Source organism: Orbicella franksi, chromosome 12, assembly GCF_964199315.1.
Source record: "Orbicella franksi chromosome 12, jaOrbFran1.1, whole genome shotgun sequence".
Taxonomy (NCBI): Eukaryota; Metazoa; Cnidaria; class Anthozoa; order Scleractinia; family Merulinidae; genus Orbicella; species Orbicella franksi.
In genome coordinates this window covers 13,945,876-14,017,964 of record NC_138156.1, presented here as the reverse complement: position 1 = coordinate 14,017,964, position 72,089 = coordinate 13,945,876, and the positions used below count along the sequence as shown (strand labels likewise).

The 72,089-nt window shown below is 39.9% G+C and overlaps 1 protein-coding gene across 9 annotated transcripts; it reads right to left on the bottom strand.

The window, feature by feature from the left end:
• Positions 1-20,817: 20,817 nt before the first annotated feature.
• Positions 20,818-49,521, bottom strand: LOC145464430 (uncharacterized). 9 transcript variants are annotated; one of them, XM_081448319.1, is made up of 6 exons: positions 49,398-49,521; positions 48,551-48,646; positions 35,094-35,260; positions 24,546-30,101; positions 23,280-24,137; positions 20,818-22,206 (listed from the first exon to the last, which is right to left on the bottom strand). In XM_081448319.1, the coding sequence occupies exons 3-6, from the start codon at positions 35,193-35,195 to the stop codon at positions 22,153-22,155; spliced, it is 6,570 nt and encodes a 2,189-aa protein (XP_081304445.1). In that variant the 5' UTR covers positions 35,196-35,260; positions 48,551-48,646; positions 49,398-49,521; the 3' UTR covers positions 20,818-22,152. The 9 variants fall into 9 exon arrangements, with proteins under 9 accessions (XP_081304445.1, XP_081304444.1, XP_081304446.1 ...); XM_081448318.1 differs by lacking the exon at positions 49,398-49,521 and adding an exon at positions 48,912-49,331; XM_081448320.1 differs by lacking the exon at positions 49,398-49,521 and adding an exon at positions 48,733-48,901.
• Positions 49,522-72,089: the final 22,568 nt, after the last annotated feature.

Here is a 72,089-nt window from a genome sequence, read left to right as displayed (position 1 = left end):
GGAAAGGCCTAGTCCCCTGTGCTTTAGGCTGAGCGCAAATCGAATGGGAGCTTTTAAGCTACCTACAGGTGAAAATTTAAGTTTGTTCTGTTTATTTATTTTTTTTTAAGCGGTGATACGGTGAATAAAATTCCAACTTGCGGTGTTGCGGTGATCTCAAACCCTTCGGAGTGCAATTTTTATGTTTTTCACGCTACGATGTTCGGTGAAGTTATTTGCAGTGCTGTGATTTCTTGTTTGACCTTTCTTAGACGTAAATTTAGCATCCAAGTCTCGTTAATCCGTGCAAATCTATGACAAGCAATTACCATTGTTTTTAACAAAATACAGACTAACTCTGTCTAGTTAAACTTCAATATGCTTCAGCTGCCAATCCGAAGCTGTTTTCGGAGGTAGAAGCTAACTCATACCCCCACCATGGTACAAGGGGGAAGAGGGTGGCTGCAACCCCAACTCTTGGTTTCGCCTGTTACGGCAGAGCGAAATAAATTTACGTTGATTAGATGGCATGTACTAAAACCCGAAACAAAACGACCGAAACGAAACGAGCGAAATGAAATCACCGAAACGAGCGAAACGAAACCACCGAAATGAAACCACCGAAACAACTGAAACGAGTAAAATAGTAAGTAGATAAATAAAAAAGTTAAAAAAAGCCTTGATCTCTGGCACGTTACTATGGCGGCCGGATACTGCTCTTAAGCCACATGTGTGACATCGTGACGTCACAAACCTGAAAGGTGGATGAGCGCAAGCGTGTCGAGCAGGAAGACATCGAGAAAAAGGTGGGTATTTTCACATTCTGAATGGTATTCTAGCTAAAACAAGAAATCTAATTTCAAAGAAAGGTTTTCTGGTCGTATCGTGGATTCTTAGAAGGTGACGAATCGAATGGTCTTTTCGAGAATGACTTTGCAGCATTCTTCGTGCGAACCAGGACTTTCTTTAATATACATCTCTAAAGAAAAACGAGGGCGACTTGACAGATTTTAACCATATTAACGTCAGGCCTTCGTGACTCCTGCAGTTCTCAAAGTAATTTCTTATTAGGCGCTCAACTCTTCACGGACATTCTTGAGATTGTGTTTCCGTATATCATGGGCTCGGCGTTGTCGATTCGCCACCGCCTAAGAATCCACGATACGACCAGAAAACCTTTCTTTGAAATTACATTTCTTGTTTTAGCTAGAATGCCATTCAAAATGTGAAAAATACTCACCTTTTTTTCGATCTCTTCGTGGTCGTCGTCGACACCCTTGCGCTCATCCATCTTTCATTTTTGAGATGTAACGATGTCACACATGTGGATCTGGGTGCGAGATCCGGCTGCCATAGTAACGTGCCAGAGATCAAGGTGTTTTTTTAACTTCTTTATTTATTTACTTATTATTTTATTCGTTTCGGTGGTTTCGTTTCAGTGGTTTCGTTTCGCTCGTTTCGCTCGTTTCGGTGGTTTCGTTTCGTTGTTTCGGGTTTTAGTACATGCCTGATTAGATAGCCCTGAGCTTGCTCTACAAGATGATACCATTTTTGTTGGTAATGACGTCATATAACGTCAAATGACCTCATTGGACCCGCCATCTTGGATCCGCCATTTTGGGTTTCACTATTTCTTTAAAAAGTCGACAAATTAAGGAAATTAACACAAAATCAAGCTGGAATACTTATGAAATGTACAAATTCATGAATTTCTGTTATTTGATGAAGAATTAAAACTGGAAAAAACTACAGAATTATCTCAAAAAAGATGATTTTTGGTCAGACCTACATGGAATTTGATGGTTGCCACGACAGACAATTGACATATTAAAATTTTGCGGAGAATAAAGGAATAGCAACTGAAAGTTTCAGGCCCTTAGGGTAAATCGTCTTCTCAAAATTTTGAAAAAACCTTATGGGAGGGGTGGGACTCCCCCCCCCCCCCCAATTGTACGTCCGAGTGTTAATACATAACTTGACACGTAACTTTACCTTTGCCACGAATGCACCCGGAGCTGGACCGAATTTATTATTGACTGCGTAGCTTTTTTAGCTGATTTACAGGCAATGAAAAACGTGATGTGTTCATTTCGTGATGTGTTCATTTCGTGGAAAATTGTTAACACCACCCGGCCCGAGACAGTTGACCCATGACAGGAACCATAATCGGGGACGGAGACCGTGAGCGCGCGCTATTTCTAGTTTTGGGCTGTCTCCATGATATGGGAAAATTTTTCTTTTTTTAGAACAAATTGCGCCATCATGTGCGGTACACGCGCGTACACACTGCGAGGATTTTTGCGGATGTAGCACGGGGAAATGGCGTCCAAAATTCCCGAAATGTTTCGATACTTTTGGCCCACAACTCAATACGTTCGTGTCTGTTGGAATTTTCACTTCAGTATTTTCGTCGTAAGCTGCTGTACGGGTCCGTAAATAATCCCAGGACCGCAAATGATCCCCAAATTGAACCGCAAATGATCCCGGACCGGAAATGATCCCCATATTGGACCGAAAATGATCCCGATCAACAAATAAGGACTGGAATGGATTTACATCAGAGGAAGAACATGTACAAAAATAATGAACTAAAAAACATATTTTATCATTTTGCAAAAAAAATATTCCACAGTTGCTGTTTTGTTCTTCGAAGGGTACAGATCGTTTTCACTGTCACGCGATAAAAAAACATAGGCACGCAAGACGTGCAAGAGTTATTTTTTTTGTGAAGTGCCGGAGATAGGAGCATTCATGGAGCTGTTTACAGTAATGATTTGGTAAATCTGACAAGCTTTTTTGGTTGCGATGTACAGTAAGAATGAAACTGGGAATTTATGATGTACATACGATGTTACAGCTAAATAGTAAGCCATAAAATGTTAGAACAAACTACAGTAATCTGACACGTCTCCAGATTAATGTAGATACCATCTTTTTCTCTTCTTTGATTCGTTCTTTGATAAAACCCACACTGTGATTGGTGTGACACGTGCACATGCATAACTCCCTCACTCACCCATCACATAGCCCTTCCAACCCCCAAGAGGAATTTTTGCTCAAAAATACTCAAGTTAAGAGACCTTTTCGCATTTTATACGAGTCGTAAGTTTACCCTTTTTACACAACACAACACAACACTTCTTCACCGAAAATAGAAAGAAAGAGAAAAAAAACCTCTCTGACACATTGAAAGTCTGATTTAATTAAATTGCACTTTAACTTGGTGCAACGCAGTCTTCAAAGAACATTTGAGAGTTTTGATACTTTTTACCTTTAAAAATATCGGACTGAAAAGAATGTCATAAAATGCCCATCAAACAAAAATAAACTGCTACTGCAGAGACGTACAAACCGTCCAGAAATGAAAGCTTTTTTTTGTTTAATATCGTGGGAACAATAGCCGATAAGTTGTCAACTCTAACTGAATTTACTCCCATATAAAAAACAAAAAGTGTTAAGTTACCATTTGTTACTAAAGATAGCAAACATCTCGTGGGAAAGAGCGGTGACGATTCGTCAGCTCTAATTGAATTTACCCTCTTGTGAAAAACAAGAGTGTCAAATTACACTTTGTAACTAAAAAATAAAAATATCTCGTTATATTTGCATGCAACAAGAACAAAACAATCGTCACCTGCACTTACTATTGTAAACGTTAGAACTGTTTCAAATCTAAATAGTCTCGTCTCCTCTAAAATATGTGCTAAGAACTAAAAGCGACGATTCGTGACCTCTAATTGAATTTACTCCTTGTGAAAAACAAAAGTATCAAGTTACCTTTGTAACTAAAAATAAAAATATCTCGTTGCATTTGCATACTACTAACTCACGAACCGAAGGCTCATCTCGTTCATTTAACTAAAATCCTCAGCCTAACCCACAGAAAATGTCGAAGTAAACCCAATATATGAATACTTCCTCCTCATTTATAGAAGAATAAATATGGCTGTTCTAAACTGTATCGGGATCAAATCTTCTCACATACCGTTTACCTTTACAACAAGAAATTTGATTGGCTGTTTATAGTAGATCCAATCTGATTGGTGTGACACATACATCTCTCACTCACTCACTTACTCATTCACTCACTCACTCATTCACTCACTCACTCACTCATCCATTGACCCGTCCATAAACATACCCGACGCGCCGACTAAGAGGTATCTTTTTCACAAAAAAATAACTCAAAAATAATAAATCCACAACCAATCAATGGAAAAAGCTAAGAAATTGTGATGTACGCTGTAGAAGATAACTAAATAAGACACTCCCCCAAGTTTTAGGTCTGTGCGTTTCCCCAAACTTCAGATATTCGTCGTAAATGTTTCCCAGAAATTTACAGAGTCCAGTAAGAAAACGCCATGTTGGTGTACATCCGTGGTATACCAATATGGCGGCCGGAATATAGTGTAAACATCTCGAACTTACTTTGGCTTTCTAGGCGACTGATTAACAGTACTAAACAAACAAGCATTTACATAAACACTTTTCCTAATGCTCTAACTTCTAAAAAGGCTCAAAATCATGAGATAAGTACATATTTTTCAACAAACTCGATCGTAGCCTAGTGTCACGCAACCTCCATAACCCTGAAATTGAAAATGCTCTAGTTTCCAAACGAAGCACGCTAATTGTAAACAGATATAAATATACCGCCTCTTATGCCTGATGAGGATAAAAACAAGTCACATGAAGACGGTCTATTGAATTAGAAGTCTTAGAAAAACACATACTTGTAAACATTCTCGAAATCCCGGTGGCGATAGTATCAAACATCTATCAAACAGCTAATTGTCAAAACGAAGTGCAAGCCTGGGCCTTGCGTGGTCATGAAGCTGAACTTCGTAACTATAGCTTGGAATTTTGGCTTCTTAGAATACTCAAGTAGTCATTTCCGAGGAATTAAAGCCAAAATAAATTTGTTCAACTTTCCAGTGCTACACACTAGGTGTTTTACAGAGTGATGAAGCGTTGTAGGCTTGTGGGTCTACTCAGGTGACAGCGTCTTCCATAATAGTTGCTTCATGGTTAGATTTTAGTTTAAAACTTTAGACGAGTGGCGTTAATGGTTGATAAAATATGATTTAACGAAAACACCGAAATATCAATGTTTAAGAAAGGAGGATATGTAGCGTATGTTACACTGATCATAATTTTACCGAGAATTGCAAAGAAATGTAAGCCAAGTCGTGTTTTGATGATTGAGTGGTGATATTCATAACATCGTAGTTAGCAACAAAGTTTAGTCGAAAGTATGCAAAAAAAAAAAAACCAAGTTGTAAGCCATTATAATTATAAGATGGCTTTAATAAAAACATCGATATTCACGTACGCCAATTCCCTATCCACACCATCCCACCATCCATGCCATTTTTTTTTTTTTTTGATCGGAATCATTTGCGGTTCAATATGGGGATCATTTGCGGTCCGGGATCATTTGCGGACCCGTACACTGCTCCAGTTTCAGTGAAGTAAGACAGTGTCGAATTTAGTTATGTCCCGCTTTATATCACTTACCACCAGGTGATCTGACCGTAAATAATCAACCAATCATCTTCAAGGAGAAATTATTTTTAAAACCGCACAGAATTCTTTGCGCGCCTAGTAGAGCTTGTTCTGGCATTCGGCATGTAGTCCATCGACACATCGATAGCGCTGTGAGGATAAACATGGCAGTTTTCAGTCGGAAGGCTTTTTTTCTCATCATGCTTTGGTTGTGAGTGGAGTTATAACTTTACTACCGAGTATTCTTAAAGATTTTTAAACTAAGAAAAGTTCAGTACACGATTATCTAGACCAACAAAGTCAGTGAGTTGGCTTGTGGGCCTTCTGCATGGGCACATGACATGTTCTCTCCCGCAAGATGTGGTTGGAACTTCTTTCCATTGATCCATACATTTAGATGGCGTATTCAGCTTTGTTGGTTGAAGGAAGTGTGTGCAGAAGACGCAAGGAAGCCAGCCATCTGTGCTGCTCGAACTAAAGATGGATCTTGTACAATCGGATATCTTTCCTACGGATTCTCATTGGTGTCGTCGCAGAGATCGTAAACAATGGCAAGTCCTCCATCAGTTGCGGGACTTTGTTCAACATTTCTCGCGGCTTCGTTGTTCCAGGCTCTCGTCCACAGGCCAACAATAGTTTTATTCCATGAGGTTTTTTGTGTCCTACTACTTGTAAAGTTTGCTCCATCCATTTTCCGCCGCTTGCTGTCTAGAAAGACAGTTTTTCTTCTTAAAATCGTGCGCTCGAAAAGTGCAGGTAATCATGGCGTGTTTACGGGACAAATCTAAAAACTTCCAAGGTCTTGTTTTCACTCCTAACAGGGATGAATTACTGCTTTGGGCTTTAAAATAGAAAGGAAAAATACAGATCAATGTTTAGGTGGCCTCAGTATGGAGGATCAAGTAGTACAGAGTCCGTAGAACTTTCTGGTGAAGAAGGTTTTCTTCCTACAACCGCCGCGAAAACATGAATATCAGAGCGCTTTCAGATCACAGATTTAAAGTAGCTTTTCGGACTTAAGAAACAAAAATGGTAATGTACATTATTACTTCGAAGTTGAATTCAACTTTTGGAACGATTGGTAAAGCCACAGGCGTTAAAATGTCTGGAAAAGCGGTCGGCAAAAACTCAAGCTTTTGCGTTAGCGTAAAGAATAATTTGAACATGTGGTCATGCAGTGAAGCACGTGTGCAAAATTTTGAACAATTTTTTGCTTTTAAATAGGTTTCTTCGCCTCAGCTTGAATGAAAATCTATTGTTATTGACCTTCCTTTCGCATTTCTTTCATTTGGTTCCCTGTGTTTGGGAATTTTAGGTTTTAAAATGAACAGTCAGGAGTACCCAACGACACTTTAACTGGAAATTAAAGATATGACTTCCTAAGCACTGATTCTGTGCTCCCACGTCAGTTACCATTAATAATTAACTTTCCTGGGAAAAAAATATCCGCTCTTCGCTGCTAGCTAGACATAATGAAAATTTTGAATACCGAGCTAGAAAAATGGCAATTAGCCAAGTAGCCAGCCAGCAGTAAAGAGTAACATTTGAAATGCCAGCAAGGCAATTATAGGCGAAAAAATGTTCTGGCTAGCGTATTGACCTGGATTAAAAACAAACGCATTGTTTAGGACCACTATTCAACAGCCTATTGTCTGTTGACTATTTTGCCGCCATGAGCACAATCTACACTTTGATTATGTTATCACTTAAAAACTTAACAATACAACTTACCATTTATGTCTTAAGCGGATCGGACAAGGTGTCTCCCAACACGGTCGGTTTTTTTTCCGATACTTCAGATGCCTTCCAGGTTCAGCATACGTGTGACAGTTTGGCACTTTACGTTCTGACATTTAAAATGATCCACACTAATGTTTAAGACAAGATCCCTCTAGTCCTTCTAGACATTCAGATCAAACTTGCCTTCACCAAAGAAATGCTTGCTGCAAAAAAGTAATGAATAACGTCTTTTTCGTTTTCTTTGCACAACTGTTTTCTCTGAGCTTGCCACAGTCTGCAATTGCGAGATAAAAGGGTGTAAACCACGTTAGAATCTTTATCATAAAATGAACAAAAAAAAATCTTGATAATACCTTCAATGTTGGTGATCCACCCCAGTCCATGTCGCTGATCTATGCCTTACCCAAGACTGCAAAGCACTGTCAACACAACTTTCACAAAATTAATTTAACTCGAAAGTTGAACAACTAAAGACAATCACATTCCTAGAGGTGGTTTACCGTAAAAATTTCACCAAGACCCATGCGTGGGGGTGTTAAAGGCCGTTCACCGTGAAAGTTTCACACAGTTAAGTGCAAAGTTTCACAGCAAAGTCCCCGACATTGTTAGGATGTTAAAGGCCGTTCACCGTAAAAGTTTCACACAGTTAAGTGCAGAGTTGCCCAGCAAAGACCCCGGCATTGCTGCGATGTTATACGCCGTTCACCGTAAAAGTTTCACACAGTTAAGTGCAAAGTTTCGCAGCAAAGACCCCGGCATTGCTGGGATGTTATAGGCCGTTCACCGTAAAAGTTTCACACAGTTAAGTGCAAAGTTTCGCAGCAAAGACCCCGGCATTGTTAGGATGTTATACGCCGTTCACCGTAAAAGTTTCACACAGTTAAGTGCAAAGTTTCGCAGCAAAGACCCGGTATTCTTGGGATGTTAAAGGCCGTTCACCGCGGTAAAAGTTTCACACAGTTAAGTGCATCCAAATACGCATACAGCCACGGACACATAATAATATACAAAACTGGTGATACTATTGGATCCCCTGAATGTAAGATCTAGATCAAGAACTATGTTCACAAAAGTAACTCATTCATGAGAGTATTCAATGAAATGTCTTAGATTTTAACTGATATTACATTGCTGAAAATTACATTCCCTGGGGCAAATCAAATGAAGCAAGGATTAAGAAAGCAATAATCGTGGAATGATTTTTTACCGCTCATTTCACCATCAAACTATAACCCAGAAGCGTGAATTCAGTGAATGGTGTGAACTGGTGCCACGCCCCTCCCCTAGTTTTTCGTGTGCCACGTTTCGCGCTTTGCCTTAGCTTCACGAACTGAACCGCGCGATAATTGTTCCACGATATAATGACTGTCCGTGCCATCATAAAAAGAAGGACAACAAGGCGAAATGTCTCCATCTCCGGTAACAACGCAGGCATCCAAAACAACTTGTTCTCCGAACAGAAACTGAATGTGCGAAAAACACGCGCGTTAAGAAATTGAAACGCATAAGAAATTAAATTACACATTATTGTCCTGGCGCTATCGACACCGAAAGAACAAAATCTGGCATGACATGATTACCTTCTGGTCTTTTCTGACCTTTGACATTTAAATCCCAAAGTACAGGACAATTAGCATGGAACTAGATCAATCAGGTGTGTTGGTCAACAGTTCTTTCAGGGCAAATTTTCGGCGATACCAAAAGGCAGCAATAAGTAATCAGCCTTCAGTTATATAAAGAACACGATCGGACTTCAGTAAAGAAACCAATGGAAACAATACTTTCTTGCACCGGGAAAAAAATAATCATTTCAATATCTCGTTTTGTCCTAGACGCGGCAAATGTGTTTCAATAGCTCATATTCGACGCGTTGAAAAGCGGTCATCATCGGCTGCAATACCGGGATCGGATTTCAGTTACTGGTCGTTAAAATTACAGAATTGAAATTACACTTGGAAGTAAGATCACTGTGGATGAATAATGGACTGACAACTTCGAAAACCCTTCAAAGTTCGGAGACATATTAGACCTTTTCTGGTCTTGCTTTTCACTGAAGCTGCACTCTCCATTGGGTTTGAAATACAATACAGTGGCGAATACAGTTTGAAAAACTGCGCCGGCTTTTCCCGCACAAATTGCTTAACATTATCAATATTAAATATATAGACTGATTCAGCTAGTTCAACTCCCAAGTAGTTCTTACCTGAACCTTTGAATTTATCAGTGGAGTCCTGAGAGTTCTCTGGCGGCCAAACCCTCCAACAACTGGTCGGCAAATCCTGACCGCGCTTTAACTGACCGTTGGACACAAAATTATACGGGAACAATGTTTTAGTTACAAAATATTACGAGGTTACCGGAGTCTTACCGGGCCTCAGGCGAGAAAGAGCAAAATGTGAAAAGACTGCACTGACAAACCAAAAAACGTCACTACCAGATAACCAGTTGTATGAAAGCAGAACAGACGATGATTTTCCGCGACCGGATCAACGGTGGTTTAACATACAACTGAACTTGAGAAAAGGGAGCGTCAAGGGAAAAGAAACTAATCTAATTTCACTCTATAAATGACAGCAGAACAGACCTCAATTGCTTGCTGGTAAATAAAACTTTAATAAACAACTAACATTATATTGTAAGCATGTTTTCAAACAAAAGGTCAAGCAGTCAGAGAGGGGTTGGTACATTTCACAGACCCCTAGTCCATGGACTACCCCGATGGACCTGGTCCATGGACTACTTGAATGGACTACCCATGGACTACCCTAAATGGACCACCCTGAAATTTGTGGCAAACATAAATTTAATGATGCTAGAACCCGAACAAAAGATGAGATCGATCGACAAACACAATTAAGGAACACTTGCGATGTAACAGATTTAATCGCCAACTGGACCTTTGCCACAAAATATTACAACCGAAATAAAGGAAATGAGTTGTTTTTCTCGTTCCCTGCCATGGCGTAAAGAACTGGCTCACAAGTCTGAGATGAATGTCATTATATATGCAAAATGTCCACTTACCATCTAGCGTGCTTTTCGTATTGTGAGCGACCGTGAGCGACTCGTGGGTGACTACTGCGCCTGCTAGCTACACTCATTTAGCCAGCGGTAGACATGCATGATGGCGGTATATGGGTGTATGGGGTTATGTGAATGGCGTGTCTTATCATGTAGGTAACAAAAGAAAACTCTCTCGAATCTAGTATTTTGGAACAAAGGTCCAGACGTTCAGGTAGGAAAAGTTTGAGGATTAAATCGCAACTGTTCTGATCGATCGTATCTTTTGTTCGGATCGTTAAATCTCTTACGTCGCAAGTGTTTCGTAATTGTGTTTGTCAATTGATCGCATCTTTTGTTCGGGTTCTAGCATCGTTAAGTTTATGTTTCCCACAAATTTCAGGGTGGTCCATTCAGGGTAGTCCATGGGTAGTCCATTCAAGTAGTCCATGGACCACGTCCATCGGGGTAGTCCATGGACTAGGAGTCAGCGAAATGTACGTACCGACCCGTCAGAGAGTGTCAGGTGCCACACTTCTGTCATTTCACAGTGATCGCATCCGGAATGTAATTTCCAGCCAGAACTGATTTGTAAAACCACAGTGTAAGCTATTTGTTCACCAAAATCATTTTCCAGCTAGCTACCTCTCGATAAGCTAAATTCTCAGCAAGATTCTTTTTATTACTCAGATTCCCAGCCAGTTCAACTTTAGTCTGCAGAGCGGATATTTTGCGGAGCGGATCCGACGGGTACTCCTGAACAGTAACTTGGCACGCTGGATTTCTGCATATTTAATTTACGGCGACCTCCAGGCGCATTATTTATTTTGTTTATTCGCCTCATTCAAATATTTCCGCGTCTTATTAAGCTACTACAGAACTGCTGGGAAAAGAACCAAAATGGCCACCAATTTAACACAGTTGAAATACGACTGATCTCAAAATAATTGGCTTGTTTTTGTCGTCTTTTTTATTTACGACTTTCAACTTTCTTTCGCAGCGCCGTCATATTTCGTCGCGCGGCGACGAAATTACTCGATTTCTTGTTTTCAGACTGATTTTACAAAAGTTCTTCGCTTTTATTTTTCGTTGTTTTCTCAAATGTTAGCCGTTACAAGAATGAAATTCGGTTGTATTTGGTTTCGTTTTTGTCCTCCAAAGTCAATAATTAACTCATTTTCGCAAAGTCAATTTTCTCTGCTTCTGTGGGACATTTTGTCGTGCGGTAAAGAAATAATATAATTTTTTGTTTTCTCATCAGTTTTGTACATCAGGTTGAGTTCTTTTTGTTAATATTTTTTAATATTTCGACCCTTAATTTATTGAACTTTAAATAAACGATGTCTTGAAACCTGGGCTTGCGTCTGTGGTTACTGGGCATATGGTTTATTTTTGCGCTTTCGCTCGCGAAATACTTCCAAAAAACGTCAGGGAATCAGGGGTGGGTCGCGGGCAATTTCATTCAGGCGTCAATGGGTTAGTGCATGTTTGATCGTTTGAAGTTGTGTAAGCTCTTCATAAACTGCCCCTGCGCATTTTTGGACAGTGTCATAGTCATCATTTCCCAACCAAAGAGCAACTGTTACACTGTGCTCAGTAAATTATAAGGCTCAATGATTTTCACTCTAATACTTTTCTCCCCTGTGAAATGGCGTGAGCGTTCAGCCATGGGAAACCATCATGATGCTGTTGTTTGGTGTTGTAACTGCACTCTGTACACCTGACTGACTTAGAAATAGTGTAATGTAATTTTCAATGTCAACATAGCCCACAACTACCTCTCCAAATTCATTAAAGGTCAGGCCAATCTTTTCTAGCAATTCTTGGCGTGTGCCATTCAGATTATTAAATTTTTTTCTTTACTGAGTTGGAGAGCGTTTGATCGAATGGTCGACCGAACTAGTGCTGTGGCCGACATACGATAATAATAAAATGAATGACTAAATAAAAGCAAGCTAGAGATCGATGGAATATAGTACCTTTATTACTCTATAGAAAGTACACTATTAAAAGCAAATTGAAGTAAAACACCGAGTGATTTTCAAGCTTACAATGCGGTGCGGCCAGCGCTGCATGTTGCGCGATTCAAATACTCAAATCGCTTCCATCCAAGTGTAGAATCGAAAAGATTCACCGTCGAAAGAGACTTCCCCACTGTCCATATCAACACTTCTCATATTTACAGCACAATTCCGAGTTCCAAGCGCGGTATAAGACAAGACAAAATAATTCTGAAAAGCAACAATCGCTCTGGCAGTGACCGCCATCATTCAAATGCAAACTCACGACTACGCACGGGCTGCCTTGTGGGATACGGCAATAAAACTTTCTCTCCAGTCTGCTGCTTCTTTTACAAGAGCTCCACATAACTCCACTCTACTGAAGTTTCACATATGTTGAACATTAACAGCTTTTCCATAACACAAAAAAAACTAGTTGGATATAGTTGGATATAGCAGCGTTTCAGGACTTCAAAGTTTCCCTCCTCTTGCCATACGCTTGCGCGGATTTCGCCAGTCGATCGCGACCGAAAAGTAAAAAAATAATTGCAAGTTTGAGTTTCGCCTGAATTGTAAGCAACGCTTGATGTTTTATCAAGGCCCAATAACTGACAATGAGTTTATGTCTGTAGATGCTGCTCAGTTTTGTTTGTGTAAAAATCCAACAAATTGTCTGTTGTCGATGAATAAGAGCGCCCGCCGATGTGTTTTGTACAGTCAGTAAAACATGACAAATTGGACTCCCGCACTCTCGTGTGAAAACTTACATCGAACTCAGATATCTCTAGTTTTTAAATATGTTTAAGGTTGATAAATGTTTGAGAACATATTAAAAGCCGAGCTGGAAATATGTGAATACCGCAGAAATAATCGGCAAAGTTACGATGACGATTTCTTTAATCAACTCGAACGACGATTTCGATTTTGTTGGTTTAGTTATCAAAGCTCCTGTCTATTTTATTTTTGCAGTCTAAAATTTCACTGTGTTAAAGAAACACACATGATGTTAGTAGCCTTTTGGCGTTGGTAAAAATTGTTGCAGCATCTCAGCACAAAAGACAACGAAAGAAATCTTTGTCAAGATTTGTTGACAATTGAAAACACCGACTCGGACTTGAAAGTGCACGCGCTAGACTATGCAAATGAACTACTCAAAAACTTTTGCAAACTCGCCAAACAAACAGAAACAATAAGAAACTATCAAAAAGAGGTTCTGGTTAAAATCAAGCATTGTTTGAGAAACTCTCAAATTAGCTCGATACCAGAGTAAAGAGTTTTCTTTCATAATTTTTCTTTACAGAACAAACGCAAAAGCTTACGTGTTCAACCAGCGCGAGCAGATATTATTCATTCACAGCGCGAAATCGAAGTCTTGTTTTCGACCCTGAAAAACTCACCTTTTCCATCAGCTCAGAGCATAAACCTATATGTAAGAGCCCTGGATCTTATTCATTGCCTTATTATTCCCCGCCATCGCTGTGAAAAATCTGCAAGAGAATCTCGCAACTCTCACCATTTGATCACGGAACGTGACAACAGACAACATTCACACGAGAACCCCAGACATGTGCGTGGATCCGCGCGGATATATGCCGTCATGGTGGCGCAATTTGTTTTAGAAATGATAGAAAAATTGTCCCATGTCATAGGTGCGCGCGGATCATAAGACTTACGGTCTTCGTCCCCGATTATGGCTCCTGCCCATGACCATGACCAAGGTATTAAAAAGTTCAATTTACCTTGTGATCACCCATGGTCGGTAACAAAGGTTGAGATGACAGATATATCAAGTCCACTTCCGGTCGCATGGTATCTCGCACCCCGTGCTGTCCAGTGCCTCATGTATCTCATTTGGTCGCGTTTTCGACAACGTTTGTTTCCATGGCAAAAAAAGTAAGCCAAATCCGGACCAGCCATTCCGACAATATATTCGAACGTACCATTTTTGAACGAAATGTGCAAAAGGGTCTCAAACCAGTGTACCGAACTTGGGGATTCACTTAAAGTCACTCAGTTTATTACAAATCCAGTTTTTATTCCTTTGCTCTGCTAGCGTTGCACAACTCCTCCCGAATCTTGTGTTCCGTGCAATTTTCTTTTGTTTTCTAAAAACTCTCCGACTACAACTGTCGGTCTGTCGATTACAAAATGTCACTTCTGTTCACAAATAGTCACACAATTTCTGGCTTCCTCTCTCAACGATTTATGAAAGTTGCGTGGTTTTGGAATTTGAGTCACCTGGTTAGCGGGTTAAATGAATGGAAACAGAAGTCACATATAACTAGAGAATGTTGGTCTGTAAGCAAACACCTAGAAAGAATGTTCAAAGTGAAGAATGATCATCGCATTAAATTTCCAATTTAAGCAATTGGAAAGAAGAACCCTGAAAAAATCAGGGCTTTTTTTTTCAGGCTTCTTCTTTCCAATTGCTTTAAATTGGAAATTCACTGCGATGATCATTCTTCACTTTCATCTACAACCGCAGTTCAAATATGAATTATTTCATATATACTTCACATCAAAGAATAACAGTTTATTTATTTTACATGTAGACTACGAGTAGTCCCTCTTTCGCTTAGTCCGTCGTACGTGACGCGAAAGAAAACCGCGAGAAAAAAAATGGCCGCGCAAAATCCTGGAGGCGAGGAGCGCGCGAAAGGAGGGACTACCGCCTAAGCCCAACATTCGAGATACGTGTGACGTCTTGCAGGAATGTTTTGGAACCGGAGCAAATCCAAGCGGTCCCAGAGCAAATCGAAACGTTGGAATCGCGCTTCGCAAGCCGTTCTTTTTGTAACACAGCTATATTTCCTTGAAATACAAATGGTTTGTTTTGTTTTATTCCAGTGCGAAATATCGTATTCCATATTATTAACTCACATCTTGTAAAAGTATAGACTTGTCTCAAAAATGGAAATTGTTTGAAATCATCAGGTGTTTAATTTTTTAGTGTCTTTAGTTTTTGTGTTTCTATTCGTACGTTCGTCCTATTATTACCATGCTGACTCGATTTATGACAGTTTACCTTTGATGCAAGTGGATATACGAAATATCATTTATCTGAACTGCGGAGAAAGATATGAAGACACAATTGATCATCGCAGTTATACACACAACTTGAACAGTTGTGAAATTAAAGCCTGAAAAAAAATTCAGGCCTGAACGGGATTCGAACCCACGACCTCTGCGATACCGGTGCAGCGCTCTACCAACTGAGCTATTAAGCCAACTGGGAGCTGGTCACATTGTGAGTTCGTAATATACCCGTAGATGGTGAAGAGTGCAAGTGAATATACGAAATATCATATAGTTGAACTGCGGAGAAAGATATCAAGACATGATTGATCATCGCAATCAAAACCCAACAGCCTAAAAAAAAATCAACAGTGACCAGCTCCCAGTTGGCTTGATATTATAAAAGAATAAAGGAATATCACACCTGAATTAAATAAAACGTTCTGCTCACAGTAGTCACTCTAGTGTAATTTGCTCAACAAAATTTTGAATTTTTGAATCTTGAATTTTGAAAATTTTTTTTCCTTCATCCGATCCGTGATCCGTTCCGTGATCCGGGCCGTGATCTGGTCCGTGATCCGGTCCGTTATCTGGTCCGTGATCCGATCCGTGATCCGATACGTGATCCGGTCCGATCCTGGTTTTGTCGATGCCGCTATCGCCAAACATTTCACCGCAGTTGGATGATTTCCTATGACAAATACATAATGCAATTTCTCGGTTTAAACTCTGCATTTGAAATTTTCGTAATGACTGTGGGGAAGTAGGAAATACAACAAGGATAGGAACTCAACTATATTTCACTTCGGTTCGACAGCGTTACAAAGATGGCGGTCATGCTGAGCGAGTGTTTGAGCGGGAACGAAAAACGTGTTTAGTACTTTCCCGAATAGTGACGTAAGCAATGACGAGACTAAAATACAGTAACGACCGCTGACCGAAAATCACTCGAAATTAACAAATAGCAGATCACTGTTTAAACTATTTCACAATAACTTTAGATTTACACCTACAGACGCAGCGAAGATCGTTAAAAGATGCCTCATTCGCCGTCTTCTTTTTAAGACTTCTTTGCAGTTTCACTGAACGAAGATATACTTCTCACGGCATATCTTTTTGCGTGGCTACTTGAAGAGTAGAGTAGAGCAATTCTATTCAGGATATCTCCTGGGGTTATTGACAACAGGCGATAATAAGAGGACGTCAAGATGAGAAATCGTACATCGAAAAATCACTCGGCCGTGAAAGGGCAAACTCTTGGGCTTAGGCGATAGTCCCTCCTTTCGCGCGCTCCTCGCCCCCAGGATTTCGCGCGGCCATTTTTTTTCGCGGTTTTCTTTCGCGTCACGCACGACGGACTAAGCGAAAGAGGGACTACTCGTAGTCTATGAATGTAAATGATTATGTTGTTCGGGTCCCCCGTGGCTTTCTTTAAAACGAGGAACAGGGAATCGGGAAATAGGAATGGGGAACGGGGAATCTTTAAAACGGGGAATCTTTAAAAGTGGGAATCCTTAAAATAGGGAATCTGTAAAATGGGGAATCTTTGAAATGGGGAATTTTTAAAAGCGGGCGAAGACCCAAGCAATTTCTTGACAACCACTGTTTCGACTTTCCGGTTCGAATCTCCGTCCCCGGCCGATTTCGTCTCGAGGTTTCACTATCTTCATTAACTATCAACTCTCATCGGGTGAGTTTTCACTATCTTCATTAACTATTAACTCTTATCGGGGGAGAAATTCTCAGGTTTCATAAAATCCTCAGGTTTCATAAAATCCTCAAATCTTCAACGCGCACCGATGACTATATGAGATCATGATCACGCAATAATATTGCATAATCTCACAAAAATCAAGCGGATACTTTAATAGCCTGGTCCTGAAACTCCCTTTATGACGAACCCTATATATTCAGCGGACAGCTCTATTAAGCGGACGCGGATACTAAAATAAATTGTATTTGACTAATTTCAGACACCGGACTCAATTGACAATGTGGCATTAGATTACGTCCTAGAAATAGTCGATTAAATAGTCGATTGAATGTACCCGTATCAGGTTCCTGACACGCCACAATCAGTTGAGCAACAGTTAAACGAAAACGCTTAATCTGGTTGCTAAAATTGTCAATGAAAAATTCACTTCTTCAAATTAATTATGAAGAAAATGTAGGCAAGGCAGTGACAGAGGCGGAGGACCGTTTTGAAACGTGGGAGCGGGGGGTGCTCATCGTAGAACAAGCCAAGCGCATACCCCTACTCAAATTTCCCAAGATGTCCATTAGGTTGTTCGTTGGCTTGTAATCCTAACAGGTGTCGGTTTGTAATCCTAACAGTGTCCAGGGTATCCGTAATCAGTTATTGGCAATGCATAAGTAAGCACAGGATAGTTTTGGCACCGAAACGTAGGGGCTGCGACCTCAAATGATCAATCTCAGCGTGATTTTCCATGTGGTGGTTTCAGTTTATCGATTTGTTAAAATTTGAAACTAGCCCCAGTACATATTTTTCAGTCAGTTGCTCGAAGCCATAAAACATAAAACCATAAAATGAATAAGGCACCTTGTCCCTCAGGTGACCTTACATCTAATATACCAAGCTTTGATACAGCCACACTTTGACTATTGCAATATTGTTTGGGAAAACTGTTGGATAACTTTACGGAATAAGGTACAAAAACTACAAAATAGAGCAGCCCGTGTTTTGACCTACTCAAACTATGACGTAGACGCTGGTCACCTGTTCAAACTTCTAGGGTGGAAAAATCTAGCTTGCCAGCAGTAAATAGATAGATCGATAGATCGATCTATCTAAGATAAGATAAGATATCGATCGATCTATCAGCAGTAAATAGATAGATCGATAGATCGATCTATCTATTTGCTGCTGATAGATCGATCGATATCTTATCTTATCTTATCTATCTATCTATCTATCTATCTATCTGTCTGTCTGTCTGTCTATCTATCTATCTATCGATCGATCGATCGAGCTAGCTGGCTAGCTATTCATTTATTAGCTGTTTCAGACAAAGGTTATTACAGCAACATCGTGTGAGTTTTCAAGGAGTATAACTATACAATTCCAAAGGTAGGTAAGGAAAAAAAAATCCAAGAAACTTTTCCAGGGCCTCAAAAGAGCAAGGGATTCCAGGAGCAGTGAAATACCTGTAGGGCCTGAAGATCACGCTATTTTTTAGCAAGACCTCCAATGGCCTTGGATGAGTGATTTTAGAAGCATCGGAAACAAATCAAAGGCTCCCTGAGCCAGCTCATGGATGAATAGGCCAATTCCAAGTTGACTTTTGCCTCTGTAACAGAACGAGTGTTTGTGCGAAATTATTCCTTTGAAAATGTATGTCACCTGTACGTTCATTCTCGTGAAAATCAAGTCATTTTTATGTGAAATGTTTTGCACGGGCACTCGTTCTGAAAAAGAGGCAAGCGGCAACTCAGACGTGGAAGTAAAGTCAGCATATGAGCCAAGTGGCCCATCACACCAGCGATAATCCCGGTTTCTGTAGCATGAAGCGACTAGGAATATTTCTATAAACCCCTGGATGGAATGCTTAGTAGTCCATTGCAGGGTTGCCCTCCAACACGAAATTTTACCAGTACCTATTTATACACTTGAGTGGATCAGAGAGAGGTACTGTGAGAGTTAAGTGTCTCGCCCAAGAACACAATGTTCCCAGCCAGGGCTCGAACCCAGACTGCTCGAAATAGCAACGAAATATAAAAATAAAAAACAGGCTGTTTACACAGACTGCTTATAACTTTTAAAATGGATAATAATTAATTTTGATTGGAACTGGAACATTGATATTATATTAACTTGTACATGATGAAGAGTCAAAGAATAACAACAGTCTGTTTCAAAATGAAATCATCAAATGAGAGCTCACCATATTCATAAGGTCAGTCCAAAACTGACACCTAGTCACTGAAGTTGGTTATAATATATGTGTAATATTAGTGATGCAGCAGTGCATTTTGAGTTCAGGTGAGTAGGTTATGGTCCTTGTTCAGTAAACATTATGAAACAGCTTTAACACAATTATTATAAAAAATTATAATACATGATTTTCACGTTTATTTTACACAATTGACTTGAGAATGTTAAGACTGCCAAGAGTATTTTGCCCAATTTCACTTAAGTGGGATATGGATATTGGCAAAAGCTTCTAGACTTTTAGCTATGTCAAACATAAACAATTTGATTTTAGCTTGCTTTTAAATGGAAAATCTATGGAAAGAAAAGTATTTCCTTCAATATTATAAGAATCATTTCAGACAGTTTTGTATCAATCTTGAACCCCAAGGAAAGGGGATTTTTTTATTTACAATTTATAAGTTTTTTGTTACTATATAACTATGTCCACGGGGAAGGGGAAGGAAGTAACAAACTTTTATACAAGGAGGCTCTGCCCCAAGGTGAAAACCCTATCCACTTTACATAGTGTTTTTGACAGGAAAGGCTTCTCTTCCTTATACATATCGCTTCTAGCTTGAAACTCTTTCACAAATCTAATGTGGCCCCACTACATCTTATTTCTTGGACAAATAATCAATAGACCAATTTCGATATATTAAAATTCAGCCTGAAACAATACACCTCAACACGAGGCTCTGGGGAATAAAGCCCACAAACTCTGTAGTTATTCCCCAGAGCCTTGTCGTGAGGTCTATTGTTTTAGGCTGAATTTTAATATATCAAAATTGGTCTATTAATCTTTAAAATCCCTGTCCTGTTAAGCCTTATAATACCTCCAGCCTGAAAAAAGTGCACCTTTAGTCAACTATAGGGAGAAGCCCCAGCTTGGTGCAATCAATAAATAAGGGTACTACATATTGTAGTGTTTGCAAGTAAAATAACAATAGTCTTTTCTCTTGCAAACAAAAGTCACGGTATTTTATTCCTATATATCTTGGTAATTGTTTGTGCTAATCTCACTAGCAATGCAGTAATATTCAAAAGGATTGCAGATATGTCTCTTCTAATAGATTTTTGCAATGATTACAGAACATACTTATGTTGACAAGTATCAAGCATTCTCTTCTCCATAATTATTTCAAGTTTTGACTTCAGTTTGTTTTAATCTCTCCTTTCTAGAAGTAAAAAAAAAAACTCTACATCACCAACCATCATGCGTCCATCTTATGTTTGACACAATTGGACAGCATATCTGTCTCGCAAAAAGTACATGTAGATCTGCACAGTCTCTTGGACTTAATTTGTTCATCCATGATCACTAAAATATTTGTTCCATCGAACATGTCGGTTGACTTGCATACCATCTGTGAAGAAATTTTCACTCTGGTCGAACTGCATGGAATATTTTAGGGTAGTCCATTAGGGTAGTCCATGGACTAGGGGTCATTGTTTTGTCGATCGCCTTCCGGCTTTGTCTTCCCGGGTTTCTTGTATTAATTCTTTGACCTCGTCGACCGCGCTGTTGTGACTGATACATCACCTCACTCATAAATATCTTTACCAGCTTTCACCTGCGTGTGAGCAAAAGCCGATAGGCAAAAAACTACATACTTACGAAAGGAAAACACATGAAACAAAAATGGCCATTGTTTCCTCGCGGTTTTCTCTGGCGTCTCGCACGATGGACTGAGCGAAAGACGAACTACTCGTAGTCTAAGGCAAGGTCGGACAACAGAGATCAGATATGACAGATATGACATGTTCCCCTTGCCAACACAAATCCAGTTTAAGTCCAACAATCCCCCAAAATAGTGTGACCTTGTCTCATTAAATATCACAACCAGAAACCAATAATATCTTGACAAACCCCAGGCTTTAAAATGCAAAGGATTTATTTGTTAAAATGGCGTTGATCCTTTTTCTTTGTACATCATATCCGCCACAGGCACAAATTTGTGTCCAGAAATAAATACATTTTGCTAAAAACTTTACACTTACAATCCAACATAATTTAAGGTTTACATAAATATAAGTGTTGACATAAATTAATGTTTCGAAATTCGTTTAACGACTTACTTACATTAATTCAAGAAGGCAAGAAAGAGAAAACTGAAAGCCTTCCTAGTAATGCATTGTGGGCCTACAGTCTCATGTATGGCTCATTAGTAATGACTATTAGTGAACTTGCAGTTTGGCAACTAAAGTTCTCTTAAAAAGATCAATTTTTCTTTTACTCTGCGTCAAATGCTGTGCCGGTTATTAATTAATTTTCTGTTATAAAAATCTAAGGAATTCGCGCTGCTTATATGATTTTTTTCGCGCATCTCGTCTGGAAAAATTGAGGCGTGTTTCTCCTCGCGGTAAAATTTCTGACTTCATCTTTATCACCATCACCGGTGGATTGAAAAGAATTTAAAAATTTTTCCTCTTTCATAAAATCTATAGACATTATAGTCATTATAAGGTTTCGGAGAGAATGAATGAATAGAACAGTTCGTTCAGAAAACCTCGCGAAAATCACTTTGTTCAAAATCGCTTGTGCTTCGTAAGGAGCCACTAAGAATATCTCTTTTAAAACGCCTAATAACCCGCTTAATGGAAATGAAGTTCACGCCCTGATTTAGGGTTAATTATGCAAACCAGTGCAACAAAACAAATTATCACTGGGAGTATTGATAATACTAACTTAGAATTGTACTAAGTACTAAGGAAACCTAAATTTCGGGTCAACTTTGCCTCATTTTGTCACAATTTCCACCAGTTCTCAAACGTTTCGTCCTATTCTTGATGAGCGGCTAGGCCAAAGTGAACTAAGCATCGGTTTATCCAATCTTTCGACCATTGTAGAAAGGAATTTTCTTACTTTTAAATAATTTAATTAAATAAACTGGTGTGACTGTGAGTCAAACTGTCTCTTTCAGTAATGTGCTTGACCACCAATGAGAAGTCTTGGAGAGAAGGTGCAGCGAAGTGAAGTTTCATTTACTGTCGCTTATTCTGGCTGCATTCTCTGTTGTGTGTTCCCCAAGCAGACAGCTGCAAGATTGAAACCAGCGCCTGTATTAGTCAGGTATACGGAGCCATCATTCCATCAACAGAACTACATCTGGAATACTTTCTTTTGGGAAAATCAGTATCACCCGCTGTATTAATACCATAAGTGTTAACAAAATATACGAAAATATCCGATAAATGCCTTTAACTATGCTCAATGCTGGTTGGACAGCAAATTTGGAAAGTGAGAAGCGTAACAACAAGAATTCACACGAGTGCACAAGTGATTAACACTTTGTAGGGATAATAAGAATCCAAATAGAGTTCTGTTAACAAAATATACGAAAATACCCGATAAATGCCTTTAACTATGCTCAATGCTGGTTGGACAGCAAATTTGGAAAGTGAGAAGCGTAACAACAAGAATAGGCCCTTTGCAGGATCCGGTAACATGGTACGGAATTAATTACGCTGGGACGCAAGTTACGCAGTGGGACTTCCAAAACAAAGGAAAGTCGGGCTGGACTGGTACGAATTCCTTTGTTTTGGAAGTCCCACTACGTAACTTGCGTCCCAGCATAATTAATTCCGTACCATGTGACCGGATCGTGCAAAGGGTCTATTCACACGAGTGCGCAAGTGATTAACACTTTGTAGAGATAATAAGAATCCAAATAAAGCTCCTCATTCTTGATTCCGTAAATGGCAACCCTTCAGTTTTTAACTGAGAACCCAAGTTGCCACTCTGGCAAATCAGAAAGGACGCAGACAATCCAGTAAACCAATCGAAACTTTAAGCGAATACGTATAGACAGTGCTAAGCGCTAGAATACGTGCACGAGTGAGTCACAATTGGTTTTGGTTTTACTTCTGGTTGGTTGAGAAGGTGGCGTGAGTCAACCAATCGCTAAGCGTAGTAAGACCTTGCAATGCAAAACCAAGGCAAATGCTAATTTCATGCGACACTAAAATGAAAACCGCTCCTATAAATATTTGTAAATATCAATAATAATAATAATAATAATAATAATAATAATAATAATAATAGTAATAATCATAAGAGATAATTTAAGTCAAGTTTGTCCGATGTTCTACTTTAACCTCTGTATGCTCACCTGACACTCGGAGCTGCAGTACCAGGCCGCCTGACAGCCAGAACACAGAAACGAGGCATCACGCTTGCACACTGAGCACCGGTTCACTCCGTCGTCTTCTGCTCTGCCAGCGCCGCCTTTACTTTCCTCCCGTTGGGGTATGAGTGGCCCTCCTTTAGGCTGCACAAACCCGTGTAGTGCCGCTCCCGGATGTACTCCAGCTCTTTTCCGATCAATTACTCCGTGCGAGCGAACCGGTTGCTCGCGATTGCGATGCCATAGAGAATCTCGTTCAAATATTGCCGCATTGTTTGATGTATTGCTAACCAGTTCGTTTTCTCGCGGACGACTGACTCTGGTGTCTGTCGATTCGTTTAGTTTATCCCTTACTTGAGAAGCTGAGTTCACTATAAGGTCTTTGGGACTCGATATGTGTGCCTCTTTCCTTTCCAAGCTGAGTGCACTGGGACTCAAGTGCTTAGAGTGTTGACCTGAAGCAGAAGAGGAAACCGAAGACGCACTGAGTTTAAGTCTTTTTACTCTTTCATACTCTTCACGTTCGGCGCCATGACTGTACTGCGGAGGCGAAGAATGACGCATGAGAATTCCGCTATGAGAGTCAATTTCACTAAATCTTCTCTTTCTTTCCTGTGCAACTCTCTCTATGAAAAGTAGGCGCTCACGGTCAGCCATTCGTTTGTCTCGCGCTCTCATTGCGTCCATGTGATCTCGCTTTTGTTCCATTCTGAGTTGATGATCTTTGCTAAATACCAGTGGGTTCACTTTGTCTTTAAGTTCTGCGTGAAGAAGTCTTCTGTTGGCTTCAATTTGTTCTAGACTCAATCGTTGTCTTTCTCGCTCTCGCTCACGTTCAATATCCTGTTAGAGAAGTAAACAGTAAATAGTAAATAATCTATAGTAAACAAACGTTCAATATCCTCTTGGAGAAATAAATAATAGTGAATCGACAGGAGAACAGTTGCTATTTTCTCATATTCTTCAACCGCTCTAAAGACCTTAGTGATTTTACTACTATTTATTAAGAATTAACTTTAATTCTAATAGCACGAGTTTCTTTGCGGGTGTCTACTCACTGCTGCAGCAAAATTTCAATTACGCAATTTAACTGCAACAGACTGACATGAGTGACAAAACACTTCAAATCCAAGCTGAATTTTGGAGTAGTTTTCGTCAATATAGGAGAACGTCCCAGTGAAACCAGAAGAAGTTTATGAACAGTTAGGAAGGGGGCAAATTGTTTCATTTTCTACTCCTCCGTGAACTAACCTGTTTGATATGGGGCGGTAAGTCCTTTCCAACATCTGCTAAGTGACTTTCTGGTTTTCCTGCTGCGGCAGCCAGTCGCTCCATGGCCTGCCGTGAATTCATGATCAGCCCATACTCTCGAGAGGCAAGGGAAGTCGGTGGGGAATAAACATGAACTTCGGAGGGCAGTCGAGCGGAGTCAGGGCCTCTCCGTTCTAACGAACCATCTGGTCGCACAAAGATGGATTTTACCATGGTTGAGCCACCCTTGGTGACAGGCAAGGATGAAGCCATTCTACTTAGTAGCTCACGGTGTGAAGGCTCCGACGCTCGAATTACTTCTCCGCGCCTGTGCATCTCCAACTCGTGCAAAGTGGCCATCCGGGGATCTATCCTACCTGGAATACTCGCGCTGGCCAGGAATGATCTGTCTGGATACACTTTGTGACGGAGAGGTGGTGAAAGCTCAAATGGCATTCTTGACCTACCGTTATCGTCCTCAGCACGTACCAGTAAGCGATCTTCGGGGCGCTCTTTGTCTCTAAGTTCCATTCTTGTGTCTTTCTCCAAACTCCTGCTTCTCGCCTTGTGCTCTCCTGACAGCTCCAAGCGAAGCATTTGTTCCGTTTCGGGGCTGAGGTGTTCTCTGGAGCGTTGTCCCTCCCTGTTCCCATTTTGTCTCGTTCTATCATCAAGCAGTCGAAGACCTGGGTTGACGATATTAGAATTTCCGTGTAATGACTCCGTATTTCGGTCTCTTTCTAGACGGCCAGCTTTTCCTAAAAGCTCTATCCCTCGAGGACCCAGCCCTTCTTTGCCATCCGATAACTTTCCAGAGTGTGTGACCGCATCTTTGGCTGACTGCATCCTTACAAGGGACGAGCTAGGTCCTCTGCTCAGCTCTTCACGCCTCAGCCGCTCAGATGGCAGTCTTATATCTGCTTCATCTAACGATCGAAGGCGTGGGGGTCCAGGTTTGAGAAACTCACTCATGATAGAGCTGGGTTCCCTCTCCTCTACAAGGCGTCGTAATGAAATTGTCTGGTCCCTCTTCTCTACAGGTGAAGTGGCCGAGCTGGATCCTCGTCCAGGACAGATCAAACTCGGATCTTTTGAATGCGGTGGTGTTGTCAACTTAGCCGGTCCACGTGAAGGTGAAGGAAGACCGGAGAGCATTAATTCCCCAGGGAGTGTCTTGGATTTTAACCCTTCATCCACCTTCACCCTCAACATTTCTTCCTCTCTTCTGCGGTTGAGATCAGACAAGGTAAGTGGCTGATGAAGGGGTCTCCGCTCATACAATGGGGGTATGTTAGGTACGACAAGTTCCCTGGGGGACCTTTCAGGAGACTTCTGGAGTTGATGAGGAGAACGCATAAGATCACCTCCAAAGCGCCGAGCTTTTTCCTCGTGCAAAGCTTCCAGTTCTCTCAGAGTAGAAGGGGAATGCTTTCCAATTTGCTGAAGATGAGACAGCATCAATGGAGGTCGCTTTCCTGGGACATGTGCGATAGGCTTCACCACTTTCGGTGTTTGCAGGACCGATTTGTCCCCCAGAGTGTCTCTACTGGGTGGTGATTGCTTATCTGGTTGGTATGCTTGACAGTCTGGTTGCCGGCATTGGCCTTTATCGCACTCTCGACGTTCACGTGACATAACTGCAGATAAATGATCATGACTGTGAGGTCCAAAGGGATGCATCGGACCATGATGGCTTGGAATATCGAGAATTCCGGAGTGAATACCTCTCGGCTTGTTGCCGTGAAAAGGACAGTTCACGTCCCGCTTGCATGGTATCCCAGACTTCATGTTGCCGGGCACATGATGTCCACAGTTGGTTGCAGGATATCGCCCTGCTTGGGACAAGGGATTTCCAAACATACCCGGCCCAGGTACTGCTGCACTGTGTGTAAGAAGATGCGGAGTAAATGTTCTGGGAGAATAGCCTTTCAAATGCGGAGATGTAGGACCGAGGCCAGGTGAAATGGGCATACCATTCCCATCATGCATTGGTACGACTGGAATCAAAATGGCGGCGCGATGGGGTGGGATGTGCATAGGTCGACCAAATTTATCCTTCATACTCCCTGGAATCGTAGGATTCACCGTACCGAAAGGCTTCTTTGCTGAGGAGAAATACGTCACTCTGTCAGGTGAAGAACCGCTTAATGATTTTACCGGTGATTTCCGTCCCTCTTTTAGGCTTGAATCATTAGATCTGGAGGTAGAATGTTCATGGCTTGCTTGTGAAGCGTCGCCAATGTTTACCTTGTCTTCAAAGGTACGTTTCTTTTTCTCTTCATCATCATCTAGAATCTCAATAGGACTGATGACTTTGCGCGGTTGTTCTGTTTCAATTGTAGCAGGTTCGCTACCCCGTTGATTATCTGACGTAAATGACTCTTTCTCTTGCGGTTCTTCTGTACTTCCTTTGTCATCCACAATTTTTCTCAGTTTAGGTAAAGGTTCTAACCCAGAGGCTTCCTTTGATGGCAAAGCGTGTTTTAAAGGCGGTGGTGGAGGTTTACTTTCGATCGACTTAAAACCACTGTCATTTCCACCACTGGCGTCAGGCGAGGAAGGCTTTAATCGAGGTAATGTTTTAGGTACATTAGGTGGAAAACTTCTTCGTAAAAAACTCTTATGAAGTTCATTTTGAAAGCCATCCCTTGGAGAACTTGCTGGATCTTCGTGATCACTCTGCTGTTTCGGAGAAAACGTGCCACCGACTTCAGGTTGCTCGGCAAAATCATCAGGTGACGTTCTTGTGTTTTCTTTATCAGTCTCGTTCTCTTTTTCTCCTGAGTGAGAAAGCTCGTCTTCTTTGCCAGCTTGGTTATCTTCCCTGTCTTGCTCGTCGTTTGTATCTTTTGCATGCTGCAGGGTGTCCTCGGCGCACAGTTTTTTCTGCTGCAGTAGCCGCTCCACAAGCCAGTTGTGTCTCGGCAGATCTCGCGCGTAACGGTTTTGGCTGATAAGATGAGGCGGTGTGGATCTTTCTCTATCTCTTTCCTTTTCGTCGCTCTTTCGTTTCGTTTTTCCGATTCGTTTTTCTTTCCTGGCTTGTTCCCTTTTTCCATCTTCCTCCATTGCGCTTCTTTGTGAGTCTGCGTTCAATTCCTGCGCGCTATCATAGTTGTCTGAGCCAACAGTCCCCATGGCAACAACCTCCTCAATAGTATTCTCTGCGCGATAGCATTCTTCGTTCGGAGAAAGCGATCGTCGTTCACCGCTTTTTACGTTCCCGTCATCGTTTTCAATCTGACCACTTTCTTGGATAGTAGTTGAATCGGTCTCTCTAAGAGTATTGTTATCTATATCCTTATCTTCTGACCCGTGACTAGGAGAACCTCTTGAAGTCATTAACTCATTACACGCATTTGGAGTGTCAATAAGTTCCAAGAGCCCCTTGCCTTCCACTGCCGCCGCCTGCTGTGGTGCTTCACATACGTTTTTACTCTTGCTACGTAGTGTGTCATCGTCGCTTTCAGAATCAAGCTGCTTGATTGCTTTACTTGAATTAGCATCTTTAACAGCTGGACGAGCTTTGTTTGCCTTGGATTTCCGGCGTGGGTTATTCAAAACTGGTTTATGAATGTTCTTGTGGCCTTTCGGTTTTTTGCGCTTCTTTTTCTTAATTTTGCCGCGGGGCACTGGTGCTCCACCCTCGGGTTCACTGAGTTCACCAGCATCCGACATACCTTCGATGTTTGAAAGTTCCGATTCGTTAGCGATATTTTCTGAATTTTGTTCGACATTAAATAAATTGTTCTGTGAGGTTCCTTTCCCTTGAACGTCCTTAACTTCAAAATTTTCTTTTCCAGCTTTGCTTTCTAGGATTCCCACTCTGTAAGGTGCTTGCTTTTTAGTCTCCTTTTCCGAACATTCGTTTTTGCTAGGGTCTGTCGACTGTCTGTCATTGACTTCAAGACCGTAGGGACGATGGTTCCACAAATCTGAGTTCTCGTTTTCAATGTCATTTCCATTGTTTATTTCATCTACAACACCACACGAAGAAACTTCATTAGTTTTCTGTGGCTCACAATCATTGCCATGTTTACTAGAATGCTCGCACTGCATGTCGGGCTCGTCCATCAAGCGCGCAATTTTCGAGTTTTTGATACTGCTGTGATCTGGGTCATTAGGTTGTAGATAATCCATGCTGTCACACATAAAGCTACTCTTGGTAGTTTTATCATCACCGTTCGAATTTCCTTCCTCACTAGGGCACTCACAAGACATGTACCCAAGATTGTTCATCAAGCTTTCTTTGGAAAACAAGTCGGTTTTCGATGGCGAATCTATCGAGTCGCAATTTTCTTCTAATCCATTGCATTTTGTTTCCGACGCAGAATCCAGTCCGTTTTCGGTGGAGCTAAAGGTCTTTGTATAAGTTGGGCTTCCACCATTTGTTTTAAGTTCGTCGTCCGAACTTTTTCTATCTTCCACAACAGCCTTTTCTATATCGGCATCGCTAAAAGTAAGCTCGTCATCAGAAACATTCTCAAACTTTAACGGTTCAAATTCAGGTCGATTGGTGACGTTGTCTGCTTTGCATTGCACTCCTTCAGTTACGGCGTCCTCAGACTGAGACGGGCTTGTACCTGAGTTGTTTTTGTACCGAATCCCTTTGACTTCAATTTTACTCTCATTTACAAATTCGATGTTTTTCATTTCCTGTACCGTTCCTCTGCGCATAAATCTATCAAATAACGACTCCCGCTCGACTGGAAGTTTACAAACAATATCTTTCTTCTCCTGGTTTGCATGTTCATTATTGTACTCAGGGGAGTGGTCACCGTAACATCGCTCATACATAGAATGACTACACTCTTTGTCTCCGTCGTGACACAGCTGCTCGTGACAGTTTTCACTGCAAACCTTCTCGTCGTCCACTTCCACAACCGCCCTGTCCGTCCCAAGGCCGTCTTTCTTGTTTTCGAAGATATCGGCAAATTTCTTCGTGAGTTGTTCGCGTTGCAAGAGTTCAGCGCGCGCAATATCTTCACTGAGTAATCTCTTTTGTCGTGCTAAATCCTGGGTGAGTCTCTGTTTTTCCCGCGGCGCGTCACGCCGATGGGAAATAACTTTAGCTGTTTTATTCTCATCTATTTGTTGGTATCTTTTACTTCCCGGGTCACTGGCCGGGGATAATTTTCTTCCCTCGGAATCTTCCACGAGTCTTGCGTTCCGCACAGGGGAGCCATAGCGCCCCGAATGGCGTGAAACCTCGCTACTATGTCTCTGAAAATGGTGTGAGTTTTTGCGCTGCTGACTGGGGTCAAATTCTGAGTTTCGATCAGGATAGGGATCCCTTTCCCGAACAACCGGGCGAGCCGCGGGTCTGCTGGTCCCTCGACCACGTTTATCTCCACTTGACTTGGACCTGTGGCTGAACGTGGGCCTTCCTCGTGGTTTAGCTCCATCACGTGGATGCAAGTGCGAGGAAAAGTAATAGCTTGACATATCGCCGCGCGAGGAAACCTCGTGTTCAGTCTTAATACTACTGTCTCTTGGTAGATCTTTCTCGTCTTCCGTCGAATTTCCTGAACTCACGCAAGGTTCCCCTGACTTGAGCTGAAAAGAATTGAAAAAGAAAGACATTAAAAAGGAAATATTTACCTGTTACGCATAGTAACTGCTGAGTCACTTCAGCACAGAAATCACTAAGCACAATCTGTAAAATAGGTAGCTACACCTGGCTTAGCATGTTGTGATAAAAGGAGTTACGCACGAACAGCATTTTACTACTGTGGAGTCAGTTTCGTACTAACACAGAGGTCGCAAACTGAGTAATTTACAGGATCTAATCAGGCTTCTACATTGTACTAACGCAAGCGACACAAAAGACTGATTTTTAGATGAATTATTATGGAAACAAAACTATTTAACTCACTACTGTAGCTCTATCAGTAATGACAGCTTTCAATATCTGCTTGTTCCTCAATCAATATCACATTTAAGAGCCACTTGAAACCCGTATTATCAGTATTTTGTCTGATATCTAGCTACCGGCACCTCCATATGAAATGTTGAATCAGAGCTTCGCACACTGAAAAGACAACACTAACATTACCTCAAACTTAGTAGCTCTAGAGATGCAAGGAACGCTGTAGCAATTAGCCCCGCAAAAACTTGAGTTCCATCTGATCAAACATTTTACTGACACGAGTTTGCCGTAAACGGCTCGCACGTTGTCGTCTCCGCGTTTATTTACGCTCGATGAAACACGCAATATTGCTATCACTTAGTACAGCAATACTGGCCGAGAACAAATAAGTAAGCAGATATCACCCACTTCAATTATTTACCAACAATACCACACTATTCGGCAGCGTGTTAAGCTTGATATTGGCCCGCACATATGATGAGAGGTAAATAAAACATCCGGCTGAATGGCTGGTATGTCGAGTCATATTCACTCACTATTCATCTAAATGCGTATTATATTCCCGTGACTGTTTCCATTGGACTTTCATATAACAAGATCAGAACAGGAAATTCGAAACGTGTTAGCAGCTCAGAAGGAACACTCTCGAGAGGTCAAACCTTTCAGCAAACAGTTCCCGCGTGTCGTGAAACTTTTTTGAAAAATACTGTCATTGAATTACGCAAGAAATCAAAAGTTTACCCGTGACCAGCTCATGCAGAAATGAACACAACAGCACAAGCCGAGACAATAGCATCAAATTATCTTTTTGTGCTTGAGACGTTATTTATTATTTTCATATCTATTGTTCTTAGGGCCGAAAGGAACGTGACTTGAGCTGAACGTGGTTTACAGCAGTTTAACAATTTCTAACTGATTCCATGAAAGTTGAAGCCACTCCCAGGGAAAAAGCCAAGTACATCACGTACAAGGTCAACTTGTGTATCAGTTCTTAAAATAGACCTCCACCAAGCAGAAAATCGGCGCCGACAATATACAATATTGGGCCTATTCCGGGACGTATGGGCCTCCTAAACCGATATTCCATTCTTAGTTATAAATAAAATAAAAAACAGCTGCATGCTGAGTGATTTCTTAACCTTAACCCGTTGACAAGAAGTTATTTCGGTACTCCTGGTGACTGTACGAAGATGCGGAAAATAATGTACAAGGAACTGAGTACTCAGTGGTAGCAATTCAATCCACCGGTAAACGACGTAATTGATCGCTGGGAAACAAAACAAAACTAGAGTGAAAAAAGTTCAAATTCCGAAACCCTGCTTTGTAGTAAGATAACAGGCGATATCAAGTTTTATACCACACTTTGATCGCTCGTGCTATTTTTACATACCTCTTGTCGAACTTCCTGAGCCTAATATTTTTGCGCGCTAATGCACGCATGATAACACTTGATTTTCTTTTGATTCTGCATTACTTGTTACTATAGGAAATCAAGTAAATAACGAATCTGAAGCCCAACAATTAACCAGTAACAATACTTATACAATACAAGTAATCTTCATTACCTATACTGTTAGGGTGTAATAACGTATTGTTGGTCGATAGTTGACTTTTTAACGTTCTCAGACATACTTTTGACATGCTGTGAGTCTGCCAGTATTGTTCTCATGAAGATCCTTTACTCCATATTGTTCAAATGTCTTTGCTTTACCGTGTTTCTGACGTCTCCGTGTTTCGTGATCGGCCTGACAGTTGTTTAAAGCTTATCTAGTGGCGGGCCATTTGTTCCACATTTTTTCGCGGAAATACACTTAGGATTAACTCTGTAGACTGCCCCTAATGTTCATATCAGATCTAATCCCTGTGAACTGAAATTAACCTCGACAGCTCAGCCTCTTGTTACCTCATAACAAATCAATATGGGCACCGCAACCTGCGTGCTCAGCGCGGGTCTCGTGCAGGTCCCGAGTGGGTCCCGTGTGGTCTTGTCACATGCATCATACCACACATAATAGTTCTCTGAAAAATCATTAACATCTCAACATTTTGATAGCGGGAAGACCAACAAACAAACAAACAAACAAATATCGTACGTAAATAAATAAATAGAAATGAAAAAAATAAATACAAACTTAATTCAGACTAATTAAAAAAACAAAAGGAAGAAAGCTAAAAGCTTCTAATTGTATAAGATACTTGTAAAGGTTGTAAAAGTATTCTGGACTGCTACCTCTATCATGGAGGAAGACGACTAGAAACTATTCAGAGGGTCTGTGAAACGCAAATGGCGTCAACAACAACTTAATTCTAGCGAATGTTACAGTTTGCTAACATCTAGTTCATGATCAATTAGTCTTTGTAACAGGATGCTTACTCATACATAGGTTTGCAAAGAAGCTTCGAAATAATGAACCCTGTTTACGCAGAGATGTCTAAATTATTCTCTTAAAACTATCATTTTTTGCGGTCATCGTAGCTGTCACAGCCATTACCTGACGAACGAGTGCCTGCTAAAATATATCACATGATTTCGACCTTTGCTTCTCTTTACAAAAAATAGAACACCACTTGATAAAATTGTTACGATTTTTGTCCGAGTCTTTACTTAAAAAAAATATGATTAATACAAAACAACAATATAGACTTTCTGTCCACACTTGCTTGGCGACAAAATATAGATCAGCGAAAAGAATGTTACTAACTCAACATGACTTCATTGTATCTTCTCGTAACTAACAACAAATATATCAACCAAATATTGTTTGAATTGTCTTCGTACTGGACTTGCGTGAATCAATATCAATGAAAATAAATCTTTGACTGAAAATGTGATTTTGCATATAAAGACAGATGTATAACTGTAAATGATGTTTACTATTGTTGAACAGCTAAAGCGATTTCCTTTGTTGTTGTAGTTTTCTATTGGTTGACACCGAAGTCAATGGAGTAGAAGTTGGGAAATGACTGCTGCTGCTCAGCGCCAAGATATCAGAGCATCAAAATTTGTCAGGATTCAACGAGGCCAAGTCCTTGTATTGAAAGTCAAGGATGTCAGTCATATGAACGCGACATTCCCCAGGCCGAGTGTTTGAAGTAAATCGAAAAATACGAAACCATTGAAAGCAAACTGATACAAATATGATCATCGACTACAAATATTGACCAAAAGTCAACCAAAGATGCCATTTTGCATGACATATAAGGAAAAACAAAAGCCTTTTCAGTCCTTAAACTGATCAAAGAATAATTTCTCCTGCAAATATCAAAATAGACAGCCATGCAGGTCATGAGAAAACACTGGCTGATCTGCAAGGGTGGCTGAATCGTCCTGACCAACACTAAACAGTTTTACTACCGAGAGCAAAACAAATGAATGAAAACTAGTAAGATCTGAAGATTTGTGTTAAATTTGTTAAAGGTAGTGTGGCAAGGTTATAAAGCATGAAGCTGACAGACATCGGTAAACTGATGTCTCCAAACACCCAAATTACACTGAATCAATGTTACAGAATTCAAGGCGGTTTCCATTCGATCATAAATTCCGTTTTGAATTTTCGTGCATCACTAGTAGCGAACGGGGCAACATTTTCTGGTCACTTGTACCGGACTGGAGAATGCCTCCGAAATATTCAGAAAAATAGAACGACCTCGTAAGTTATACACTGGCATAAATGTTTCAACAAATTCCTCCAGGGATTTTCCGGAATTAACAGTAAAGTGGTTCATATTTGACACATTCAATCGTTCTGATTTTCTAGAACCTTAACCAGGAAATTTCCGAACATCAGTTTGCTCCGTTTCGAAATTCCGGAAAAAGCGCCCACGGTTCCTCAGACTTGAGCGTGTACTTCATGTAAGCAGTTTGCTAGAAAGCTATTTGAATGACATGTTTTGCCATGGTGAGACATGCAGCTGTTCTTGGCGATACTCACTTGACATAAGCAGACAAAATACGAACTGTGCATTCAGAATGATCTCTGAAAACTTATTAATTCAGAAGAACAACCAAACTATCCCTGCGACTGCAAGGGCCGATTGAAACAAGCATCCTTGTAAGTGGCAGATCGGTTGGTATGTGAGTGCATGTGCCGTTCTGTTCATAGCGATCTTAGGTTAATTGCAAGTCATTATCAAGCCTAGGAATAAGTCGACATTATGCCTTCTATAGCACAATTTAAGCTTCTTCTAATCAGCCATCCTTTTGTGTGCGTCGTTGTCAGCGAAAATAAACGAAGGTTTCTGTATTGTCCTTGAACAAAATCGTCACTAAAGCACTAGCCAAGCCATTCGAGTCGGCCGGCCAACAGCTTAATGTTACCTTCATCAAACAATATGTTATGTCCCTCGAATCACCAGGAAATTAAACTCGGGAAATAATTACAACCGAGTGGAAAATACCCTTACTGCCGAAACGTCTATAGCTACCTCTTAAAAGTAATCGAAATTAAGAACTACCATAAAGTTTTGTATCTTTCGGTAGGGAGAAAAGCGTTGTTTATTTTTTTCACTCTCAAAAAGAAATGATTTTATTCAGGACAACATTTAATATCCGGCCGCAAGAAAAGTCTTCCCTAACCAAACAAGTCCCACAGCGCCGGCAAATCAACCGAAATTACTGAAGCGACCATTTTAACAGACAGCATTACATGAACTCATCACAAGAAGCAAGTTAGTTTTACCGTGTGAATTCTTGTCTTTCTGACTCCTTTTCTCGTGGGTTTACTTTCGAATGGATTCTCCAGATACGGACAAAACGCGCCGATAGAACAGTAAACACACATCCACGGCGCATCAAACTCTAGGGCCTCGGCGGGAATAGCGGGATGATGACACTCTTGATGATAGCCTGAAAATAAAAACATGGAATTCACTTAAATTGAATTGGAGCTGCAATTAGCAAAGGTGTAATTTGGTTTCAGGCTTCCATCTAATCTATTGGTGTCAGCAACCGTTTCAGTTGATTCCGGCTAAAAACTCTTGGCAACCTAATTATTTTCACTACGTTTATATACGCACGCAAAAAAAAGGGAATCGCCAAAAGTCGTGCTTTCCGGCTTCTTTAATTTTTAAAGAATGCTGTGGTCAACAGAAAGGTTGAATCGATCAAGATGCGGCTAAAATTCACCGAGATTACCATGGAGTAAACGCACTGCTTTAGCTATCAGCCAGCTTTAAATCGTGACACAAAAAAGCGAACAGAACACGGATACAAAAAAAAAGACATGCTTAAAATCTAACATTGTCGATTGAACTAACCAAGCAAAGTTGTCAACAAGCGGCAGACTAGGTTAGATGTTAGATGGAACCATTTGTCTCACATAACCACCTGCGCTTAACAGACAGTCACTGTAAACACCTTCTCAGCCCGCCATCTTGACTGAACAAATTTTCAAATATAGGTGCGTTCACGCTATAGTTAAGTCACTCTTTCGCTTCGTTTTGTTTACACGTCGTCAAGAAAATATAGGTGAAAATTATTATGTACTTCGCATTCGAGTTATTCACACCTGGTCTGAATATGAACCGAAAACTGGAGCAAAATTATTAAAAAACGAAGCAGATAAATGCACGTGGGCGAAAAAGTGTAATATTCACAAGGCTGCACGGAATTTCCAATTAAAACGTATCTCTCGCATAATTTCTAAGCACTAGGTATCGAACCGAGAGTCCAAAAATCAGTTTCCGGGTAAAGAAACGACGAAGATTGTGCAACACCATTGTCCGCAACCCGAAAGCAAAAGGTGGAATATGTTATCGGTAACTCTTTGTTGCGTAATTAAAAAATATATACAAGATATACCAGAGCGAAACACAAGTATATGACTACTTTCATCTGGTCGGCTTCCTTGTTTCAGTTTCACAAAATATTCCCTTACCGCACTCTCATAACACAGGCGATGAAAATCCTTAATTTGCTTTTCGTAAAAATATTGCCAGGGAGAAATGCGTCTGAACTGCGAACAACACTATAGCACCGGAGAAGCAAGACAAGAGCAGCTGAAGAAACAGCACACCAACTTTCGGTTGGACATAATTTCGTTCAATTAATGGCCATTTGCAGAACAATGGCGGGGCTAGAAATGAGTAAACATCGGCAATTATTCCAAAAGTGAAGTGTTTGCAAGAGAAACAGATAAAATGAGGGGAAAGAGAGTAGACTTCTTATGAGCTGTCAAGGAAGCGAGGAATTCTCGGTAATAACATAAAAACACAACACACACAACTGAACCAATCGCTTTCACCTGTGTTTGTGTCCCTTTGTCAGGTGCTTGCTGATAGATCAGAGAACAACTAAAACACAGGAAATTGGCTGTAAAACTCGTTTCCGTTGTGTGTCAGCCGTGACTATACGAGTGCAAAATTTAATTCAAGCTTGTGAATTTTCACTGGGACGGCAAGAATGGGTCAACACTATTATATGCTGCTGGCCGCTCACGTTTTAAAAACGACTTAAGTATGAGGACACAACAAGAAAGTCAAGTCTAAAAACGATCAAAGTGCTTGTCCATCACAGGCAGATAAAACAAACTTTAAACTCTCCCTGAACTAACAAGTGAAAAATCCCTCCTACCACGAGAAATTAGCTACAAGGCGAGAAATCGCTAAAATCTATCGGCCATTTTAGACTTCCGCTCTATTTAGGTCTTTGTCATGATGGATGACGTTTTTAAAACTTCAAAATGTAATATTAGAATGACACAAGATAACAAGAGAAAACCTCCAGTGGCGGAAAAGCTTTCCAAAAACTCTATTACGGAAATAACTGGGCAAATACCAACATAAACCTTAAATAACGTGCAATAGAAACTATCACAAGCGAACAGGAGCCAAGAGTCTGGCGAGGATTCACCAAACAAGAAACTTCACCTAAGAATGTTAATTCAGGAAAGAGTCCCACTGCGCTTTTGTTCGACAAGATCAGAGCGTCTCTTCATGAAGAAAAGCAAGTTATAACTAAAACAAAAACAACACAATTCACAATACACAGTCTGCGACTTGAACGGCTGCCATCTGCCTTCACATCTCGACATATTCTACGCTTTTGTTTGTTTTCCACAAAGAACGACAAAATTGAAAAACTGTTCTCTCTGATTAGGAATAAACATTACAAGAAAAGAGAGTGTGTTCATACAAACTTCAGCAACCGTTTCACCTGTCTTCAAACTGCCACTTATTTCCGACGGAGAGCGAGCGCGTTGTCACTTATTTTTGACAGGAATATTAAATATTTCCCCGCTCGGCGACCTATGTCAACTTAAACTTGACTTCAAGCACATAAGATAAATTAAGAATTTTACAACTTTGCCTTTACAACGTTTTCTTGTGAAACCGCACTTTGCTTTCGATGTTAAAACAATACACTTTCATAACGAATTAGACCGAAAATAAAATACAAACACAAATGAAAAATGAACGCCAACTATAAAATCCTATCTTTTCAGGATTGGAAACGAAGAAAAGAAGGTTTAAATGACAGACTGTGATGACAAATGATAGAAAAATAACTCACATTCATATTCATCTGGCGAGCCGCCAGATAGACCGGAAAATCTCCAATCTCAACACTGAAGAATCATCATCCGTTTGGAAGACACCACACCAAATATTACCGGCGAGCAGGAAATCCACGAATGTAAAGGCGGAATTAAATAAAAACAAAATATTCACCAAAAAAATCACCAATACTTCTCTTTATGTTAGTGCGTTTGTTTATTTGGTAGTTTTTATTTTGGCGGATTGGAGTGACCCAGCAAAGAAAAAAATCAACAAGGAAGTTTAACGGTAGCATCATATAAAAGCTTTCCTTCCTGAAAGATAACAGGGCCAAAACATATTTATTATCAAGAGGAAGTTTGTACTTGTTAGAAATATACTTGATATACAGGTAAACGCAAAACCTCCCGCTTGCATTCACGGTGTGACGTCACTCCACGTTAAGAAAGTGGCTGGCCGCAACCAATGTTGAATCCAAAACTGAGCTGACCACGCGACTGTACGTCAGAACTGCTTTCAGTCCACGCCCGTCATCTCGTCCGTGTAGAAATGACGAAGCAGGACACAAGCGTAAACAACAATCTATCCGACATTCTCTACACATACTAATGACTGAAATCTAACAACAAATGAGAATGTGTTCCTTAAATTCCAAAACCAAAAACACCAAAACGTTTGGGGTTTGTGCTATATATACATGTATTTTAAGTTTTGTCTCTGTCTGACGTTTTTTCTGTGGAAATAGTTGATCGATAACTACTGACTTATGATCGGCGAAAGTAACTGTTAGTGTCCAGAACAGAATATATATACAGAGCATTCAAAAGACCTTGGTGCCGGACTAGCGTCAACTACGAAATGATCAGGATGTTCCACGGTAAAAACAATGCAAAGTAAAAACAGCATTGAATCAAAGACAACGAAAAGAAGTGAAACGGATTTGGCTGACATCACATGTCAAAATAACAACTTCGACTACAACTGTTTAAACATGGCGGAGGTACGCTGACAACAATGCTCCGACAAACGTATTGACGTAACTGATTGCTCTGTCATCCACAGACAGTGACAACATGGCTCTCTTTCTCCTTTGCTTTCCTTATCGTTGAGGAGAGAGACCGCTGTCGCTGCTGGTCACGTGACCACCCAGAGACTGGATGGTAAATAAATTTGTTGTTTGGGGGCGGGGGGATGAAAGAGTGTTTTGATTGTTGCTGTGGTCTAGTACGTTAATTTCGAATCCTCGAGAAATAGCTTAAGTGATGTACCCTGGATAAATATATATTTCGTTTCACCTCTGTGAAGCTCAGAATACGGCTGGAGAATTTGAAAGATGTACTGCCCGAGTGTGGCTTACAGCGATCGCGTTGCTTTTGCTTCAGTTACCTCATGAACAAAATATTCGTTGACCCTTCCGCTTGTGTCACACGTGACTAGCCGCGACCTGGGTCTCTCTCATCAACGACAAGGGAGCAAAGGAGAGAGAGAGCCTAGAATCAAGTTGACACAATGAAGTTAAGATGTAGATCAATAACGCACAAACGTTTCCTTCTAGTGAAGGAAAACTTGTTAGTTGTGGAGGACTTGATTTGTCGTTATCGACAACTTGACACATACACAAGCTATTTATCATAATAAAAATAAAAATAATAATAATAATAATAATAATAATAATAATTTTCGTTTTGTGGTCTTAAATCATAATAATAATAATAAGCGCCCTTACGCGAGGAGGGTCTTGGATATCGAACAAGGAACTTTTACACCCCTTATTTTCACGTCAACAGGCGGCATGGGAAACGAGTGCTTGCAATACCATTCCAGACTGGCGCAGCTGATCTCCATCAAGGAAGGAGAACATTATGCTAAAACAATCTCCTGGATAAGAGCAAGGACATCCTTCGCTTTACTAAGATCCGCACTAATCTGCCTAAGAGGTTCAAGAGCTAGAAGGAAAGCCTTTTGTCACTTTAAGAACATTGATATTGACGTTGAAACCCAGGAGGGAGCCATTATGTAAACACTGTTGAAATAGGTCTTAATAGTTTATTTCTTTTATTTACTTTTACCTTGTAATATACCGATATTGACGTTGAAACCCAGGAGGGAGCCATTATATAAACACTGTTGAAATAGGTTTTAATAGCTTATTTCTTTTACTTACTTTTACCTTGTATATACCAATTTGTATGGAATATGTTAATTAATAATAATAATAATAATAATAATAAACCTTGATATAGGGGGCTCACTTCACTGAGAAGTGGTATTCTGTGAGGCCCTGTGTACTATGACTCTCAGCCTCGTCCCTAACTGTGCTTGCGGTGTATGACATATGTAAACTGCAGACTTTTCAACTAATGTCGTACTCCCATTTTCGTAACCGAGATCTAACCGTAAACAGGCAAACCTGAGTGATATTCAGTCTAACCTGAGCGCTATTTTGGCATAAATGATCTCTGCACTCTTCAGCCTCAGTCTGCACATTCGTACAGCCCCGTGCTTGCGTCTTCGTCTTGCTGTTGATTTATACCCGTACACAACATACCATTATCAATTCCGTCAGTTGTAGACTCGTCTTAGAAAGAGAAGCTTGTACAATCTAGTAATCCAAAGTGAACATTGCCCACTAACGTGAAGTTTCAGTTGGTGTACTTGGACAATAACTTCAGCGTCCAAAATGCTGGTTGAATTAGTCGAATCAGTATATCAAACTGACCGTGTGAAGCAGCACGCCTTCTGTTTTTAAACAGAAAACAGGCCCACCGATTTTGACGTTATTTAAACCAGCGCGAATGCTCTCTCTCATCTGCTTATCAGCTGAAATAACTGAATGCTTTTGTTTGCTAAGACATACAGAGCTTTTTACGGAAACTAACTCTGCATCAAGGGAAGAAATTTAGACTTGGAATAACAAAACGTCCCTCATTTTTCTCCCTTTTGTTGGTTAGGACATATGGTGCTTTCTATGGAATCCAATCCTTCATCAAGGGAAGACTGAAATTTAGCTCCTAAGTAACACAACGTCCTCAATTACTTTTGACATTAAGACGTCCAGTGCTTTTCAATGAACTAGAAGAAATTTACAGATCTTGCAAGACAAAACTTTTAGTTTCATATTAGTATCTTCCTTCCACCAGGAACGCGCGAAAAAACCGCGCTCTTATTTCACAACATCCTTAAGCAAAAATAAATAAATAGGAGACTATGAACAGGTTCATCCACTCTTGAAAAGAAATGAATAGTATGTTTTTAAAGGCAAATTGAAGTATCGCTCTTGATGTATCTTAGAGACATGTGCTGGCTAGCAACAGCTACCTTTCCTGCGGAATGTAGTTCGCCTTGACCGGTTGGCTAATAATCACAACAAGGTTTGTACAAATGGAACAAAATATAACTATTGTGCTAACTATGTACCCCATGCGCACCTTCTAAAAGCGCACCAGCTCTCTGCCACAAAAACCCAACGCGCGCGGTAAGTTTTGGAAATCAGTCTCGCTTCTTTGAAGTACTGAGAGACAGAGCGAAACAAAATTCACGAATAGGTTTATAGACAAGTATTTAAAGCGACACCGATTTAAATCGTATTTTGTCCAGTGCGTGACCTGATTCCTAATCATCATTGACGCCAGCTTTAAAGCTAAGACGTAGGGCGAAGGGCCATCTTTACACCGACTACCGGCCACACACTGAACATTTGAGCATATGGATGAACGGTACAGCGCATTCGATTATCATAAAAGCCTACTTGAATCAGGACCACGACTATGGAAAATACCACATGACAAAACTTACTTTATACATCACAAAAATACTGGCCGAGAGGACTATAAATTGAAGTTCGCAGCATTTAGACTTTAAACATTGTTTGCTCTATTTTTCGTCTACCGATTTATACATCTCGCACTGATCCGTTGTCTGTTTTTCCACTGCTGATTTACATACCTCTGAAAATAGTCAGCCTCTAGCTGATTACGGTATCAATTGCAATCGAGCTTCTAACACTACCTGGTTGTTATTCGCTCGTTTTCGGCTTCAAATGTCTACTTGAAATTCCAAATTAATTCAATGCAAACATAGATGCCCGCTGTTGTGGGTTTGAAAGCCAGACTCGCCCATGTTTACGTGTGAACAATTATTGAATAATCAGAAACTGAAAAAAATCAATCATGCTCCTGGAGACAAAACTGAAAACGCCGAGATATAATACTGAAAACTTTCTATAGCTGCGTCCATGGACGATAAAAAAAGCTTCCTTCTACAAATTATTTTTGGCACTGCAGTTAAATGAGTTATTGGACCGGCCGGCCGATCAGTAAACGTTTTATGTGTTTTTATATAAACAAAACGGCCGGGAGATTAGGCAAAGTTTATGCCGCCAACAGACCTTTACTGTCCAAACGTTATAGAGCCTAGGATGGTCAATGTAATCCCAAACAGCCACATTCGCCGCTTTACACTTTTCAGTGACCAACTTAAGCTGAATTTGTATGCAAATTTAGGTTTAAGAAACTGATATAAATTTTGTCGGACACGGATTAAGTAGAGAACAGCAGAATTTCTACTTTCTGACGCTAAAGGTTTCTACCCTGGAGTAAACCGGACTAGCCTTACAACAACATTTAACGTTTACACGCAAACATCGTGAAAGACAAACGTACAAATCAGTACAGTATAACAAACGCTATATGTGACGGCGATCTTGGCCGCAACGTTAACGAGACATAGAGGACTCTTTAAAGAAAAGTGAAAAACTTGAGCCAACCTTGACAGCTATTGTTCAGCAACAGCAGCAGCAGTTAGTCTTTCGTTCAATCAATTCGAGACCGCCTCAGTTACTCAACCTCTCAAAGGAAGCCACGACAGTCGAGACCTTTGATGTGCGAAAACGTTTGTTCCAGGTGAATATCCATGCCAACGGCACTGCTCGAAAAGAACTTTAATTCCCTTGAATGTGTGTGTTCACAATGACACTGCTGAGGTTATCACGGTCCGCCTCTGACAAGCAATGACTTTTGTTTAACGCGACGCTGGTCATTTGACATCACCATGAATGGTGAAAATGCTTTGTAGCAGTATGGTCTTTGTGTTCGTCGTGGAAGAACAAAGCGACTGGTTCAATGAGATTCGTGTTTGTGTTTTGTTAAACAAAAGAACACGACAGCCATGCACCTGGTGAAAATCCTCAAACAGTCAGAGTGGATCCGTCACTGTAGCAATGTCGAATGACCGGCGATTTCTCCGTTACAAATTCTACTACTCGCTAATCACGCCATAAAACTTCGAAAACCAAAAAGTAAATGACATTTTAAAACAGTGCAAAGCACTATCATAAATGTTTAGGCTCAACGTTCAGTGGTACGGAGCGCTAGTGACGGGTTTATTCAACGTTGGTCTGTAGTCGTTGTTTTAAGCAAAGCCATGTTTCACTGGCTTTAAGCCGTGTTTTACATTAATGGAGGGCCAGCTAGTAATGATTACAAATTGCTTTTGCAAGTATTCCATTACAATCTACTATAAAGGAAAATTTACGTCATAAATTCAATAATTCATAAACGCCCCCAAAAATTTCAATATCTTTCATAACAATGCTCACACCAATCGCACAATTGCAACTTACCAAAACTCATGACAACAAGAAGGTTTGGGACAAATCTATAACTGGTATAAAGACGGTTTAGGTCTAATGATATCTCAGACAGTGATTCTTTACTTTGAATACGTGTAAGACACTTGATTCATGAATTAACGTTTGCACATATCGATATCCTTCCTGACTGAAAACACGTGTGCTGCCAAAGGTACTAAAACCAGTAAATCAGCACAACCGCTACCCACTCTATCTCCATTGTTAGTTATCTGGAAAACATTTTAAATATCTTGAAGATTTTAAATATCTTAACGTCTTGAAGAAAAACATTTCTTTTGCTGTATGTTGTTTTAATTTGTTTTTGCTTTTATTAATATCTACATGTAGCCCCCCCCTCCCCCCCCCCCTGGAAGGGGGAGTGGGTAATCCCAGAAAAATTGGGTTGGGGTGTGCGGCTCGCTTTCCAAAACCCTTACCCCATTTATGACCAAAATCTGCAATTTTCCCTACCCTATTTATGACCTGACCAAAACTTTGATATCCTATTTATGACCATCGTGGCTGGCACAGTTGCCCTAAACATAATTTATGAAGGGCTTTTGTTGATGGTCTTATCAATAATGAAGCAAAACATACTCAGTTCAAGACAAGAGTGCAAAAACCATACCCTTTGGGGCCGCACACACCCATATAGCCCACATAAGGGAGTAATCCCCCTCCCCCCCCCCCCCCGCCCCCAGCCAAGTAACCCTGTCTGGATTTCCTAAATCGTGACAATAGCCATCCAGCCTTGACATCATGACATTTTTTTTGTCCTTTGCCCCTGGTTTGAGCAAACACAACAATGCTGACACAGAAAGATAAAAAAGTACATTATATATCAACAAGGGAAAATTTTGCTTTTTACTTGGCACCCATACTTGTGTGATCAGAGAACATACCGTAGTACCACATCCAGATGGAGACTAGTGTTGCTCTTTCATCCACTACAGGTTACCTCACCTCACCCCCCACAGCAGATAGTCAGGTAGCCGCACAAGAGTGGAGAAAGTGGGGATAAGTGCTTTACCATGGAAAACACAACACAAGACCCTAGTCTCCAGCTGGAGCAATTGAGCTGAATGGACTGAACTTTACACAAACACAGCTCCCACTCTAGAATAGCACTACACAACTTGCCCAACTATAAAATCCTCTAGCCCTGGACTATAAGACATGAATTTCTTCTCAAGGTAAAATATACATGTACCAAAGTTTGCAGGATAATTTTTATGATACTGACTCTCACTAGCAAGTGACACTTTTGAAGTTTCCAAAAGTCAAGACACCTCACAGATTGATATACTGTACTTGTCACAAAAACACTGTCCTTGATTTGTACAATAGCTTTTAGGTCACAAAAAAAGGGAACAAATCAGAATTACTGGTAATCAGAATTTAAGAAACAAGTCAATTGATCCATTAACAATGTCAGACACCATGCCACCTTAACTTTTCTTCAAGACAACTTGGCCAACATTTTCTTTACATGCAAAGGCATGGTGATTTGATTGTCTATTCACAGCTCAAGACACATCTTTAGGCTAATTAATGCTTTTACATCAGCGATGAGAAATATCTGGTCCAAATACACTGAGATGAAACCAACTAAACAAAAGAGAAATATATAATAACTAAAACTGACGTTTGAAGACCTGAAACTAAAATTTATCACTAAATAAGATTCATACCCTGGCCTGAAAATACACTTACACAAGACATACAGAGATATAACACAAGATTAAATACACTCTAGACTCACCATTGAGACATGTGCTGAGATGCAACATTAAAGAATCTAGTTTTATCTTGCTTGCTTGTGCTTAAACAAAACTCTACTGAAGGAGTTACAGCTGCTACGAAAGCCAGGTTTAAGCATCAATTGTTTCAGTTCATGATGTAAATATTTATGATTTCACGATCCGGACAAATTTTATGTTTACTTAATGTCTATGGGAAGATCAACCTGACTCTGTGCTAAGTTGATAATATTTTATTCAATAGGAAACCTGATCGTATTTCTCCTTACTTTAAAGATTCTCAGACAGATTAAGATCACAAGAACAAAGCAGATCACCTAATAAGAAAACACTGCCTTGACCAACTACCGTATTCTCAGAACTTGAAAGATTAAAAGAAAAACTTATCAATCACTAAATGAGAATTAATTAGGAGTTGGAATTAAAATGGTAAAAATAAAAGCTGCCATCTGCTGTGTGATGGATTAAAGTCATTGCTTCAGGAATAATATTTAATATGTTCAATAAACTGAAAGAGCCTGGCAACAAAGTATTGTCATGGCTCCACCAGGATCATGCGCAAACACTTGTAAAGTGACACAAATGGCCAAAATTACACTTAAAACCAACACTTCAGAACTCAAAAACACTCAGTGAGCTCAATACAAACATGTTTAATGTGTTTGTACTTTAGAGGCTCCAGCAAGTCTACAAGGAAGCTTTAGGGAGCTTTTATAAGATATCATCAAATTATGCAAATGAAGCAAAACCCGAATAAACTATTGCTACCATAAGCTGAGATCAAAAATAATTTTAAAAAGGTGCCCAGTCAGTAGCAGTATGTTAGTTTGTTACCCAAAATATGTGTTAGTTTAATGGAAAATAGACCTCATAGGCAAATCATGGCTCAAATTGTTTCACCACCTGTTAACACATGGGTTGACAAGTTCAGCCATCACACCTAAAAGCATTTCCTTTAATTACTTTGCCAGAAACATGATACTTTTCCAAATAATACTTAAATGACAAACTTCACCAAAGAGTTGTTGGGTTGTTATGCTGTACATTTATATACGTTTGATAACATTTGTGTAAGTCAAAAGGTGTTTGGAAGTTTGCAGGCAGGAGGAAATGGCACTTACAATCTATTTGACCTATCATTAGTAGCATGTGCATTTAGTCTTTACAGAAGCTAACCAATGGAAAGTCAGTCCACATGTATGTGCATCAAATGCACCTGTCACACATTAGTGAAATAATGATAATTTATGTCAAAAAGTATACCTTCCAAATACAGCAATTATTGAAATGTCTGGCAATCAAAAGACATTTCCTAGCAATATTCCACTTTTTTGTCCAGTACAATTTATAACTTCTTAAAAAATACATTGTAAGTTCATTATTGGAATAGAATGCCCGCTACAAATCTCACGTTTTTTGACAAAACTAGTATCAAAGGAAAACTCTTTTTTATAGCAGAGTGCTATCCAAAGCAGTGATATAACTATTGAAGGACTAGAGTGTACTCACTACAACGAATCACCCACAAAGAAAGTTCAACATAAAACACAACAAACTTTAAGATGATAAAATGTGAGTGGCTGGCTCTTTAGTGGAAATGATGTCTGCCAAGGTGCAACCATCTTAATACAATTGTACCTCACAGGTTGAAACAATTTCAAGATAAAACGAAAATTTGTTCCTAACATACAAAACATTTTGCTGTTAATACTAACAGTTGGTGTGAAGTCCTTTGTTGGCGATTTCCCACTAAATCTTAATCTGAGACAATACACTTTAAAGAAAAGATGGTGAATTATGGGCAAAAAGTCTTGAATGCATGTAATTAAAGAAGTCACACTGAATTGTGCTACTTGAGACACGAAGCAAGCCGACGCCGACGAAATTTGAAATGCATTCAGTTTAGCACCAACAAACGTTTCTTAATAAAACCAACAGGCTGTTATAAACAATTGTCACTGACTTTTCTCACTGTTCAATTGGGAAACTAATCTAGTTAACACCGGGAGTTATACAACGCCGGACATTCAACGAACTGACGAAATATCGTGTGTAAACCGATAAGATGTTAAAAAAAATGTTGCTACCTGCTGTACGGACGAGAATCAAGATTTCTGTCATTTAAACCTAGGAAAATTTAAAATTAAAAGTTAGACAAGAAAACGCGATTCGATCATTTTTAAAACATTTAGCGAACATTACATTTATTTCACTCGAATTTTATTCGTGATAGCTGTATTTGTATAACCATTTCAAAATACTTTAATCGTTCCATCAATCCAACAAAACTGAAACATTGTTTATTATTCGAAGTTTAATCTCCTTGTGCGCGAAGACTTTCAGCTGACAATTTTGACAACCACAACATCCATTAGCGAAAACGAAATATAAATACTACGAAACTACTATTTTAATCAGCCAGTGGGTGATAGGACTACTTCTGCAGAATAATGAATTCCACGGCTACTTACAAGTTCAGTATTTCGAACTAAAATTATATACTTCGGATAAAAACAGAATGAGTTTTTAATTTTGTACATCACATCAGTTAGAGTGACTCAATCATTTGGTTTCGAAGCAACAGCACTTCAGTCGAATTCTGTTCAGAACGCTGACACTTTCCCTTGGAAACCTTTGTGTAGTCCGTTCTTTTGAACATTTTGACTGAAACCACTCGCAAATCGACGTCAATATTCTTATTTTTGAAATCAATACAATCACATAAATAAAAGAAGACCTGTATCAATTTTTATCTCATCTGCTATTTTAATTTTATCAGAACATCATTTCGCCATTTTCCTCCAATTTTTCGTCGCTGAGTGAAACGCAAAGCGAACAAACTTTTATTTCTATAACCGGACGTTCAAGGAAATAATGACAAAATTTAGCGAGTCACTTTCGCGAAATATAAACATTTGCTACTGTTTAGGCTGAATAATTTGTGCCTCAGATAACTCACTTTCGCTAAAAAGCGTTTCAAACATAGAAAAACCAAAAGGTGAAGTGGTTTGGTTTTTGCGCCCTCATTGTTTCAACAATTCCACGTTGCACGGCGACCTGTCTTCTCCCTTCACAACAACGGCTTTGCAGCAGGTGGATTTACGTGAACTTTAATGGACGGCCTTTCTTTACCACATAACACACATGTACAGACAAGAAAATGATTACAGCATTGCGAAAGTTTACTTTTCTCTCCGTTTCAGAGATGCAGTAGCGTAAAATGGGAAGTAGAATATACGGAAGAAGTACTTACCGATCCCACACTTGTCACATAACACGATCTCGTTTGGTCGCAGCGAAGTTCCGTCTTTGCAAATGATACACACAATTTCAGCCGTCGTTTCTGTCACTGCGAGGAAATACAGAAGTAGCGTTAGCGAGGACAAAGAAATCCAATTATGCTATTCCTACGATATTACGCAAAGGAAGTTTTACCGAAAGAGAAAATGAAAACTTGCTAATTGCTTCCCACGAGAAGACAGAGGGAGCAAAGAACTCTGTGTGTCATACATGAAGAAACTTGGACCGGATTCTATCGATATTTTAGCTTACACATTGGTATATATTCTCCTGAATTGAATAAAGAAATTAAAGTGTAAGAATTAAAGACGAACCACTGTGAATTTTGGAAAATGGACATTCCTCAACAGAGTCATCGTCGAAGATTAGACTACACTTGGCAGAAACTCGGTCAATTTTCTGAATTTTCGCGTAAAACAGTTTGTCTTCCCATTCAGCCAACACGACATCTCCGAGCGCGAAGTTGAATTCATCCATTCCGTGAGCCCATTCAGAGCAAATTCATCCTCAGTGCTTCCATGCCACATTCATCCGTGTCCCACACTAGATGGCGAATTTCTGTAGTGCGATCAGACAAAGTAAAACACGGGACATTCGACGACAACACACAGTCCCTCCGTAACACCAGCCATTGCATTTGTGATTAAGCCTCGACTTCGTGTTACGTCAATGACGTTCAAACGAGAGCCGAGCTTTAAAGGATGCGGAGTTTTCCCTGGCGTCTATTTTCGCTTTAATCATGTTCAAACGCAAAAAAAATCTTCTTTCAGTGGATTCAAGGTCGATCTTTGCAAACTTACCTGCATTCAGAGAGCAACAGCATCGCTGAATGACTAATTTCGCTGTCGAGCCTTGGTTTCCGCTGCCATACTTCAATTAATTATGAAAAATTTCCCGCTATCAAGTTTTGTTTTACATTTATATCGGCTCCATTGTTATGATAAATACAGCCTGCACCTGTACAGACAAGCACTAAATTTGTATAAAAGCTTTGCCTTTTGGCTAACTTATCGCATCTCTGCTAGATTTGCACAACCCTGTTTTCAGTGCAACGTCAAAGACAGCTGAGCCCACAACCTCTAAGATATTTCTGTCAAAATTAAGCTTTACTGTTTGATTTGTATATTGGTTTGACAAAATTGAAAACATCACTAGTAATATTGCGCAAAAGGCAGGTTCGAGATCCTCTCGTACAACATCTCTCTTCCGAAGTCTCTCGTAAATCACCCTCAATTTCCTTCATTGTCACTGGCGCGCTTTTAAATTTGGACAGGCATTAGCGGCCATCAATTTCACTTGGCGCTCGAGTCCAACACACATCTGCTCAATTGTTTACGAGTTGTTTGGGAAATGCCTTCTTTCCTTACACGTGCCGCCGACTGGATAAGAAAAGCCTTCCGGAGTAGATAATTTTGATATCTGTTCGGCTCTTTCGCGTTTGACAACACCGTTGTTGTAATCTCGACAACAACGTCATTAGTGCTTGGGCGGTGAGCGCAGCCCTGAATTGAAACTATAAAAGGCGTATTTGATCAGTATGAAAAGTGCACGCGGAATCAAGACCAAAAAATCGAATAGGACGGCCCACCTATAAAGCGTGCTTTTTAACATTTACGCAATAAATTGCAAAGACGAATCTTGTTTGTTTTAAGTTGGACATATCCGCCCTAAAGCACTTTATTCGGGGCGCCCGTGATGTCTTTCATAAAGTTATTGATGAAGTATTTATTTTCCAAACGAGCAGGTGCAGATTCCCATAAAACCTTCTCAATTTGAGCAGCTGCTATGCAAGGAATTGTCACATGACGTGCTATCAGCAAGGACAATTCATTTCTCTAGCGCAGCAGAAATAAAACGTTCACCCTCTCGTTCAAACTGTTATAAGCGTATACGGCACCATGGTGCAATTTTGCAATTTCAAAAGGAGCCACGCGAACGTAAAAGCTTTTTTTCCAATTAAAGTCTGCGAGCGAAGATAAAAAACAGCGTTATTAACGTTGCGAAGAATAGATAAATTAAATATTACATATAATTACTTGACGCTTTTCAAAACAAAAATAAGTCCATCGTGTATTAAGGGCAGCTGTTTCAATTCTGCAAAAACAGGATATCCGGAGCAATTTTGGTTTTCGTATATAAGTAGAAAGTACAATAAAAAGCGGTAGATTATTGTCGATTCAACAACACCAATCTTTTGATCTTTTTAAAGGTCTGCTTTACTTTCGTCGGGAGAATTTCAAATTAGTTTTTTTTAGAGACATATTTTAATCACTTTTTCGAGTTTTTTTTTAGCCTGTGCCAGACCATGGCTAGTATTGATTTGATACTGAGTCAGAATTTCTGGCTCAGGAAGATAAAAAAGAAAAATTGAAAAGACACCACTTAGTTTTTTTGCCGTGGGGGACCATGTAATTAGACGTGGAATATAATTTTTCAGAACAAAACTAGATTACTGCCAACATCCTGTGTTTTAATAATACGCTTTCCTCTTTAAGAATCGAACGGAAATTGAGCTAGTCTCAGCGATATGTCTTTTTGCTTTATTATTCATGCTAACGAGAAAAAATGGATCAAGATAAAGTTCCGTTTACGTCAACACCGATGGAAAAAGGAAATTGTTGACAAAAATGCTCTGCTATCGCAGTTTTTTCTTCCGACGGCCGGGTGAATTAGCTTAAAATGATCAGCTATTGGTTCTTGTTTTAGATTACGCAAGAAAGCTGTTGGTTCAGAAGGATTATTTATACATCCATAACTGATTGTACATGTCAGATTGAAATGCCTTTTAAAAACCCAGGGCACCATATTGAACAAAAAAAATCATACGTGCAAAAAATAAGGAAAAAGAGAAGCGCTTTCGTTACAGTAATCAAAAATTCGATTTTGAAACAAAAGAGAGCAACCATTACACACGCAGTAATTCTTTTAACAAGCAGAACTCCACAAAAAGGCGCTCTTAGCACACAACACCGGGTTATTTTCTTAAGGAATTCTGGAAAAACACAATCGCTCGCGCTTTTAATTCACAAAAAAGAACGGCCCGAAAAGAAAGCATTCTGTTCAAATAAATTAAACCTTAAGCTGCACACAGCTTGTGATTTTCTGTCTGCAAAGTCAAGACATGTTTTTAAATTTGAAGCGTTCTTTATTCTCTGTATGCGCTAGTGTCAAACGCGCCATGCCATGTTGATGATACAGCTTTCGCTCTTTTGAGCGGTTTGGGTATTCAGCCCTGGACTGCAATTCTTTGGCGAAGTTACACAATACCCAACTAACTGACGATTTAACAGCTAAAATGTTCTTGTCGATCACATTCATTGCGCAGCTGTTTAGCAAGATAAAAAAAGTTTGTTCAGCCAGTGAAGAAAATATAATTTACTAGATAACGCAAAACCATTGTCTTCCCGTCGGGCGTTACTGCGAATTGGTAATTTACTATTCAGTGACTAACTCCTCAGTTATAAACATAAAACAACACACGATTATCTTACGTTTCATTTTCAACACCAGCCTACTCAGAGCTATAAACTATGAAAGCCATTGGAGTGCGTGGGCAACAAAGGTATTTTTTGTCTCTCGAAATAAAATCAGGGGATTTAAATCCAAAAATTGTCTTACACTTCTGTATTAATCTTCTGTCTATCCTATCACTTAAAATAGTTTTCCTTTTTAATCATTTATATTCAACGTGCTGATTTTCTATCGAAATCAAAAGAAATGCGTTAAACACCGCCACACTCAAAACCTCCAATCATCAAAAGTAATTACTCCAGCAATATTTATTCCTCATATTTCACTCCCTGAGATAATATCCGGCAGCTATTTGTGTTTATATACGTATATATTTTCCTGGCCACACTCTTCCAGAGCCATTTGTATAATATTTTTAGGGTCTCTACGTTTTACGATTTCTGGGTGCAAACAGCGTTTAAAACCAATTTTGAGCGGTTTGTACCAAGTTTCGATTTAGTTGGTCGATAGCTACAGCTAGTGTTGTACAAACTATTGATCCAAGATACAGGTTAATTACACTCTTTGTCTTTGTGGAGTTCACCAAAAATACTTTTTATTCCGGATTTTGAATATTGGGCATGGAAATTGACAACATTTAGAGTGGCCATTTAGCAGGTCCAATTGCAAATTTTATGTCGATTTCGAAACTAATTGCAAACTTATCAAATTCAGGCTCTTTCTATCAAACGACGAGAAAAATCTATTCAACTCAGCTGTCGGGGTTAGAAAAGGAAAAATGTCTGACTTCTGATTAAAATAAAAGTTAATTTTCAAACGTTTATGGTCGTTGCAATATATTTGCAAAACTCACTTTTCGTGGGTACATCATTTTTTGTCACTTCCCAATCGGTTGCGACCACTTTAGAAGCGATAATATTTTCTCAGGAGACTTAAAGAGCGAAATTGTAACCGTGTGTTCGGTTTACATATGGCGTCCAATTTAAGCAGGTGCTGAGTTAGGGTTGATTCCTTCTCGTAACAAAACATGGCTAAAACATGTTAAAAAGCATAAAAACGTACTCGGCACAACTAAAACATTTCAAAATATAAACCTTGCCGCTTTTCTAGTGATTGGTGAAAGACACAAACAAATTTATTGTTAAACTAGGATGGCTAGTGAATAAGTTCATGAAGTAAATTTACATTTACGTGCCGTTTCATTATATGCTCATTAAACAACGTATATTGGTTTATGATGCAAGAAACCCTGGTCTGCTGACGAAAGCTGTTGTCATACGGTGTGTGTCTGTTAAGAGCACAGGTAGTCATTATACCGCGCGACAAATAGCAAATTACCAAGTCAATAATAGGCAAATAGCGCCTACTGAAGAAATAAGAAACTCGCTCAGCTGTTTACATTGAACGCACTAGGTTAATAGAAATCCCCTCGCCCCTCGTTGTCTTTTCGATTCGTGCGCTACAAAGAAAAACTTCACTTGTCTTATGATTTCCTATCAAAGCACCGCGTTAGAAGAGCATTTACTCCGAAAATTTGCTCAACATGATGATGAAAAACTGATGCTAATTGAATTTAATCGTTTAAGAGAGAAAATAAAACAGCCTTAATTTTTTTTCACCTCGAACTTATTTGGCTGCACCGTGAGATTTACGTGGGGTGTGCTCTAGAAAATGTCTACAAAACCGACTTGTATGTGACGTCATAACGCTTCACAGCACTGAGGCGGTACATAACTGATTTGAAGATGTTCAGTTGGCTCCTTTCCCCATGGAAACAAAGAAGAATTATACAAACACATGCTAAATATCATGTAAAATCGACAATACGTAATTCAGTGTAAATTTATAGGATAACTTTTACACAACCTTTCTTTCATTTTCAAAGGCAACTGTTGCTTTATAATGTCTGTTTTCCTCGTCTTCTTGTTTACGGTGATTATACTGAAAGTTATTGAAATTTATAAAAGCTGCGCAAAAAACTTGAATCGTTGTCGGCTGTCAGAATTTGAAAAGATTCACCCAGCTGTAATAATGACATGAATGTTATCGTTTTCAGCCAATATTTCCAATTGCAGCGATTTGTGGTCCGTAGATCTAAATAAGTTATCTTCATTTGAGACGTAGCATTTTAAAGCCCATTCAGGGGTACCTTTAAAAAATGAAGGAAAATAACGGAAATTGTGGATATGTTTCCGGGAATGGCGGATGTAAGCGAATTCGAAACCGCCTTTACGTTCAGATCATTTAGGAAATGAATTTCCCTTGAGAGTATTGCTGCTGCGATTTCACGCTGAGCCAAAAACAAGCCTGAAATTTATCTAGCAATCACTAGAATAAGAAGGAGGGGTTCCTAGTAATAACAAAAGATAGACGGCGACAATCTGTCCTTGGGTTAACGAACATGGAAGGATAATTTTCGCTACCACATGCCGAGTGATGCATTTAGCGAAGCTGAAAAGAAAACCTATTAAATCGAAACTGTTTTGACGTCTGAAACAAGGCGCGGTCTCTTAAGTATTAGCAAGTGGGTATTGTCTGAACACGAAAACAGATAAAAGCCGAATATAATCAAGATATTCAGTGGGCGTAGAATTTTTCTTATCGACTTTGATAATCTCGTTTCCTTGGTATTCTATGTCTCGCGTGGAATTTCTTTAACAACGTGCCTCAGTAAGGAATACAATAGGCCTGGTGGCCGGACTTAAATCCCGCTGTTATATTATTTAACTACCCGTGATAGGGGCAAAGTTATTCATATCGGTAGGCAAGATAATGATAAGTAGGTTATAAATTATTAAAACACTGTATTTTAAGTCTTTAAGCTCTGATGAAAATGTCCAAAGAATAAAAACATTAAAGTATCCTCCAAAATTCTACCTAAAGCAAAGATAAGGGGAATCCAATGCAGTATGTCAGTCAACTGGTGAACATGAAAAACGGTGGAAATGTAGTATGTACAGGAAAACACCTGTTCCTATGTTTCACGGGTGTAAGCAATAAATAAATAATGTGGTGCTCTGGCTACGAACTATGGTAGGCGGCTCGAGAAAAGATGTTAACAATTAAAAGAGTAAACAGAATTCTTACTACCCAACACAGCACTTCAAAAGTTAAAATAACTTTGGATGATGAAAACACCCAGTTCGAGATATTTATTACATACTTATATAAATCCACGCTAAAATTCTTATCCCTCTGTTTAGTAGTTTGGTATTTAGCTGCAGTTTAGTCACAAAATCAATTCCGGTTTTTGAACGCTTTTAGCAACCAAGCCAGCTTCGATATCGCGGTTTACCTGATAAAAAGTTGTCATAGGGTAAATACATTAAGTAATAATGAGCTAAAAGCTCCATGCTTTACAAGAGCATTTTTTTCCTTGGAAAAGATTATGTCGTCACAGTAAACTTCTCTGGAATTGTTCTACCGAAGTAACAAATTGTGTAGATGTGTTCTTTGTTTGTGAGGAACAGATGCGCTATGATCACATGGCGTCGGGCAAACTTTGATCCTTCAACAAATAATATACGCCACGATACGAGATTCCATCCTTGATATTTTGAATCTAAACCTGGTTTTCGTCTTCCTTTTTTAAATACTGATTTATTAGACTTGTTAAGGTATCTTTTTTCTCTTAAACCGTATATAGCTAAAGCTCTGTTTTTGTATATTTGTCGAAAGTAGCGTTTACCAAAACACAGTAACAACTCACCTTTAAGCACTTTTGTGAAAAAAGTGCATAGTTCACAAAAAGAGCCGAGTGGAATGATGTCCTGCATATGAAAAAACTAGTGAAATTTGCTAACACTGTCGCACATTGTCATTGTCTCCATGCTGTCGAATATTGTGAATGTCTCCATGTTTTTTGCTTACTTTCTAATCAGCAGTAAATTTGTCATAACAAAAAGAAAGATGAGCAGTACAGCTTTGGTTTGAAGATTAAACGAAAGAGTTCAATCAGTACCTGATTCAAAAAGGTTTACACTGATAAGAGAGCGTAATCAATTATCTCTTACAAGTTAGAAGCAAGTATTATGTAGCTAGCTCGAGCTGATCCTATGGTGACGTCAAAGAAGAAAAAGAAGAAGAAGATTGAAGAAGAAGAAGAAGAAGAAGAAGAAGAAGAAGACGATCGTTTCCCAAATGTGTTCGTTCCTTTTGCTACTCTACTCTTCATTAAATCTGTTTAAGTCTTAGATATTATATCACGTCATTGTCGCTCCATGGCGTAAAAGCATTTAGAAGTTGAAGTGCAATTTCCCAATCAATATAAAATGGAAAAAGAGCAGCGCTGTTGGATTTTGAAACAAAGTTGAAAATTTAAATGTAAATGGACCAAACTGTTCTCTCATGGGAAGAAGGCACTTGACTGAGACATGGAAGGGAGTGACTAAGCTAATTCTATAAATGTTCCAAAATCCGTGAAATCCGTCTTTTCCGCCGTCTTTAACTGCTTGCCAGTACTGGAAGTTTCCACCGAAGGTTTTCCCTAATAATGGCGGAAAGGACGGATTTCACCTATTTTGCGGAGGATTTATTAAAAAATTTTTTTGTCATTCTTCTCTTTAAAACTGTACCTAAAATATTAAAAATAATATATTATAATATATAAATAATATATGATGAGCAGTTCTTCGTATATTTTAATATATTATTTATATTATACTTACAGTTTTAAAGAGAAGATTGAAATTAAATCTAAAAAATCAGCAAAATCCGTAAAATCCGTCCTTTCCACCATTATTAGGGGAAAACTGCAATTGAATTTACAGTTTTAAAGAGAAGATTTAAATTAATTTTTAAAAATCCGCAAATTCCGTAAAATCCGTCCTTTTTGCCTTTATTAGGAAAAACCTTCAAAGGAAACTTTCAGTACTGGAAGGTAATTGGATGAAACTTTCTTCTAATCACGGCGGAAAGGACGGATTTCACGGATTTTGCGAAAATGTTCAGATTAATTTTAATATTTCTCTTTAAAACTTAAGCATAACATTTTGCGCTGTTATCGATTTGCCTTTGAAATACAAGATTTTACTTATCTCTGATTTCTATATTCTGTATCAACTGTTTTTATTGAGCCACATCCCACATTTGCGGTGACATACAAGACGTTTTATCTTCCTTCCCCAAGATCAAGATGAGAACTGTCTCAAGTTATTTATTCTTGTTCGTGTTTTTAACATGAGTCGTAATAATTGGGTGACACATGATGAAAACACCCCGCTGTAGATGATATTTTCTCAACTCTTTTCTCTTGCCTCAATAGTTCTGGTTGATGTTGTTAAAAGCAAATGGCTGTTAGCCACTACTGGGACCATGTGTAGACATCATCTGCTAAGTTTCTCTCAAACGAATTTATTGTTTGGTGTAAAATACCCGTTGATTGCTGGCCAGTGCAAATAATAGCGAAATTAAATTTGGGAAAAATCGTCTACAAAAGTAGCTGAAAATCATCTGAGAACTGATGGCGTGTCACAATTGGCCGATTAAAATGTCACAGTCGCTTCGTTATCTCCTTTATTGTTTGCTGTTAAAGAGCTGTTGATTGCTGACCAGCGCGACAAAAAATGGCATCGACATGAAAATTACGTGGCGAGAAAAGTCCTCTAGAAAACGCACTGGAAAGCACCTGCGAACTGATAGCGTGTCACAATTGGCCATTTAAAACAAATAATTACGTCTCTGTTGATTGCATTTTGTGGGGTATAATCATTCCCGGGAAATTCACAAGTCTTCTCTCTGTAAAAGCAAAGCATGTTTCAAGGCTTACATCCGTCGTCATTGAATGTGCAGAGGGCTTGTTTTCCATGGCGTCAACTAAACAGCAGAACGATGAAAAGTGCAGCGTTATGCTACTTGAGCCCAGTAGTTGGGAACTGTGTGGCATTATCAGTGCAAAATGTGCTTGCATAGTTCAGGAGGAAGGTTTTGAAAAAGTGTGGAATGGCGTGTGTCGACCTAGAGATGCTTGTCATAAGGCTCTGCAAGGTTTCTTTATATATGTGTTGTTTGAAATTTAAATTAAATTAAATTAAAGAAATAGCGAAAGATAGGCTTTAAATTAAACGTGAAAGTGGCCAAGATAATTCCAACGGTTAGATTCATCAACTTTTATTTAGCCTCGAATTTCAAAGTACACTAACGTTTAATTTCCATGTCTTCGATACTGAAAATTACTGATCGCTTGTTGACCAGACGAACGCTGGTTATTATGAAAGAACTGGAATCGACTTGTTAAATATTTCTGAATCTTGGGTCCCCTGTCACGAGGGTAAAGAAACCGGAGCGATGAAAGAGCTGTTTAAAGTCCTTACAGACCACAACAACCCGTTTATGGAGGAGTTGGTGAATTCGTCTTACCAGTATTGTTTTCGGGATGAATTTGAAAGTTTCGTGGGGGACGCTGATTCAGTGGATCTCGACGAATGCGACACGGAGAACGTAGTCCGAATTTGCCTTGTCGATCATTTTTTTTATTCCAGTCTTTCGTGGGCTTTGAGGAAACTCCAAGATGTAAAACTGGTCATCGACCAGTTCGGCTTCCACCTAAACGGCTCCGCTGTTCTAAGAAGAAATGAGATAAATCCGATAAACTCACAGTTCTTGTTAATAACATTGGTACCGCCATGAAAAGGCTGGACTACGCTTTGTACGGTGGAAAAAAGTGCAAGAAATGCAACAAGACAAAATACACCTATTCCTATAAGTGCAAGGTGGAGGCGTTCGTTAATAGTTTGGCGACGAACGAATCTTTCAAGGCGCGACTTCTAAAGGACGTAAAGAAAGTAATCGATATCCTATAGATTATAATTTGATTGAGGTAAACGATGGCAAGTGCTGGTCAATCAGGGAGCATCACTTCCTCGAGAATGTGATCGCCGACAAGGACATTGGTCATGTTACACCGCGAGCGTTTTCTCCGTACGATCCAACAAGAGACTTGAACCAAAGTATTTCAGACACTTTGGAAAACAGCCTCACAAAAGCTGAAATTGAAGAATTTTGCGACGATTTCTTGAGGCTCTTGAATCACAATCAAAAACGACACACAGACAAAATTCATTGCCTAATTGGCGCCGCTAATAGTGGCAAGACGAATTTATTTCAACCAATTTTAGGCCTGGTACATCATGGCAATACAGCAACCATCACCAAACAGCGCGTCTTCAATAAGGCCATGATCAATCATTTCACAGAACTAATCTTCGTGGACGAAGCGAATCCTTCCACAATGGATATAGATGACTGAAAAATCTCTAACGCAGGGAGGTTACACGGCCTGACATCCATTCATTAACCGTTGCCCGATGCTTTTAATAGCGCAACAGAAACCTGAAGTCGGGCCAGAAGACCAAGCAGTAATGGACCGTAGGCTAAGGAACTATGTTTTCAAGAATATGCCAAGCCCAAGAAAGAAAGCTCCAGAGTGGCTTAGGAAGCACTCCATGGATTGTGTTGTGTGGGCCTCGACGGCAGCGCGTCCGACGGCAGACCAAGAAGAAAGCTCCGACGGCAGCTTGGAAGAAGAGCAAATCGGTGACGGCGTTCTTAAAGACGAGGAGAAGGACGCTTTACGAACGCTGCCTCTCACAGACGTCTGGACTGACGCCCTCGACGAGACAGGCGAGACGGCCACAACAGCTGACGATAGCAGTGACGATACAGTCGACTCGGATGACGACCAGTGCATTCGTAACTTGCAGAGCTACTAGGAGAGCACTTGGGTTATCTTCCACAGGCTCCCTGAGACAGACAAATTGCCAGCATCTTGCACACGCGCGTCCGAGCGAAGGAAGAAGAGAATCGGCGGAAACTTAAACTACATAAGGCAAGAAGATCCTTCCTGATAGAGAGGGGGGTCAGCAGCGAGATTGCCGAACTGTTGCCAGAAGACTCTGACGCAGTGATGCCAAGTCAAACTCAAAGACAACTGCAGGAGCACTGCGACGAACAAGAATCGCGCTAAGAGCAAGAGCGACGCGAGAAAGCCCGTCGAGTATTCGAGGACGCCTAGATAAGGGCCACTGAGAACTGCTGCGACGAATGTCAAAGTAGTAACGATCCCACGGTTCGCTTGAACGTCATAGAGTGGATGAAAGTCCTGTGCAACAAGTTAAAAATGCATCACGAGTCCTTGGGCACTTTCAACATCGCCGAGGCTGTCCAAGAACGAATCAAGGTATGCACCGCTCTTGGACTGCTGAGGGAAGAGCAGCACCACCTAGTCACAAACGTTGCTGACAGGCTGCCTGTGTTGCCTATCCTCAGTTCAGAGACCGAGGAAGTACAGTAACATGCACATGAGACGGATGAGGAACAGAGTATTTTCATCACTCAGCAGTGTAATGGAGTAGATGAGACGGAAGAGGTACAGAGTATTTTCATCACTCCTCTTCCGAGCACAAGTGGCGCGTCTCTGCCTCATTCAAGCTCCGACGACTGCGCAGTCTCTCCTGCACTACTTCGAGCTAGCACTTGCAACAACAAGAAGCAAAAAAGGCAATCCAAGCAGCCAATGGTCAGGCGGTGAATATAACATTTCTGAGCTTGGTTACCAAGGGCGGACAGTTGCTGAATGGATGTTTCATTTCTTCGGAAGACATCATTCCAAGTCCAGGATATTTGAAAGGATGGAGAATTTTCAAAATGACTGCTGTCGCCCTTGGACCAAAAATCCTTTCAAGAACTCGTTTTCAAGGCATTTAAGAATCGTAAACACAGTGGTTACGTTGATCGCCAGCAGGTCAGATCGATTGACCGAAATTTATTTTTCTTCAAACTAAAGCTACTCATTCTTAAACGATGATGACAACTCTGAATGAAGTCAACAACGATAAAACAAAGGTACCGGATGAATTTATTTTTCGTAGTGTTTCGCTTGTTTGTTTTACTGCCGAACTCGATGAGTAAATTGATTCACAATCGATGTAAGTTCTTACATGTAAGCTTATTAAAACTACGGCTGCATACGTGTATGCAAATGAGGAATTGCGTCTCTGTTTTTATGTTTTAGTCTGTTGTTGTTCAGCTCTGGAATTATGCTAAAACAATTATTCGCCTCAGGGTCAGCGAATATTGATAATAATTATAATTGCTAAATATAAACTTTAAAAGGACATTTAATAATGCTTAGAATGGTGACACAATTTAAAGAAAGACTAATTTACCAGATCATGAAGGAGATGACACAACTGCAATCTAAAATAATGTGAATACATAAAACTAATCATGTAACTAAGGCCAGGGGCAAACGTCGAATCTTAAAATAGGCCCTTTGCAAAGGGCCTATTGGTCGAACTTAATTCGTCGAACCTATTAATTTTTAAATAGGCGCATGAATAGTCCCATGTCGCAGTTAAAACATGAAACTGGATAGACGAATTTTGTCTCATTTGTTTATTGGTGTTGATATTGATTTATTTTATTATTGCTTTATTCAGTTTATCATTGTTACCTTCTTTTTATGAAACACAATCTATACATATGGAATGCAAACAAAAAGTTGTTCTTTTTTAATTTTATGTTGTTCATTTTTATTTCGGAAGAAAAGGTCGCGCCAGCTCTATTTGTAAACGATTTTTGTTCCCCGAAAGCAACGACCCCCAAAGGCTGCTAATTCCGAAAGTAACGAGGGTCGGTACTATCGGAACTCTACGGAAGATGCATAGGAGCGTTTCAAAAGGAACAAAAGACCTGCTTCGCTTCAAGATGCCAATGCAGGAGGCAATTTTTTTGTAAATATGTTCGATATGTACGTTCCAAGTTAAGTTTTCATCTGTATATACTCCAAGGGATTTCGTAAATTCTACTTGTTTTATAGAATTACTGTCGATAGTAAAAGACGGGAGTCCATGAAAAGTTTTTAACATTTGCCTTGAACCAATCAACATAAACTCAGTCTTTGACTTATTAAGAGTGAGTTTATTTGCCGTTAAACATCGAGTAATTTTAGATCATCGTTCATATTTTCCTCTAGATGCGCAACATCGTAACTGTCAAAGGTCAAACGAGGATCATCCGCATACATTTCAGGATGTGAGTTAACAAGACAGTTCGGTGGATCACCCAGGGGGGCGGGGGCACTGACATATATGGGCTATATAGGTATGTGCCGCTGTGAAGGGCATGGTTTTCAAGCAGTTTGCTCTAGGATAGGGTATATAAATCAGAGCGTTTGGGTCTAGAATAGGGTATAATTTTTCACAAAACTGACTAGTTGGTTGAAGATTTTATCTAGACTAAGGAAACCAGGAATTGCCATTCAAAAATATAAAGAAATCAAATCGGCAAGTTTAAATTTACGCAAATCAGCCTCAACAGTGCATGTCAATAGATGGGGGGATTTGGGGAGTTTACTCTAGTATAGGGTAGCAAAATTCAGCTGAATTAGCTCTGGTATAGGCTAAGGGTTCCAGTGTCCCAGCGGCACATCCCCACCCAGAAATGCCCAAAGTACCCCCCCCCCGGTAGGAGAGGTCCAAGGTTGGCTATCCGAGAGAGAGAGAGCCATTTACAAAGCATTTCTGCGTACGATTATCCAAGTAGGATTTAAACCAGTTAGACGAGTTGCTTCCGACATCATAGGCTTTTAATTCAGACAGCAATATAGAGTGATCGACGGTGTCAAAAGCTTTCTTCAGATCTAGGAAAATCACTGCATTAACATTACCTTTATCGATATTACAATCCCAATTATCTGTGGCATCCAGTAAGGCAGTAGCGGTGGAGTAAAGTGAACGAAACCCTGACTGATTACAGGAAATTAGATTATTTTCAGTTAACTATTCATAAAATTGCATTCAGTAGGAAAAACGCCGGATACAATAGATCTATTGAAAATGGCACAAAGAGAACTTGCGACCAGATCAACACACTCACGAAGAAGTCGTGCCGAGATTTTATCTAGTCCCGTCGCTTTAGATTTACAAAGTTTAGATAATAAAGAAAAAACTGTTGAACAGTCAGTGGTTTTGAGTTCGAATCTAGGTTCGGTCTCCTTAACATAACCTAGGTAAGATGGAGTGTCTCCATTCTGTTGGATGGCATTGATAAGTTTTCAGTCCAATGCTAGAAAAATGATCATTTAAAGCAGACGAAAGTTCCTACGGATCACTAATGCTACTGTTACCCCATTTAATTTCTTTTACAGAAGAGCTGAGGATTTTTCTCGAAGTAAGTTCATTAATTATTCGCCAAGTCAAACGGGAATTACCTTCGTTTTCATGCAACGCATTTTTGAAGAATTGTTCCTTGGCTTGTTTGATTTCATTGCAGCGTTGCGACATTTTTTAAATATCAACCAGTCAAATGCATTTCCAGACCGAATGGCCTTCACTTTGAGAACATCTTAATAATGCATTCTTTTCTTCAACTGAGGTGTGATCCAGGGTGATTTAGATGCCCAAATGCGTTTTGTACGCAGTGGGGCGTGCTTTTCAACGCCTTGGAAAAATAAATTTTTCCAAATGTCCAACATAACGTTTGGGTCATCATTAGGCACCTCAAGATACCAGGACGGGACGAGCTAGGACGGCTACCGGAAGTAAATTTACTCAATCGGGCATGCGCACGAGAACTCTCGACTAATCTCTCTGCCGTCCTCGTCTGGTCGAGGACGTCATTTCGCCCGACTAGCCGTCCCATCAAAAAGGTTAGTATTTTGTACCTGTTTTGCCCCGCTAAATGTTCCAATCGACTTTTTTTTCAGTTATATTGATAGCAATGTTTATAAGGTTCGCATTTTTCGTGTTTGTAGTGTATAATACTACGCTGACATACGAAAATGTGAATAAAAATATTCCTCCTCTGTTCGTTTGTGTTTCAGTCACTGTTCAGTCGCTGCCACGAGTGTACAAGTTCAATACAAACTGTATGCGTTGAGAATACATCAGTGTAAGTACAGTCAATAAAATGTTGTAAGAATGAATGCCATGGAGCAACTATCAAGCAAATAGAATATACATTTTCAAACTGATGTTTAGTTGTTGTTTTTTTATACTACCCGGAACTTGATGCAACGTTCGTTTTATTTTCATAATGCTTTTACAGATGGAAATTGAAATGTTCACCAAAAGTCAGGATTCTTCGGCAACAGAATTCTCAAACGCTCCGGTGGCAAAAAGTCATCTGAAGCAGGTCGATCAGATTGTTCGTTTAATTGTTTCATACGGAAATTCAGTTTTCTCTATTAAAATATTGACAGATGTTTGCGTCGCTTATAAAAAAAAATAAATTCAGCATCGCTGTTCACTATCGTTTAAGCTTAATAGGATAACATTTCTACCATCCTTTTTATAGTCTAAAGGATGTTTGAATTACTGACGTCGCCGTCCTTTGCGAAAATACACATCTTCAGCATTTTGTTTTTGGCGACACGACGGGATCCGCGAAAGTTTCCCGCGTCCACTGCCGTTCCCGTCCTCGTATCTTAAGGTCCCTATTAGCCTGCGAACGCAGACGTATTTGCGGCTGTCGCTTGTCTCCGCCAAAAATAACGTCTGCGAACCCGAGCCAGGAAACGATTTCTGTGACGTAATGACTTTTGTTTCTCCTTGGCCAATCAGATTCCATGATAGAATGAAACTCGAGTGCTCGCAGCGAATACCTCGGGCAGTAGTTCTGGGGCTACTTGAGCTAAACTGTAATTGGTTCAAAATTCCTACGTCACAGAAATCGATTCCTGGCTCGGGTTCGCAGACGTTATTTTCGGCGGAGGCAAGCGACAGCCGCAAATACGTCTGCGTTCCTAGGCTACATAACTGTTTACCCTTTCCCAATCTTGTGTTGAAATATCATAGCGAAACCTGGCGGAGTCGAAATTGTTGAATTTCCAGTAAGTTAATGTAGGTATCAAGTTGCGGAGAAGCAAAATTACAGTTAAAGTCACCCATTAAATAAAACTCAACGTTCTCCGCATCGAGTTTGCCTTTACATGCAACTCACCTAACCGGGACAGTGAGTGGGCTGCATGGGCTATCTTTTGAGCGGCCGCTAAGCACAACAAACAAAATGGTCGACCAAAGAAACTATTTGATATCTTATTTCAGCTTCCTGCACGGGCATGGGCCTGTTCTCTGCCTGAGACTTGTGTATCACATTGATCTCTTCAGTTTGACTGTCATTCAGTTCGGCAGATAACACTGGCAAATGGTAACTACGAAAAAAATTCACCTCGTGCCGCCATGTTTTCGCAGTTTATCTCACCTCGGCCAGCCGGGATAGCCCGGCACGAACCGTTTACATGGTAAAAAGCTATCCCGCCTATCCGGGTGCCCCGGGCAAGTAGACAGGGTGCCCCGGGTAGGGGGGCTACCCTGTCTAGCATGTAAACGCTTCAATGCGTTTTCTAAAGAAACGTATGAGAAGTTAGCCCTCCCAGGGTAAGCTCGGTTAGCCGGGTAGCCCGGTTAGCCGGGGCACCCTCCCTCCATGTAAACAGGCCCTGAGACCGCTGCTCAAGACCGCTGCTCCATTGTTGTTCGCTAACAAAAGCACGGTCAAGCATGCCACTTGGAGCAATAGCTGTCGTCTCTCATACGCTGTTCTCAGAGCTGCATGTAATGCGAGTCTTCTCTTTCTATTTTTCGCAATTAATTGCCAAATTAAGGCCCGACGAACACTCTACTTTGGCATTTCGCTAGTAAGTCCTAGCAATGACTAGCCGCGCATCGAGTGAATAGCACGCGGACACGTGCGTATTCCCGTGTTTTATTGAAGTGCAACTTGTGAAATAGGATCGACGCAGGTTCGATGTTTGTTACCACGCTGGAATTAAGTCGACCCTTAATCGCACCTATTTTTAATTTATTCGACCGATTTGAAATTACGAGCACGATTACTCCTTGAATTGTACGACACGAGGTCCAATTACTAATTAATCGTATCTATAACAAATTTCGGAATTTGAAAACCGTAGGAAACAGTGCGAAGGAAGCCATTAAAGCGCTCGTAATTGACGTGCGAATCACGTGGGTGTCCAATTACAGCTATCCAATTACAAAAAGTTCAAATTGGATACCTGTAATTGGACACCCACGTGATCGCGCGCCGATTACGCGACAAATAAGCGCGCGAGAACCAATCGCAATCGAGAATTTTGTTACTGATACGATTAACAATTAAATCATTCGCTCTCGATTTCTATTGGCTGATAGTATATGAGTGGTTCAGCCAATCAGATTGCAGCATTTGCATTAGTATACGAGTAGAATTCTACTAATAATCTTTAGTAGATCGCTTTTTACTGATTCCTTAAATTTTGATAGCCGTTTATACGCTTCTCGTGTCTACGACTAAAACACTGCTTTTTCAGAGGCACTATGATCCTAGTGATTTCGGATCACTGATCCTGATCCGGATAATCCTAAAGGAACCCACCCGTAGTAAATCTGTTCATTTTCTGATATTTCACTCCCTTACAATAACTGGAGGCATTTTGCGCCAATAAAGTTGAAACTTCAACAATTGTTTAAATCGCTAAGAGTAATTTATAGATTATAGACTAGGGTATCTAAAAGATAATACTGCTGCGGCACATTCTGTTGGTAGTGACATATTTTACGCAGTGATTCATCTACAACTTCATGCATGATAACGCATCGATGGCGAGGTGTGATAAGAGATCTTGACAAAAAAGCACATAGTGATCTGAACTATGTTTGGACATAAAACGATACACATCAATCTCCCCTTTACCACATCGCGAAAATCGAAAGATGTGAAAATTGTAGGAGCAGAAATCTAACTTATAAATTCTGAACTGATACGCATTAAATGTCTCTAGAATGTTGACAGACTGTGTCGAGGACGCGTCCATCGCGATGTGTGAACGAAAATGCTAAAGCTTTACCTTAAATTAATGTTTAGATGAAAAGGAATAGATTGCAGCATATATGAAATTAGCGTGTTCTGCAGTTTCGTCTGTTGTAATAATTCCACAAGCTTTAGTAGGGGCGATTTCTCTTGAATTCGGCCAAGAAGGCGAGACTGCTAAGAAATGACATACTAGGTTTAAAATTAAGGTTACAGTATACCTTCAGGGGTGTCTCGCGCGCAAGCGATGTAGCGCGTACAGTTTAAGCTGTAGATACCTAAACCCCTATATCAAATTAAAGCTTATGGAGCTGGCTATCAAACTATACCAAGAATTTTGAAAGAAAATGAATTGTCGAATTTTTCACGACCACTAAATACGAGCGCCCGAATCACCTTTCGAAAGCTACAAGTCAAAGCGAATTTCGTTTTTCGCCAATTTAATGTTTTCCTCGGTTTCAGGGCCCAAAGCGCTTAAAAAAAGTGTCTGCGTTTTGGCATATTCGATTGCAGTAAAAAGTTACAGAACACTTTCGAAATAGGATTAAAAAAATGTGGAGTGATCGTACAAAAATCGCTCTCGAAGAAAAAGTATTTCGAAATTAACAATTCCCAGACATGCTTTTGTAGTTTATATGTTAAACTAGCCACTGTCCAAATTTAAGAGCAATTGAACAAATTCCCTTTGAGTTATAACTCTTTAAAGTGTCTGCTTCAAGTGAAAAAATTTATTCGAGAAAACAGCGCTAAGAAAAATTTTCTGCTTCGCAAACAAACTCCGCCCACAAACGCCTTCAACTGGGTTCTCAGATAACTAAGCCAATCAGTGCAGGGAAACTTTACTACCGTTAACCTCCTGGTGAAATTTACGCGCGAATCCCTAAAAAACTCTTGTGTTTCGCAATGCGCTCAAGGAACCGAAGGCAGAGAGATAATTTTTCTGCAGCTCGGTTTTTCTTGAAGCTGGTCTGGCAAAATGGGGAAGACTAAGAAGGATACGAACGCTAGAGTGGCTGAGCGAAGGAAACAAAGAAAAGATAGCGCGGAGGGCAACTGTGTGTGGGCAAATGTGCATGGATAATATTTCAAATGGTCTCAATGAGTCCGACGATTCGTCGATATCGGACTCATCAGAAGAGTCTCTGTCAGCATCCCTGTTATTGCTGTCAAGTTCCGACATTTTTACAGAACCTTTCTTTTCTCTTACCACGAATATTTGCCCGCCTTATACGATAACTATAGCTTCATCCGCGTGGCGAACTTTCGCTTCTTCACTCATTGATGTATTTTCATTCGTTCTTCGCTGTTTTCGCTTTTTCGAACCGGTCCATGGTTTAAACGTGGTCTATGTTTACTTATAACTTAATAGAGACACGCCTAATATAAAAAATGCTGGGTAGTCAGAACAACAATGCTGATCAACTGAGTAGTCAATTCGTGACATCCATATAGGTAATTCCCGCGAAAATCGTCTCGGTTGATTGCATACGCGCCATAGGGCTGTCAATCAAGCGGTAAACTTTTACTTCCGGTGAAAACGTAAAACCGTCATTTCTCCGCCAATATTAAGCCTTTTTCAAAAAATTTTTTCAGAAATAAGAGATTATTCTTCGACCACTATTTTGACCCAAAAATCCAAATTTGAAGAAAATTGCCGACCCGAAGGTATACTGTAACCTTAAGATGTCACAATTAATCCTCCAGATTAATTACAAACTTTCACATACTGCATTAACAACAAAAGCAAGAGTTGTAAAAGTCAGGCACAATCTCCTTCACAGCGTTTTACAGGTAAATGAGAGCAAAACACAACCACTAATCTCTCACTGGAATCCATGTGAGAAGGACGACAGCTCGACGTCCTCGTGTTCTTCGTGGCGCAACGCACTCTGGTAAACAGTGGCGCAGTGTACTCTGGTTAAATGCAATGCATTCTGGTAAAAAGTGACAAACTCGAGAATTCGTATCCCCTTCTATATATTCTTCTTAAATCCTGATTATGTTGCTGCTCGCTCGCTACACTCGCTCCGCAACAATACTCACAGAGCATCTCTTTATAAATATTCGATACAATTTATCAATTTCAATTGATTTTATCGATTCAACACGCCCGCACTAATGACAGGATTGATTAAGAGCAGAGGTTAGAGTGTTCAATGACACTCAATAATGTGGAGGACGACATAAATATATTGCCGAGTCTTTTCATAAGAAGAAATGTTTTTTAAAAGTCCAAAAAGGATGTGGCATAATTAAGCACCGAACTGCTTTTAGTTTTACGATTACTTTTTTGGACGTGACACGAGAAAAGAGAGCTTTGGGAGCTGAGAACAATAGAATCTAATGACAAATGGTAGAGCATCCCAGCAGTGTATGGAGATACAGTTACTGGACTCACTTTTGTAGAATATAGAATTCCCAAATATCCTCTGAATGAAGAATATGTTTCACACAGCACTAAGAGAACATTTCACTTAACTGACTGACAAGATTACGAGCCGCAAAGTCAAGAGCAATCCACGGAAATAGTAACGGTTACACTGCTGTAATTCACAGTAAGTAAACTAGTACGCGAAGATAATACAGTTTCAACCTGCAACACAGGTGAGATGCTTTTTATCAATACATCTTATCATGATATATATGGACAAAGTATAACTTAACTGTGATCGAGAAGAACAACCCAACACATGCAAAACAGTTCGGTCCGATTCCAACGTCGATTTGGAGTGAAAAACGTGAAAAACACATCAGTACCTTGTTGAAAAGAAAACCATTAGTTACCGTAATCCAATGAGATTTTTGCGGGCCGTTTGCAGAGATACGGTTTAGGAAAAGGAGACAAAAATGAAGAAAAGACAAGAAATCAACAGTTTGTCCTTCGCTGTGTCCAGGTTGCTATTGAAATGATGTTTTGCTGAGTCTGAAGGGAGCTTTATTAGTAATTAGCACAATCACATTGTCTTATACTTGATGACGCACGCATACCGCGTTATTAAGCTTCCAACAAACCAAGCCGAATTGGTGGAAAATCTCAAATGCGTCAATGCGTTCGGCTCGTGCTTAGCTCTGATTTGCTGCTATTTTGATGTTTAAATATATAAATGAACAAGAATATAATTCTCATCGAAAAATGGATATGAGAGAATGAGGATAAAGTGCGCAATTCATTATCGCGGAAATTAGTGAGTGCTTCGCAATTAAAAGTTGTAGTGGGAATGCTTTTTTCATAATTTCTACTAATTACAGCAATCGCTGACATAATAATGGTAATTGCTTGATAATCCTTAACTCATTGATTGATCATCTAAAAAACAATTAAAGTAAAACTTTCAATCAACGATAAGATCCATTTACAATTTTCTTTACTACATGACTAGATAAATGACTAATTCTCGTCCCTAGAGGATCTAGATCTCTGTCTTTTGCCATACACTTGGTTTAAAGTACATGTACATTTGACAAGCACATTTTTGGCAAGCTTCTTGCCGCAGGGTTGTGACGTAAATGTATGTTTGGCCACTATGGTAAAGAAGTATTGTCGAGAAGTAAGTGGCAAACATTTCAATCTATTCGTTAGAGCCCACTTCCCCTCACTAGCCTCTCTCGGGTTCTAAGTGTGACTTCACTAACACTGATTATCCAGCACAGAGCTCTTCTGTTCCGCGTTTTTTCTTTGGACGGGAAGAAATCGAGAGTAGAAAATGAGAGAATGTCTGCTAGGTCTGCATGTACGGTTTCCTGTGTCATAATAATTTATCCCCATCCACGAAAAATATGGCAGCAGTTTTAAATTTAAATACGTCATCACAACGATACTCCGATAGCTTCGAAATTTCATTCACTTTTCACGCATTGTCGAAACACGAGACCCCATATGACAAACTTCCCAATTTTTAGTTGCTTGTCTGTTGACTTCAATGAGGGATCACGGGACGGGGTGTTCTTCAGGTCCGCGTGACGCACACGTTCAAATCACTTGAATCAACGATAACATTGTTCAAGCCTTCAAATGCCTACAGTGAAGAAAAGTGATCGATGAAAGGGTTTAATCCCACATGCAGATGATGATGATGATTTTTGTTATTATTATGTAAATAGGACCCAGCGCGCGCTCTGATTGGTAATTATATTATAGATAAGACCCTGCGCGCGCTCTCCAACTCTGAGATTCGGTTGTGTAGATCTGTTAAAATGTTCCTGCATCTTTGTAACTCTGACATGATTCTCTAAAGGAAAGAATGTCAACATTCTGAAATGGTATCTGATGTATTAAGGGCCCATTAACCGATCTTTTCGAGCCGTTGCTAAGGAAAATTTAGTCTCATCTAACCTCATTTTTAGTTAGTTTAGAGCAGGGGCGGGGGAGAACACTCTGCGACGCCTGGCACTTTTTGTGTATCTCAATCATCCAACAAAAAATGACGTTACATCCGGTACAAAAGAGCGCCGAGCGGCAAAATCAAATTTGAATATGGCATAATCGTTCTCTCAATAAGTAAAATGGCAATATTTTGCAATCGGCCGGATATTTTTAACGTTTTATATGGCCACGATAAACAAAATTTTGTCTTCTTCCTCGTCATATCAGTTTGTTTGAAGGAAAGGGTAATTATTTATTCAAAAACACGCTGTTTTTGAAGGCGGTTTTTTAACGAAATGTTGCCATTTCTTCCTCGCTGAATTCCACAGGAGTCATCGTTTGTGTGGAAATAATGAATTCTAGGTAAGTTGCACTCAATTCAAATATCCTATTCTCTTACGTAGGCATCACACTAAGAAAAATGGACAATGACAGGTTTCTAGACATGGGGGAACCTTATTAACAGAAGCGCATTTTTTTAAAATTTACTGTTGCCAACACTCGAGAGTATTTTGAGTGCTGTTAATCGTATCACTGCAAGAATAGACCCACACACAACGCGCTTTGCAGAACTTTCTTGCCGATCTACACTAACACAAACTCATGTGTTTGCTCATGACTCAAACTGATGCCATAAAATATGTTACGATTGGTTAAGAACCTTGAACAAGATATGTTTTCCCTAAGCAATCCCTTAATTGATAAACGCTTCGTTACAGGCAGGCCGTGAACCCCTTAAAAAAAGCAAGAGGATTAGTTTTAACGGCGATTAAGTAATTTGGACATGTCGTGGTTTTTCCTTATTTATAATCAAATTTATTTTCTCGTTTCAACGGTGTTAAACGTCAGC

Excerpts from the sequence above, each read along its gene's own strand:
- LOC145464430 (XM_081448318.1), bottom strand. The coding sequence starts at position 49,074 with ATGGATGAATTCAACTTCGCGCTCGGAGATGTCGTGTTGGCTGAATGG. Across the intron at positions 30,102-35,093 it reads GAAAGACAAGAATTCACACG|CTCAAGTCAGGGGAACCTTG; the intron begins GTAAAACTAACT and ends AATTCTTTTCAG. Across the intron at positions 24,138-24,545 it reads TACCGCCCCATATCAAACAG|GATATTGAACGTGAGCGAGA; the intron begins GTTAGTTCACGG and ends CTTCTCTAACAG.